Raw genomic sequence first — 68,338 nt, 5'->3', positions numbered from 1 at the left:
GGGGGGGGGGGGAGGGGAAGGAGTGCGGGATTTGGAGTTTCAGAATACCCGACTGTCCAGAGTACCTTTCCGCACAGCCTTCATTTTACAGAGGAGGAAACTGAGGCCTAGAGAGGGCGAGCTACTTGCTTAGGGACGCACTGGTCGACAGCTGTGGGGCTGGAATTCGAAATCAGCGGCCCTGACAGCCATCGTTCAGGCCCTTACCCGGACTCCGCCAGTGCAACCTTGGACAGGCCACCTCATCTCTTGGATCTTCAGTTTCCTTGGCTGTAAAATAGGCATGAGAGGGAGGAGGTCGGGCACGAAAATTTAGGATAAAAATAATTTCTGGTTTGCAATGATCTTCATAATCAACAATCTTTTAAAACTTTCAGTGCCATTCCTCCTCCAATTAGCCCCTACATATTCTGTGTAAGGCTTGCTTTGCTTGTATTTTTTTGCATGCGGCTTTCCCTCCCTTCCCCAGTAGATTGTAAACTCCTGGAGGGTAGGGACTCCCTTTTGCATCCATTCTCCGGTCTGTCACGCCCCCTCCCTCCCCCCCCCCCCCCCAGCACCATCGCCTCAAGTATGTGGTAGGGTGCTTAATAAATGTCCTTTGAATTGAACTGAAGTCCTCTCTCCTAAAGGCTGGGAAGGCTGGTGAGAGTAGTTCTTCGTTTTAGGTCTTTGGGCCCCTAAGTCTCCCTGGCTTTGACTTAGTTCTGTAAGCATCTCTCTCCCCTGGCCAGATATATGTGGCACCCCCTCTGCCCCGACAATTCGAATTTCAACCCTTATCCCAGGTTACCCCAAAGTAGCCATTGTTGGAGAGAAATAATGAGTGATTATTAAAGTGCTTTAATAGATAAAGGGTGTGCAACAAATGGTGCAACAAATGTATGCTGATGGTCTAGATCCCTGTTGGCAAACCAATGGCACAGCTGGAGGGGGTTGTGAGGATTGTAGTTTTGGCATTTAGTTTCTAAAAGGTTTGCCAACACTAGTCTAGACCCTACCTCTCTCCCTGAAACCTGGCTATCTTTCCCCTGTGCAAATCTTTTAGTGTCCTGACCCAATGGAAAGAATTTAACTTTCAGTCCTGGTTCTGCTGCTTTTAATGGATATGACCTTGGACAAGTCCTTTCATTTATGTATTTATTTATTTATTTTAAGGCCCCTACCTTCAGTCTTGGAGTCAATACTGTGTATTGGCTCCAAGACAGAAGAGTGGTAAGGGTAGGCAATGGGGGTCAAGTGACTTGCCCAGGTTCACACAGCTGGGACGTGTCTGAGGTCAGATTTGAACCTAGGACCTCCCATCTCTAGGCCTGGCTCTCAATCCACTGAGCTACCCAGTTGCCCCCGGACAAGTCCTTTTAACTGGCTTCAGTTTCCTTATCTGGAAAATGAAGCTGTTAGGATAAATATTCTCTGAGGTCTTTTCTGGCTCTAAATAAATAAAAAAAAAATCTATGATTTACCATGGAGAAAGACCCTTAGGACTAGGCCCCTTTCTTTGGGAGGCATTATGGTCAGGGCTGCATGGCATAAACACTACATAGTGGTCACTTTCAAGCTGAAATAAGTGGGATAGACTGGCTAGGTGGTTCAGTAGATAGCTACATAGTGCTGGACTTGGGTGCCAAGAGAACTGGATTTAAATCCTGCCTCTCTGATTCCACTTACAAGTTATGCTAGGAGTCACTTAACTAATAGGAGTTTCAGTTTTCTTGTCTATAAAATTAGACCATTACCTGTTTCTTAGTGTTGTTATGAGATACCAATGAGATAATGAATGTAAAATGACCTGCAAACTTGTATGCTATGTAAGTGTCTGTAATTATTCTTTTTAAATTGATTTTAGACACGTAGTCTTCTGCATTTACTTTAATTATTAAAAAAACCAAACCCTTACCTTTGTGTGACCCTGGGCAAATCACAGCCCCAAATGCCCAGCCCTTATTGCTCTTCTACCTTCAAAGGGATAGTAATGATTCCAAGAGAGAAGGTGAGAGTCTTTAAAAAAACCGCAACCACCCAAACCCTATACCTTCTGGCTTAGAATCAATACTAAGTCCCCAAGGTTACATAGCTAGTAAGTATCTGAGGCTGGATTTGAACTCAGATGAGACTTCCTGATTCCAGGTCTTGGCATTTTGTCCATTGTGCCTCTTAGCTTTCCCATCACAGTGCTCTCCCAAATACAGACTTGTAGAGTCTAAGCCTTTCCCCATTTAATGTTCTCTGTCTGACTCTGGTTCCCTCAAGTCCTCATCTATAAAATGAGCTGGAGAAGGAAATGACATCTTTGTCAAAAAAACTCCAAGTGGGGCCAAAGAGAGTCACATACAATGGAAAAATAACTGAACAACAAAGACAACATAAACCTAAGGGAAACAAGCGTTTCAAAATTCATATAGGAATAAATGAGACAAGGGCATCTAGGTGGCTCAGTGGCTAGAGAGCCAGGCCTGGAGCTGTAAGGTCCTAGATTCAAAGGTGGCCTTAGATACGTCTTAGCTTTGTGACCTCAGTTAATACCACTTGCCTAGCCCTTACTGCTTTTCTGCCTTGGAACTGATATTTAATATCAATTCTATGATAGAATGTAAGAGTTTATTTTTTTAAAGAAAGAAATGGGACAGAATTTATTTTCAAGTACGCCCTATTTCATTATACAGAATTATTTTAAATTTAGTTTTAAATACAAACTATGTATATACCTTAATATTTAAATCCATCTTAGAGATGATTACTGTTTAATATATTAAGGATAATGTTGCTCAGTCACTTCAATTTTTTTCCTTTCAGAAGGAAAAAATCTAGCATTTTCTGTTAGTTTATCTATGAGAGCAATGAATCTTATTTTTTTCTGTGCAGATTCTGGGTGCGCATATTGGTAGAACTGAAAGGAATCTTACAGAACAATCAGTTTACAGATTGAGACTCAGAGATATGAAGTAATTTGTCTTCCAGACTCAGAAGGCTGAAGTGGCATAAATGAAGGTTCTGAGAATGCTTAAAATAGTGGTTTGGCAAAAGGTTAAACTGGAACACTTCCCCTGGAGCTGGTGATAGATCTTAGGGCTTGGGCTGGGGAAAGAGGAATTTCATTCCCTATCCCTTACTCCCTTACTGTAAGCCTGAGGAAGAATTGATCCAGCACCCTCTAGAGGAGAGAGAGGGAGCTTTTCTACTACCTTCTGCCCAGTTGAGGGGTTAGCTCTTACTAATTTTCATTGTGTGTAACTTTTAACTTAAAAAAATTTTTTTTCTCTTCTTCCTTAACCTTAATTGGTTAAGAGAACATAGTAAAGAGAAAAAAGAAAGTCCCTGTAACAAATTTGCATAGTTGAGAAAAAGAAATTCTCATATTGGCTATGTCCAAAAATGTTTATCTTTTGCATATTAAATATTCAGTCTGCATATTAGTCCATCACCTCTTTTTCAGGAGTTTGTATTCATCGTCATTAGTCCTCTGGACTTATGACAGTTCTTTGTGTTGAGCCTTTCCAAACTGTTCATTTTTATAATTTCATAGTGTAAGTTGTTCTCCTGGTTTTGCTAACTTTATTCTGGATCAGTTAGTACAAATCTTCTCAGAAACCATCCCTTTTGTAATTTCCTAAAGCACAAATTGTGTTCCGTTATGTTCATGTACCATAACTTGTCCAACTATTTTCCAGCTAATGGGGCACCCTTTAGTTTCCTGTTCTTTGCTACTATAAGTATTTTAAATTGTTTTATTTTTTCTGTTAGTAAGCCTTTATTTTCCTCTCATTCCACTGGGGGAGGGGAGAACGACACAAAATATGCATAATTCTGGCCGAAGACACTTCCCAGCTTTGTGACTTTGGACAAGTCACTTAACCCTCATTTATCTAGTCCTTGTCCTTTGGTCTTAGAGTTGTTACTAGGAGAGAAAGTAAATCTTTAAAAACAACAACAACAAAAATGCATAGTTAAACAAAACAAATTCCTGTACTGGCCATATCCAAAAATGTATATTTCATTCTTCACATCTAGTTCAGCACTTCTCTTTCAGGAGTTGGGTAGCATTTTTCATCACTAGTCCTCTGGACTCATGGTTGATCATTGTGTTGATCAAAGCTTTTTAAGTCTTTCCAGATTGTTTGTTTTTACAATGTTTTTATAAATTGTGCTTCTCCTTCTGCTCATTTCAATTTGTATCAGTTCATACAAATCTTCCCAGGCTTCTCAGAAACCATCTCTTTTGTCATCTTTTACAATACAGTAGTATTCCATTACATTCATATGCCATGATTTGCTTAGCCATTACTCAACTGATGAGTACCTCCCCAAATTCCTTTTGTTATCACAAAAATTGCTGCTATAAATATTTTTTACACATAGATTCTTTTCCTCTTTTTTTAAAAATTCCTTTTCTTTCATTTCTTCTTTATTTTAAATACCCTTAACTTTTGTCTTAGTATTAATTCTAAGACAGAAGAGCGGCAAGGACCAGGCAATTAGGGTTAAGTGATTTGCCTAGGGTTACATAGCTAGGTCTTTGTTTAATGACTTTGGGATATAGGTCTAATAATGTTATTTCTGGGTCAGAGGATATGTAGTGTCAAAAATAAGTCTGAGTTAGTCACATAGTGAGAAGATTTTACTCATCTAAATTAGAGGATATAGAGTCAGATTGGTCTGAACTGCTTCAGTTTTACATGGCAAGACTACAGTTTTATAGGTTTACAGTAGAAATGGATTAAGCAATAGTAGAAAAAATATCAAGGTTGTTATAACATTTTCCTCTTTCTATGTTTTACATTCTTATTATATAATATCTATATTTTACATTCTAAAACATTTGTTTCATATAAATGTTCTTTCAGTCTTTATAAAACGTGTTTGTCATGTCAGTTCTAATTGTCAAGGTTGCTTCAAGATGGAGTTAGATATGTTCTCCTGACAGGAGATTTTTTAGACATAATTCCAAATAGCTTTCTAGAGTGTCTGGACCAATTCATAGCTCTACTAGTAGTGTATTAATTTCCCTTAGTACCCTCCACAATTTTTCCTTTTTTTTTTTTTGTCATTTGTCTCAATCTGAGGGATACAAGATGGAACCTCAGAATTACATTAAGTTATTAGTTATTTATATATATTTTATATATATAGTATAATTAGTTAAGTATTAGTATTTGGGGGCATTTTTTCATATATCTGTAGCTTAGATTTTTTCCTTTTAAAACAGCTTATCCTTTAACTATTTATCTTTTGTGGTCACCAATCCTCTTTGACAGTCCCAGTCGATGACAGGGCAGCTTGGTGGTAAAATGGATAGAGTGCTGGATTTGGAGTCAGGAAGATCTAAGTTCAAGTATGGCCTCAGACACTTAGTAGCTGTGTGGTCCCAGGAAAGTCACTTAACCCTGTTTGTCTCCATTTTCTCATCTGTAAAAGAAAGAGCTAGAGAAGGAAATGGTAAAACCACTCTTGTATCTTCGCCAAGAAAACCCTAAATGGGGTCATGAAGAGTTGAACATGACTTAAACAACAAGAAGTCATGGTGACATGTGAGGGTGGTCTGCATTATCTCAAAGCAAAGCACCTGGCCTTTGACAGAAGCCTGTGGACTTTGTTCTGTACATACCTCTTCATGAGAGAGATGGAAAGAAAGTCTGTTTTTACTATTGGTCATCATGAGCTATCCTGATTCTCTCCATACTACTCCTGTTCCTAGGGAGACAAAGTTAGTCCTCAGGAATTCATGTCATTTTAGAATGTCTTGGAGTTGGAGTTTTAGAAGTGACTTGGTTTCCTTAGGGTCCCCCAAGACTAGACTAAATGGTAGATGAGAGATTTATAGTATTAGACTTCCTGTTATGCTGCCAACCCAGGGCCAAGTATTTGTCCTGGCATCTAGAAGAGCCTGAGCTTGGACCCACATTCTTAGAACATGTCCTAAATCTAGCCAACTTCTGGGATGCATTGTGTGTTGAATGTAAAGCTACTTATCTCAGTAATTTCAATTCATTGTTGGTCCACAAAGAAATAGGAAGATAAAAGTGTATGTATGATTTATAGCTTTTGTGGAAATATTTAAATTATTTCTGAGTTGCCTATAAGCCCAAAACTAGTATGTGTCTTTCCACTGACCTCTGTTTGATAATAATTTTAATTCTTCTTCTTCTTATAATAATTCTATCCAAGAACACTAATAGAATATTGGTTTTTAAAAAGATGTCCCTAAATGGGGAAGGACATGTTTGTACAAAAATATGTATAGCTGCTCTTTTTGTGGTGGTAAAGAATTGGAAAGTAAAAGGATGTCCCTCAATGGGGGAATGGCTGAACAAATTGTGGTATATGATGGTGATGAAATGCTATTGTGCTATAAGAAATGATGCAAAGGACGATTTCAGAAAGGGCTAGAAAAGTCCTATGTGAACTGATGCAGAGTGAAATAAGCAGAATCAGGAAAACATTATATTCAGTAACTGAAATATTGTGGAATAATCAAATGTGATAGACTTTGCTACTAACTACAGTAATCTAGGACAATTCTGAGGGACTTGTGACAAAGAATGCTACCCACCTCCAGAAAAAGAACTGTTTTAATAGAAATGCAAATGAAAACATATGAATTATCACTTATCTGGGTATATGATTTGGGGTTTTGGTTTTATAAGATTATTCACTTACAAAAATGAATAATCTTGGAAATATGTTTTGTGTGATAAAAGTCTCGCAGGGAAAAAAACAACATGCCTTTGTTTTTTGGAGAAGCTTAGAGTCATTAAAAGTGACTTTGCAGTTTTCTTAAGGTAGAAGTAAATGATGAGGTATATGGTTGGTACAAGCAAGCTACAACTATAAGCAATGAGGAACTTCAAAAAAAAATAGGAAAGACATTGAGGTTATATAGGTAATGGAAAGATGGATGTCATATGGTTTGGTCAAAGAAAAGTAGCAGATGACAGACTGGGTGCTACCCTGGATTTTTGAGGTATCCAAAGTTCAGGAAGGCCCCTAATATTTTGAGTGGACCTTCTGTTACAAATTATGGGAGGCTTTTGAAAAGAGTTGTTCAGAATAGACAGATATAAATGGTTCTGAATATGCAGCTTTGGAGAAACATCCAGTCTATGAGATCTTAGAAGCTTTTGAGTTTCTGTCTGTTAGACAATGTTCAAGTTAAAATGGTATTATTGGGGGCAGCTGGGTAGCTCAGTGGATTGAGAGCCAGGCCTAGAGATGGGAGGTCCTAGGTTCAAATCTGGCCTCAGACACTTCCCAGCTGTGTGACCCTGGGCAAGTCACTTGACCCCCATTGCCTACCCTTACCACTCTTCCACCTATGAGTCAATACACAGAAGTTAAGGGTTTAAAATTTAAAAAAAAATGGTGTTATTATTTTCTTCCGTTATTTTTCTCATATTTCTCATCTATTCATCATCACTGACTTAGTCCTCTTATTTCCAAATGTTGCTAGTAGAGAATAAAAGCCACCCAGAATCAATGCATTAGTGGTAAGTCAAGGGGAGGGAGCATCATTCTGGAAGCAGTAAAGATTCCCCACTAGGCTGCAGTGTGGATCCTTTTGTTTTGAAAGCATAGGGCACTTACTCTACTTTTCTAATTATCCAAGAGCAGGGAGGTGTCCTTGGAGTCAGGGTTCAGATTCCAAGTCTGACAATTGCTAGTAATATGACCATAAACAATTCTTTTAACCTCTTTGGACATTAATTTTCTCATCTGCAGAGTGGGAATGATAATACTTGATTTATCTACATCACACAGCTAAATAAATGCCTTTAAGGTGCTATCGAAATATAAACTTATATAAAAAAGAAATATACACCTAAGTAGGTACATCTTCAAGGTAAATTCAGAACATTGAAGTTCCTGGGGGGGAAAAAACATAAATCTGATACTTTAGTCAGTTCCCATCTTGGGACTGAGGTTTAATTATCTATCCACCAAGTTCTTACTGGAAGTGAACACCATCTAGAGATTTGCTCTTTAGGTTTCAAGGTCTCTCTAGACAGGAAGAATGATAGAGATTTCAAAAGACCTCACTTTTACAGAAGGGATTGTTACAGAGAGTTCAGACACAAAGACTTGTCTTCACAGAAAAATTTTAAAAGGTTAAATCATAACTTGAACATAGTATAGCTTATCTAGGAGTACACATTGTTCTGAAAGAGAGCATAAAGCTTAAACTTACCCACAAGACAAAATTACTCATGTGATGGTCAGGGCAGAGTAACTTTGTTAGGATTTAATTTGAAACTTTTACTTGCTGCTGTTATGTGACCTGGACAAGACTTACTATGAAGTACTATTATAATTATGTTCAGTAAAGTACTATTCAAAGTCTCAAAAAAAATTAATCAAGAGGAGTTGGGATTAGTTGTGCTGCAAGATCAGTGTCTCTCATTGCATTCCTGAAAGTGTTTATTTTCATCATGGTGATGCTAGAGATGGAAATCATCAACCACTTAATGGTAGTTGACCATTAACCTACATTGTGTCTTAGGGCAGCAGCTCTCAAAGTGTGATTGCCAGGCTCTTGGAGTTCCCCAAGACCCTTTAAAAGAGCCCTCAAGGTCTATACTATTTTCAAAACAATGTCAACAATACATTATTCGTTTATTAAAGTATTTTTCCCTTTTCCAACTACATATTTGTGTGAAGCCAGATTTTCTTTATATACATCAAACAAAACAACATTTTCCAGCAGACTGAATACAGAAACATTCATATGAAAGTCCAGCTGGCTTTTCTCACATTAAAAAGATTTTCAAAAATTCATCAAATAATGCTGCTTTTCTCACCAATTTTTTTTGTTTGGGAAAATAGTTATTTTTGATAAAAACATGTTATTGATGTTGGCATGTAATGGATTTATCATTCTTGTAAGTGAGGTAATAATGAAATATAAAAACATTTGTTAGCTCTAATATCTAAAAAGGATAAATACCAACAGATATAACTCACATAAGCAAAAGTTCTTTGGGACCCTCAGTTTTTAAGATTGTAAATGGGTCTTGATAACAAAAAGTATGAGAACTGGTCTAGGGCAAGTCTTGTGCATCCCTGGTAATATTAGAAGGGAAGGAGAAAAAACATAGTAAAGAGGGTGTATAGGGAAGACTAGATTGTCAAATCTGTGGGTTTTACTCTTCTCATTTCCAGTGTGTGGAATAATAGAGTGGTGTGCCTTCTATATTTGGTTGTGCTTCACTTTCCTCATATCTATAGCCCCCTTGGACCTCAAACGAGTGTATGGATTTATCTGACTTTTTTTTTCTTCCTGTAGTCAGAAGAGATTCAACAGCAGATCGTCAGGGAGACTTTCCACCTTGTCCTCAAGCGGGATGACAACATCTGTAATTTCCTAGAGGGGGGAAGGTAAGCCAGCAGCTTACTTTATCTTTGCTTATTTCAAGGTCTGGCCAGCTGACAGTTCCTGTGATGACTTCAGGCTGGTGCTCTTTAAGTGTCCGGCTGGGTCCAGGAGACTCCTTGGCTTTATCCTTGGCAAAGGTTTTCTTGAAGAGGCCCTGTTTAATTTTTTTACCTGACCTCTGCCCCTCTCAGGGCTGATTTGTGCTTGTAAATTCAGTTCTATTATGTGTCCCCTTTCTTGCTGTAAGTAAGGGCTACATGTCACTTGCCTAATTCAAATGTGGATTAATCTAGTAAATCATGCTGTGAATTTTTAGGACAGCGTGGTGTAGTGGAAAGCACTACTCTAGCTCAGTATTTCAGCTGTCTCTGGGGTTGTTTCCTGTTCTTGCAGTTTGATTGGCGGTTCAGACTACAAATTGATTTATCGACACTATGCCACTTTGTATTTTGTGTTTTGTGTGGATTCTTCAGAAAGTGAACTGGGGATTTTGGATCTCATTCAGGTATGTCTGGTGGACTTGTGAAGAAACAGAATATGCATTTACTTAACTTTCTGGGTCCTTAATATCCTCATTTGGGTTGGGCTAGATGGCCTCCGAGCTCCCTTCCAGTTTCAGATCTGTGATCCTGAGATTGTAGGGTGAGGAGTAAAATGGCTCCACGCCTTAGCTGATGGTGAGTAATTGTGTGAGCTGCCTGCCCCACACTATTTTTTTTTTTTAAACCCTTACCTTCTGTCTTGGAGCCAATACTGTGTATTGGCTCCAAGGCAGAAGAGTGGTAAGGGTAGGCAATGGGGGTCAAGTGACTTGCCCATGGTCACACAGCTGGGAAGTGCCTGAGGCCAGATTTGAACCCAGGACCTCCCATCCCTAGGCCTGGCTCTCAATCCACTGAGCTACCCAGCTGCCCCCCCTCCCCCCCCCATTACTATATGTCTCCTTTGTCTCTTGGGTTCTGCAGAGGCACTGTGGCAAGCTCTACAGATGGTTTGCCCTGGATGGCTGTCACCTACTGGTCTAGTTATGTTCTTTTGATGACTTGATACCTGAGACAGAATTGTCAGATGACCACCAGGTGGTGCTCCTAGTCAAGTCCTTATGGACAGCCTTCTGGGTAAAATTTTAAGAGGCTGGCACACAAAAGCTTAGATTGAGGAATTGATGATTGAGTAAAGAGAATTGAGTAAAATCTTTCAGGTACCCTGTGAAAGGAGAAGGTATTTCACATGTCTTTATAAATAATGTGTCCATATTAAAATACAGAATTCCTCACCCCTTCCCTGAAGTTTTTTGTATTCTTTGTACTGGGGTGCAAATCAATGAACACTTTTAAAAAAGGCCTAGTGCATAAGATCATTTGCTGAAAGTCCTTGGAGAGGAAGGGGTAAGCTTATGGCTGCCCCACTCTCCAATAAGTTTATATTCAGGGAAACATGAACTTGTTCTTCTTCCAATTTGATTTCTCTTCTTTCTCCAGGTTTTTGTGGAGACATTGGACAAGTGTTTTGAAAATGTCTGTGAGTTGGACTTGATCTTCCACATGGATAAGGTACATCCTGTCCCAGAACAAGTTTCCTAATAAGTTAGGGGCACCAGGCTATTTCTACTCTCTCTACCCATTCTTTTTCTTTTCTCTATCTTCTGCTTTAGGCATGTTTCCAGAGCTGCCTTTAATATTTAGTTTGTGTTTTGTTTTTAAACTCTATGTAGCCTTTATTCATCTGTGCAGAGACAATTGGACATTCAGTGAACTCAGAGTGAGATTTATGCAGATTACAAAATGTTATTCTATGCTTTGGGCAGGGGCAAATTAAAGCTTATAATAACCACAAGGACTTTTGCTATAGTTTTCAAAGTATGAATTTGTGATGGAGAGAGTAGTTTCTGGAGTGATGATGGGATAATTCAAAGTTATCCAATAAGGAATAGATGGCTAAGACCAGACTTGAAAGGGAGGAAGGTAGGGGTAGGCCAGAGCATTTGTTCTTGGATTCATCTTACAGCCCCAACTATAGGACATGATTTCACTGTTGTCAGGCTACCTGATATAATAAAATATTCAGTGGTGGAACCTAGAAGATAGCATGTAACTTTGACCCTCATTTATCTTACCCAGGCAAATATCTGTACACTGCTATCTCATGAATGGTCTTGTCTTTTGTACACTTGCTTACATAAGAATACTCATGTTTTGTGATGTTCCTTTTAGTAAAAGCCATCAGTAGGGTCCATTGTTCCTATTGGAATTATGTCTTTGAGGTATGTTAGTCTAATAAAAGACTTTTTGTGTGTTAAGATTAGATTTCTTAGGATATCATTGATAGTATTGTTTTGGAGAAATTTTCTTTCACTTCTTATTAAGTTCCTTTGTCTCAGTAATATTGTGTTGGCTTGTCATTAAACTTAGTGAAGAACTGCAGAATGAAACTAGGTATTCTTACATGGCTTTGTTCTTGAGCCTCATGAAATGTGCAGGTTTCTTTAGTTCAGAAGAGAGTCTTAATTTACAGGTTTTTAAAGGCAAAAAGAGGAACTTACAAAGTGGGGATGGAGGTGAGAAAGATTCACTCCCAAAAGTCACTTGTAAGTAATAGGAAATTGTAGGTCATGGAAAGGTCAGAACCTTTTGACATGGGCTTCTTTTCTGATCAATCTTGACATAGTACATTTCAACTTCCATTTCTCAGAAATCTCCAACATCCTCAAATCCCAGAAGCCCTCAGAGGCCCCTTGCCCTTCATGACCTTTGTGTGACCTTCTGGCCTCTATCATCTTATGAATTAGTTTAATATAAAGTATATTTTAAAATAGATTCATATACTTAGAATTAACATAGTAACTCACTTATGATTAATATAGTAACACATATGTTTAGGATTATATTTAATACTATAACTCATGTTACTGGGACTGCATTCTTAGTCAGTTTACATACTTGGACTCTTGCCAAGGATTATATTCTTACTACAAATCACACAGTTACAAGGTATCAAATTAAAGGAATTCTTAAGCTAAAACAAATGAAGAACTGCTTCATTAAATTTCCTCCTTCAAGATATATAATGCATTAATTATATAGAAAAACATACCTATGTGAGTATAAATATATATGGCATTATTCATGTATATTTTCCCTGAAATATATTGTATTTATGATACTCTAATAAATACATATTACATAAAAAAAAGAAGAGAGTCTAACAGTGATGGCAAACCTTTTAGAACCTTTTAGATACTTCATGCTGCCCCCTTGTCCCCAGTTCGTTCCTTCTTCCCCCCTTCCCTTATTCCAGACAGTGGCAGGAGAAAGGAGGGAGTGGCCCAGGAGTTCTGCTCAGGAGAGGGAGTAAGCACTTCTATTGGGCTTCTGGGCAGAAGAGTGGGTAGGCACGGTGGAGACGGGGAGGGGAGCAGCTCTGTCTGAGTCCTTCTGCCTTTCTAGTAACTTACTCTGGCAGGTGACAGTGCACATGCCCACAGAGAGGTCTCCGTGTGCCATCTTTGGCATGTGTGCCATAGGTTTACCATCACGGGTCTAGAACATTTGCAAAAAATCCTGGCTTCTAGCTCCCTCTTGTTTTGCTTTGCTTTGGACTCTTGAACAATTTTACCAGCTTTCAAAGCTTTTGTGGAAGCTTTCAGTCAGTCACTCTACTTTTTCATCATGGGAAATGATTCTGGAAGACTCAAAGGGCTACCAGTATATGTATTTTTATTGTATGCTAAATAAGACCATTGTTGAAGCTTCTGTTCTATCATATGTCTTACAAGGAGATCTAAAATGAGAATCTGCTTCTCTTTTGCATTACTGAAGAGACAAAGTCAAGAATAAATGGTTTGAAGAATGTTCACAGGGCATAATGATTCCTTTCCCCTGTGCTTACTCGTTTTATTCATTCTAATGTAATTTTTTGAACATTTTTAAAGAATTCTCACAAAGTAATAAAGCAATTTAAATACATTGACATACTGTAAGACTTGTTTTTGAAAGAGGAATAAATAGCCACAAAATAGCTGTTGTGGTTCTTCCTTACAGTGCTTATCTTCACATAGGCTCCATAAAGAATACTGCTGATATCATAAGTTCTTTTTATGGCTCATTAGATAGTTTACTCTATTTTAATCATGTGTCATTAGAAAGGATTGTTATTGGGCAACAAATAATGCAAGGAGTTAAGTCAGAAATCACAACCCTCTTTGAGAGGAATAACTACTTACTCAAAAGAATTTTGAATGAAGCATTATGTGGCAAAGGCTCTTTTATTTCATTCTCTTGAGAATGGCTACTCATGAGTCAGTTTTACAGGTGTTATAGCCAGCAAGCAAGTACAAGGAATAAGAGTAGGTAGGCTCCCTTTTATTAATGCAAATCAGTACCCTCACCTCATTCTCCATTGGCCGGTCTCTCTAGTTTGAAGATCCAACTGATCCTCATGCAATTTACAACCCCAATTATTCACATGGGTTTTCACTAATTAAAGTACAGTGACTTCACCTGTTAGTCTCTTAAAGGCCAAACCTATCAGGTGTTCTCATCATGTCTTTCTGACATGGATGTGGGGAAAAGGAACTTAAGCTGGGAACATGAAACTTAACTCAATTTTCTTTTCTTTTTGCTCCATTACACAGGCTTATGAGAGGAGTCCACCATCTTGTCAGGATCTGTTCCTTACACTCTGTGTCAAAGAGATATCTTGCCTAAGATATTTTTTTTTTAGCTTGGACTTCAAAGTCATCTTTGATTTCTGAGACAGACTTAATCTCTACAAATACAGAAGATAAAAAGGGGAGGGGAGTGACACTAGAAACGCCACCCACATTCCTGATTTAAGTATTTTATTGCTTTAAATTTAGTTTGTCTGACTAAAGTTAACCCTTTAGGGGCCTCTTCTCTTTCCATCTCATTTCCCCCAGAGATTCTTCACTGGAATGCAATACTCCTTCAGTATGAATAACTCTGGTTCTAAACTAGTAAGACATTTTGTAAATGGCTCTTGGGGTATGACCAAGTTTCCTTAGCCAATCCAAACATGATTGCTATGCAACATCATTATTATTCTATTTCCAAGAACTTTTCTAATTAGTCTCAGGTCTTGTATTTGACTGATTAAAAGGAGAGTTAAGGATTAAGATTGATTCATTGAGACTTGTTCTTTCCTCTCTAAAGCATTAAGGCATCTTATAATTTACTTTAAATAGGGTAGGGGTGATTTGATTAATTTACTCAATTAATCCCACCTTTACATTCTCTCCCCAGTTTTGATATTTTCAGTTCTTAGAAAATCTACTAGAGTGTAGTTGGCAAAGTCCATAATCCCAAATCCTGGACAGCTCTTTTAGTGCTTGAGAGAAGTTAATTTCCTTTTGACTGCCTTTCCTACTGTCAATCAAAAATCTAGTAATTAACATTCTTTCATACTTCCAAATACATTGTAAAACAATTTAATAATCCAGTACTGTTTTAAAGTTCTAATAGGTTAATTTTTGTCTTGGTACTTTCAAGTCCTTTCCCCAACCCAAAAATAATAAAGAAAAGATAAAGAGAATCAAACCACTTTTCTCATAGGAAAGATTGACCCTTTAGAACAGGGGTCGGCAACGTATGACTCTTGAGCCATATCTGGCTCTTTTGAGGGCCAGATATGGCTCTTTCTGCAGGAGCCATAAAATAAATTTTTTTTCAGGCACTGTTACAGAAGCATACACTGTGAGCACTGTACGGCTCTCATGAAATTACATTTAAAAAAATGTGGCATTTATGGCTCTCACAGCCAAAAAGGTTGCAGACCCCTGCTTTAGAGTGTTCTCTAGGAGTATGAACCTGTTCCAACAGGAACTGAGTTGACTAGAAATCATCCTTTTATCTTTTAGGTGAGAAATGAAGCTAATTTGGCTTGGTACTTGTGTAGCAACACTGGTTCACTGGTTCCAATAGGGACTGGATCCTCCCCCACCTCTCCTATGGAGAGGTCTCTCTACTCTGAGCTCAATTACCAAGTGCTATAGCAAAACCAGAATTGGATCCAAGAGGCCTCTACCCCCATGTTTTAGAGATCTGGGGGTTGACTAGAAGTCATCCCTATACAATTAGGTGAGAAATCAAATCATTTCTAGGTGAAACTCTTTCATGATTCTCCCAGCTCATAAGACTGTCTGGCTGAGGTCAGGATAGAATTTCTAGGTGTCTCTTTCTACATAGGGTACACCAGATTTCTCCAGGGCTCTTGGTATCTTGGTCCAGGCAAATTTCCTTTGTGTTCCAGTGCCAAAAGGCATCTGAAATTTTCTCCTAATGGACCCCTCCTACTAAAAGGGCAATCCTCCTGGAATTCTAATTTCACTCAATAATAGACAAGTATCTTCATTTAGAGACTAACAAGGACAATTAAACCTTAAACAAGTGTAAGACTACTTAAAAAGGAAGTAAGCATTTGGAGTTTCTAGAAGGAAAAGACAAATGGTTTGGATTGATTTTTTTTTTCCTGGTATATATTGAGTTTTCCCTTGGCTTTGTTTAATATTTGTTGGTGAATTAAACTTAGGGTTCCTCTGTTTGTGTCCTATTGATTTCATTGGTCTGTTGGTTTCTATTTCTAATTCTTTGGGCAGTTTCTTTGGATTATTTTCTGAAGTATACAATTCAGCCTTTTTATTTTTGCTTCTCTTGGCAACCTACACATTAAACCGATCTTCAACCTGAGCTGGCTGATGCTTCCCCCATCACCTCCCCAAGTACCTTTTGCAGTTTGGTAACCTTTTGCTCCTGGAGGCTTACTATATTTGTGCCAGATTTAGTGCAGATACACTATAGGTTTTAGTCCTACTGCAGCTCCTGAGTTCAAGTGGTCCACCAGCTTTATCCTCCCCAAGGAACTGTAGGCATATGTCACTATACTTGACTCAATAATATTACATTACATTTGTGAAATTTTTTTAGCCATTCTCTGATTGATGCAAACTCATTTCTTCTATTTTTTTCCCCCTTGGATTAATGTGCAGAACAAAGTTTACTTAGACTTAATTATTCCCTTACTCCCTGTAATCTAGTTATATAGATCAATAGTTGGCTGTGGTTTATTCTACTTTAATAGATTATTCAGACCAACTTTGTATCTTTACAGAATAGATCTTCCTACATTAGAAAGATTCAGGCTTTGCTATGATATTTGAAAAAACCAATCACTGCCTCCTCAAGAATATTATCCTCAGCTGAATTGTGAATGGGTGACATCTTTTCTAAGTCTAGTGCATGGTGAATATGAAGAAGGAAAAGTCTGTCTCTTATAAAATCTACAGAATAGAAGTGCATCAGGAAAACACTTTTGCTCATATGAAAAGAGAGCTTTAGAACCTTGTGGGAGACAACACAATCCCTTGGTTTGAGGTTATGAAATTGTGGAGATTGTTTCTTCTCTTCCATCACTGGAAGGTCTATCTTAGATGACTTGAAGGCTAATTAATCTGTAATTCTGGTAGCTTGAGCCCACGAGCTCCATTGGTCATGGCTTCTGAGTACCAGTGTAGGATTGGACCTTAAGACCTGAGTTGGATTTCTGAAGGGGTCTTAGTCAAATAAAGAAAGAAGCCATTTGCCACAGAAAGCTATGAAATGGACAGGAAGATGAGACTAACAACGTTCTAGGATGCTGTTGCTCCCTAATGAAAGTAAGAGTGGATGGAGACCATGACGCAAGACCAAGATTGAAGTGAACCTTAGTGGGGAAAAGTAGAGTAAAACCAATTCATTTCTTCTTGAAAAGCTTTTTTCTCTTCAGAGATTTTGGTTCATTTGGTACTGAGCCTCATATATTTGTTGAGTGTCTTAAAAGGTTTGAGGGATTGACTGATCACTTAGATCCCTTGATAAATAAATAGAAAAAATCACAGATAGTTCAGATGACATACTAGTCATTCATCCATTTGGAACTTGTGCTATATGGTGTGAAATGTTGTTCTAAACATAATTTCTGCCCAATTGTTTTCTAGTTTTCTCAACAGTTTTTGACAGATAGTAAATCTTTGCCCAGTAGTTTATAGTTTTTTATTTCATTGTATACTATATCTGTGTCTATTTCTTTCTCTATGTTACATATCATAAACTATAGTTTAACCTCTTCCACTTATCAAGTTTTTTAAAAATAAAAATAAACCTTTACCTTCTCTCTTAGAATTGTTACTAAGTATCAGTTCTGAGGCAAAAGAATGATAAGGGCTAGCCAATTGGGGTTAAGTGACTTGCCTGGGTCACAGAGCTAGGAAGTAACAGAGGCCAAATTTGAAACCAAGACCTCCTGTCTCCAGACCTGGTCACTTTGTTGTCCCACTTATCAGTTGTTTTCTTCCTCTTTACCACTTCTAAATAGTTTTGATTAATACTGTTTTGTATGATTGTTATTTGAAACCTACTACTGGTAGGTCTCCTGCCTTCTTACTTTTTTTTTTTCCATTATTTTCCTTGAGAATTTTGACATTATGTTCCTCCAGATTAATTTTGTTGTCTTTTTCTAGCTCTGTAAAGTAATCCTTTGGTAGCTGATGATTGTTATGACACTAAGTAAATGACACTAAGTAAATTAATTTGGTTTTCTATTACAGAATATATATTCTATTTAACCATAGAATATATATTGTATTTGTATTATATTAATTTGAAATTACTATTATATTGACATGGAGGCCTATCCATGAAAGATTAGTACCTCTCAATTTACTTCTGTAAGAAGTGTTTCATAGTTGTATTTATATAGTTCCTATGTGTATCTTGGTAGGTGGATTCCTAAATATTTTATATATTCTCTAGTTATTTTGAGTGGAATTTCTCTTTTTGCCTCTTTTTTCTTGGATTTATTAATAAAGTTTGATTGTTTGAGGGGGTTTATTTTATGTTCTATTTTGCTAATGATATTGTTTCAATTTTTAGTTAACTCCTTATGTAAACTATCATAGCATCTACAAAAACTGATAATTTTATTTTTTCTTTGTGCTTATTCTCTCAATTTTATTTTTAAAATTGTTATAACTAACATTTCTAGTATTATCTCATGTCTGGTGACACCAGACCTTCTTGTTTTACTCTTTTCTCTTATTAGAAAGGTTGCTAGTTACTTTTTAAGTATCTTGATTTCATTCTATTATTTCTTTTTGTTTCTTGGAGTCACTGATTTTTAGTCTTTTATTTGGGTAGGGTTTTCTACCTGCTTTGGAACTATTTTTTTTCTTCTTATGATTCTTCTTTTTTTTTTTTTTTTTTGTAATTTTTTTTTAAACCCTTGTACTTTGGTGTATTGTCTCATAGGTGGAAGATTGGTAAGGGTGGGCAATGGGGGTCAAGTGACTTGCCCAGGGTCACACAGCTGGGAAGTGGCTGAGGCCGGGTTTGAACCTAGGACCTCCTGTCTCTAGGCCTGACTCTCACTCCACTGAACTACCCAGCTGCCCCTCTTATGATTCTTCTTACCAGAACTCTTATTTCACTTATAATTTCATTTTTTATCTCCTTCATGTGGGGAGTAATAGGAGAAAAGATTAGTCAACAAGTATTTATTAAGGGCTTAATAGTGGTCAGGCACTGTGCTAAGTGCTGGGAATGCAAAGAAAGGTAAAACGAGGACTTACCCTCAAGGAGCTCATAGTATAATGGGAGAGAAAGAGCATGCAAACAACTATGTACCAATAAGACACAGATAGCAGAAAATGGGATATAGTTAAAAAAGAAAGACAATATTAAGGGGCACTGGGAAAGGTCTCTTGCAGAAAGTAGAATCTTAACTGAGCTTTACAGGAAACTAGAGAAGCAAGAAAGACAGAAATGAGGAGGGAGAACATTCCAGGCATAGGGGATAGCCAGTAAAAACATACAGAGTTGAAACTGGGCGTTTTGTTTGAATAACAACAAGGAATCCAGTCTCACTAAATGACTGAGTTTGTGGGGGAGTAGTGTGTGTGTGTGTGTGTGTGTGTGTGTGTGTGTGTGTGTGTGTGAGTGAGAGAGAGAGAGAGAGAGAGAGAGAGGAAGAGAAGAGAAGAGAAGAGAAGAGAAGAGAAGAGAAGAGAAGAAGAGAAGAGGAGGGGAATGAGTCGCATTATAAAAGCTTTAAAAGCCAAATAGAGAATTTTATCTTTGATCTTGGGGGTAATACAGAACCACTGGAGTTTATGGAATTGGAATGGGGGATGATATGACCAGACCAATGCTTTAGGAAGACCATTCTGACTACTGAGTAGGGGATGGACTGTGTAGCTACTTGTGGTAGGGGTAACAACTGAAAGGCTACTGCAGCAGCACCCTGACCTGCTCCAAGGTGCTAGCAATACTAAGGGATTGATAAGAGAGATGATTTGTTCATTGTAGCCCCAGAGGGCAGAACCTAAAATAAATGGTGAAAGTTGCAAAGAAGCAAGTTTGGGTTCAGTGTCAAGAAAGACTTTCTAACAGAGCTATCTACCAAAAGTGGATTGAGCAACTTAGAGAGATTATGATTTCCCCTTTCCTTGAAAGTTTTTAAGCAGAGGCTGGTTGACCATTTATTATTTATTGGGTATGTTACAGTATATGTTTGTTGTTTGTGTGTGGATTGGATTAGATAACTGCTGAGGTCCCTTCTGACTCTCAAATTCTGTGATTCTATGAAGGTCCCTTGCAACTAGGATTGTATTACTCTTAGTTTTTGGTGCATATGATTCTAGACATTTTGAACTTGAGATGAAGGTAAGATTTCCAGTTGGACAAATTAGAGATGCTGATTGGGAATTTAGCAATAGGTTAAGATAGCAGAAAAATATTTGGGAATATTTTTATAAAGGTGATAGTTGAAATCACATTTCTTAGAAAGATATGCATTGAGATTAAGGCATTTGGGGCAAGGCTTTAAACTTGGATTGTGCCTGCTCTAAGGTTTAAAGTCCTGCCACACCGGAAGGTATTAAAATATAGATTCAGTCATGAACTTTGTCACCTGAGAAGCATCCTCTGTAATTTAGGAAAAGCATCACCACGTTGACTATAGTGAATTATTTTGACCCAGCAACTCCCAAAGACCCATCAGTAGTGGCATATAAGGATTATAATTTGAGTTAATGGAAAAGAATACCTATGATAGTGAAATCATGGATTGTTGAAGCATTGAAGTATCTTACAGTCTTTTTCTCAACCTCAACTCCTCCCCACATTGCAAGGGGTCTTTAAGTATACATATTGATGTTCTCTCAGATAACCTAGTTTCCTAGTTCCTCAATCTACTCAATTCCTATGAATTCCACTCTCCTATTCCACCTTATCTATATATCTATACAAGCATTACACTTCATGAAATCCAGAGTTCCTTTATTTGGTCATAATCTTTTATCATTCTATCTTGGTTAGAATCACATCTCACAAACTTACTTGAATGGATGTGTCATAGTCAAGATAATTAACATCTCTGTGTTTTAATTTCCTGATCAGTAAAGAGGAATTAATATTATCTATAATGTTATATGTTAAAGAATTGTTCTGAGAATCAAATGAGATACAGGTAGTTCTACTGCCTAGTGCTCTGAGGCTAAAGGTTTGAGCTTTATGGAAAGTAAACTGGTTGATAAAAGAGAGAATTATGATGATGAAGCAAGGGAAAAAAAGAACGAGAGCATCAGTGAAATATTTTTAAGTATACATAGTAGAACAGAAGGAGGTTCAGAGGGAAACAGACAAGTAGGACATTTTAGTATTAGCATGTTGAATATATTATGTATACTTAAAAAACATGCTGTATATAGGGGAGATTCATAGCTTTGTTATACAGTACTTCAGTTCTTTGAGTTGTGAAATGCTAACATTTTTTAGTGTTTATTAAGTTCAGAATAACAAAAAATAAAATATTTATATATATTTAAAGCAAACTGGCATATGAGTTGTTTATTTGCCTATAGCCTAGGATACAGAAAACCTTGGTTACCTGATTATAATTTCCTGCTTTGTTTGCAATAGGGAGCAAGGCTCATAGAACCAATTTAAGAAGATAAATCAATTTACCTAAGACACTTTTATGAACCTGAAAAAAACATGGCTAGCTCTCTGGGTTTTTATGTACCTGGTGGAACTGGGTTCAGATGATGATATGTTTCATTTTCATCTTAGATAGGAAAATGAGTACTCATAAAACTTGGTGGGGCCTTATCTCTATTGAATGGCAAAGAGACTTTGTACAATAGTTAGTTGCCTAAAAGACTCGGTGCAAATAGTAGGAAGGCGTTGATACCATTGGCTTCTAATATTGGAGGTTTAAGTCTTTCAGTTTGGGGCTGGTGTGTCAAAAGTCCTCTTGCTATTTCTCCTACCTATGTTACCTGCTCCCTTAGCCCTCCTCCCCCCATTATGACCTTTCTTTTGTTTATTTGCTTTAGGGATTATAATGAATAGTTTCTGAAGTATCTCTTCCCATTGTGTGGAGAGGAATCTTGGGGGTCTGTACCCTAAAGTAACTGATGAGCAGACAGGAGACTGGATAAGATGCTTGCAGAGAAATGTAGCCTTTATTAGGGAAGGGGAGAGGAAAGGAGTACTGCTGGTTGACTCAACAGCAATGCCCAAGGGTATACAAGTAAACTCAGAATTTATAGGAAATTAACACAGTGGTTCTCTTTTAGTCGCCCACCACTACCTGTGTAAGATACAATGTCTGTGTTATGTTATATTTTATTTATGTTGGCCTATCCTTCTTAAGTTTCCCAATGTTCTTGAACTCATGGCAGCATTCCTTAAGTTTGCAATTTCTAAGTTGAGTCAGAGTTTAGACATGGCCAAGGTCTTTCATACTGAAACATTTGAGATAGGGGGTTAAATAAGATTGTAGCTGTAAGTTTAGGACTTTTCTTGTGGGAATTTACCAGCGTCTAACCTCTTTAACCTTTTGAATGCTGACTGTCAGAACTATTAGGTATCCATAATAAGAAAAAAGTGGGAAAACGGAAAAATGGGGGGCACATTAGAAAAGAATGCTAATTAGGATAATTAAAAGTATATGTACATAAAAAGCTGCTTGGGGAAGGGGATTTCTCAACTCTTCATAAGGATTGATAGATTGATAGGTGTCTCTCCTCAAGGGCACCTAACTTTCACTTATTTTCTTTAGAAATATAATACATGCTGAAGAATAATGCATGATTTTAACTTATACAGCATCATGGATCTTCATAGTATTTCATATTTCCACAGCACATTCTACTCATCAACAATTTTACAGTTATTTTGATTTCAAGTGGTTCTTCACAACCTTTAAAGGAGAAATAAGAATGCTAGTCCTTTTTTTATAGCTAAGGAAATTGAAAAAAAGATGAAATAACTTGTCCTGAAAAAACCAGTGGTAGAATCAGTACTTAGCATGGCTGACAAACTTTCCCTACTCCTGTCTTCCGTCTGCTTTCTCTTCCTAACATTCCTATAACTGCCAGCTACTTTTTCCTAGGTAATGATCTTTGACTTTTATTCTTCCTATGTCTCCTATGTTCAAATTTGCTAAATTGTATTGATTTTTTCTTTGATATGTTTTTCTACTCATTCTTCTCTCACATTAACTATAATTTAAATGCTCTTCTTAGATTAATGCAACATCTCCCTTCCATCTCTCTTCTCTAAATCACTTTGGACGTTGTTGCCAGACTAGTTTCCCTTTAGTTATATTATTCCCCTGCTCCTGATACTTCTTGAATCCAGCCTGTTTTGGGTCCTCTATAGTCTGGTCCCAACTTTAACCATTTCACTTTATCATTCATCATTCTCCAACACAGACCTTTTTGCCAATCAGGCCAAGTTCCTCCTCATTCTCTATGCAAGCCATGTACATTCTATATCATTTCCAGCCAAACTAATTTTCTTCCTCTTTCTGGTATGACACTCCATTTCCGATCCGTGTGCCATTGCACTGTCTGTCCTCGCCCAGAATGTATTCTCACTTCACTACTGCCTCTTTAAATATCTCTTGTTCCCTTCAAAAACTCTGGTCAAGCTACACTTTTTATCGAAGTCTTTCATGGCACTCTTCCCTCCTGCTTAGTGCCCTTCCCCTTTACCTTCCCCAACTTTATTATATTTACTTTGTATATACTTGTTTATGCTCATGCTATCTACCCTAATAAAATTTATACTCTCTGGGAACAGGGACTTCTACTTTTTTTGACTTTGTATCTATCCCCAGTGCCTGCCTTTTAGTCAGAAGCTTAATAAATGCTTATTGATTAATTGATCTGTGTCTTTGTTCATGCTGCTCTACTACTATAGATTGCTCTCTCTTCTTATTTCTACTTAAACAAATGCCACCTGCTTTCCAAAGTCCAATTCAAATTCCACTTCTATCATAAAACTTTCCAAGTTATTATCATTTCTAATCACCTTTTCTTTATTTTTCCTTCTAGTTCACTTGATTCTGGGTATAATTCATAGCCCAGAATTAAAACTTAACATTTACACAAACCATTTTCAGTCTTTGTGGCTTCTCGCTAAAATCTCTTTATGACTTGTGCCTCTATCTATGAGTTTCCTTGGGAATGTCAGAATTTGCTTCATGTCTGATTCTCTATAGAAAAGGATAAAAATCTTGCCTTCAATGCCCACCAATCACTCTGGCTAACAATACATTGACTATAGGACAAGCTTTATTTAATTTCACTGAAAATGTGAGGCATAAAGCACTCCTTGAGCTTTTAAATAGTCAAGACAACTCTTCTTCTCTCCTTAGGGACTTACACTAGGTCTTAGGTCCCCTCAAAAAGATAAAACAGTCAGGATTGTTAGAGATTTGACCCCTCCTTCTTCCAGTGGGAATGATTCTTACCTTCTCCAGTTAATAACAAAGAAGAGAGAACTATAAACCATTACATAAAAAGAAGTAATTCTTGATTGAATATGATTACAAAAGAGAAAGCTATTCAAGGAACTCTGGGACAATTATATAATATTGCTGGGTCCTGTTCTCTTTTTTTACTTCATATTAAAAATGTATGATTTGGGGCAGCTGGGTAGCTCAGTGGATTGAGAGCCAGGCCTAGAGACAGGAGGTCCTAGGTTCAAATCTGGCCTCAGACACTTCCCAGCTGTGTGACCCTGGGCAAGTCACTTGACCCCCATTGCCTACCCTTACCAATCTTCCACCTATAAGTCAATTCACAGAAGTTAAGGGTTTAAAATAAAAAAAAAATGTATGATTGGACATCCATTGAAATAGGGAAACTAGAGATTATGTCTGACTGGCTCTGTGAACCTTCTTCCTGATTCTTCTTTGAGCATCCTCTAAGGCTTTTCCCAGAACGGCTAAGTGACCCACAGGAACTGAAATTTTAACACTCACTCAAACATGGAACATATACTGTTCTCCCAGAAGATAATTACTTGGAACTGTTAAGAAGAGAAAGAGGAAGGGAAGGGAATAGCATTTATTAAGCACCTCCCTTGTGCCAGACCCTGTAGTAAGTCTTTTATAAATATCTCATTTAACTATTACTAACCTACCAAACCATTAAGAAGTCAGGGAAACAGCCCTTTTATAAAGGCCCCTTTGTAAAATATAAAATGCATTATATTTTAGTTTTGTTATTATAGATCATTGGAATCAGTGCTGAGTGACTGAGAATCTATAGTCAGTTGCCTTTTATTTCTGCCTTTTTTGAAAAGTTTATATGGGGTAATGTTATAATTCCATTAATTTAATAAGATAGTTAATTAGCACTCTAAACTTTATTATTTAATTGGTATTACAGACATTTTCTTGCATTTATTTAATTAGGTATATAAATACGATACTTGATTATATATAAGCTCACTCAATTTATCAGGAATCCAGCTTTCTGGCAGTTTATCTAGAATAGTTGTGTCAAACTCAAATAGAAAGAGAATCCTTCAATTTTCCAACCACATTTTGGCTTAGAAAACCAAAAATTAACATTATCTATATTGTACTGTAGGAGGCAGCTCTCTGGAGTCAGGAAGATTTGAATTCAAATTTGGCCTCAGATATTTACTGGGTATGTGACCCTGGGCAAGTTACTTAACCTCTGTTTGCTTTAATCCCCTAGAGAAGGAATGGAAACCTACTCCAAGGACAGTATGAGCCACAGGGTCATGATGAGTTGGACATGACTGAACAACAGCATGTTATATCATATTTTTATTTATTTATTTTTAAATATTTACCAGTTACATTTTTAATCTGGTGGGTCACTTGTGCCTGCCCCCATGGCAGCACATTTGACAACTCTCATCTAGAATATGGAAATATGTGAAATATTATCTATTACTTTGCAGCCCCTAGTAGAAGACCACACTTCAAAAATATCCATGCAAAAGACTTAGTGGCACGGAAAGTTATAACCCATGCTCTGTATTCCTTCTATGTGAAAACAACTACCCTTTATTTTCCCTAATTCAGAGGATTCTAGAATTGACATAATGGTACTTCATACTATCTTCTGTTTTTAATTTCAACTCTGTTTTCTAGCTTGGGAGTCCTGACTGCTTATGCAAATGTTTGGGATGTGTTACTGATGTCTCAAGCTAAAATTCAGAATTTCCCATACAGTTATAAAATGATTTTTAAGTGTGTATGAAATAATACTATTAATGCTATATTTAAGCTATGTTATGAGTTAAAGAGGCTTGTAGACTGGCCTAAAGATCTAACTACCATTTTAAACATGTTTTTTAAGGAGAAATACACATAAACTTTTAGAACAAAATCTATTCCTAAACTGTACAATGCCTGTATTTGCATCAACAAAAGTGTCTTGATTTGTACTTCCCTTGCTTTTTTAAAAATTTAAACATTTATTAATATTCATTTTTAACATGGTTACATGATTCATGCTACTACTTTCCCCTTCACCCCCCGCACTCCCCCCACCCATGGCCAACGCACATTTCCACTGGTTTTGTCATGTGTCCTTGATCAAGACCTATTTCCAAATTGTTGATAGTTGCATTGGTGGTAGTTTTGAGTCTACATCCCCAATCATGTCCACCCCGACCCATGTGTTCAAGCAGTTGTTTTTCTTATATGTTTCCTCTCCTGCAGTTCTTCCTCTGAAAGTGGGTAGCGTTCTTTACCATAAATCCCTCAGAATTGTCCTGGGTCATTGCATTGCTGCTGGTACAGAAGTCCATTGCATTTGATTTTAACATAGTATATCAGTCTCTGTGTACAGTGTTCTTCTGGCTCTGCTCCTTTCACTCTGCATCAGTTCCTGGAGGTCTTTCCAGTTCACATGGAACTCCTCCAGTTTATTATTCCTTTTAGCACAATAGTATTCCATCACAAGCATATACCATAATTTGTTCAGCCATTCCCCAATTGAAGGGCATACTCTCCTTTTCCAGTTCTTTGCCACCACAAAAAGTGCAGCTATAAATATTTTCGTACAAGTCTGTTTATTTATGATCTCTTTGGGGTACAAACCCAACAATGGTATGGCTGGATCAAAGGGCAGGCATTTTTTTATAGCCCTTTGAGCATGATTCCAAATTGCCAGCCAGAATGGTTGGATCAGTTCACAACTCCACCAGCAATGCATTAATGTCCCAATTTTGCCACATCCCCTCCAGCATTCATTACTCTCCCCTTCTTTCATTTTAGCCAATCTGCTAGGTGTGAGGTGATACCTCAGAGTTGTTTTGATTTGCATTTCTCTAATTATTAGAGATTTAGAACACTTTCTCATGTGCTTATTGATACTTTTGATTTCTTTACCTGAAAATTGCCTATTCATGTCTCTTGCCCATTTATCAATTGGGGAATGGCTTGATTTTTTATACAATTGATTTAACTCCTTGTATATTTGAGTAATTAGACCCCTGTCAGAGTTTTTGTTATAAAGATTTTTTCCCAATTTGTTGTTTCCCTTCTGATTTTGACTATATTGTTTTTGTTTGTACAAAAGCTTTTTAGTTTAATATAATCAAAAGCATTTAATTTACATTTTGTAATTTTCTCTAACTCTTGCTTGGTTTTAAAGTCTTTCCTTTCCCAGAGATCTGACAAGTATACTATTCTGTGTTCACTTAACTTATTTAGAGTTTCCCTCTTTATATTCAAGTCATTCACCCATTCTGAATTTATCTTGGTGTAGGGTGTGAGATGATGATCTAAACCTAATCTCTCCCAAATTGTTTTCCAAATTTCCCAGCAGTTTTTGTCAAATAGTGGATTCATGTCCGAAAAGTTGGGCTCTTTCGGTTTATCATACACTGTCTTGCTGATGTCATTTACTCCAAGTCTATTCCACTGATCCTGTTTTGTAGTTGTTTTCATATAATTGCTGTGTTTATTTTGGTAGATAGATTCCTAAGTATTTTATATTGTCTAGGGGATTTTAAATGGTGTTTCTCTTTCTACTTCTTGCTGCTCTAATGTGTTGGAAATGTATAGAAATGCTGATGATTTATGTGCATTTATTTTGTATCCTGCAACTTTGCTAAAGTTGTTAATTATTTCTACAAGCTTCTTAGTTGATTCTCTAGGATTTTTTAAGTAGACCATCATATCATCTGCAAAAAGTGATAGCTTAGTCTCCTCCTTGCCTATTTTGATACCTTCAATTTCTTTTTCTTCTCTAATTGCAACTGCTAGTGTTTCTAGTACTATGTTGAATAATAGAGGTGATAATGGGCATCCTTGTTTTACTCCTGATCTTATTGGGAAGGCTTCTAATTTATCCCCATTGCATATGATGTTTGTTGATGGTTTTAGGTATATACTGTTTATTATTTTTAGGAAAGGTCCTTCTATTCTCCCTTGCTTTTTGCCTTTAGTTTCATAGTCAGTTTGTTGAGTTGGTTCAGCTATTCCTGTCATTGAGCCTGGGACAGGGGTTAAGGATAGGGGAGCAGAAACTCTTCAGAGGTCTGGGTTTAACTTCATTTGGGATCCTGTTTATTGCTTTTCTTTTGCTCTAGGTATTACTTAGGACCTCACCTTGATTCTAGGGGTGAGAAAAAAAAGCCAAGTCTACATATGGTGAGCCACCTGATATCTTTTTGTACCAGTTGATGCTGACACCTTTCCATCTTCTCCCTTAGATCTAGAGCTGAGTCTATATTCCTATAGTTGCTTTTCCCTCTGATTAGTTTTAATAATAATTTAACAATAATACAGTATATATAGCATATATAATATGTATGTACTATATATATAATAGAGACCATGTCTGGTTTTAGGCAACAATATTTTTTTCTAAGGGACCAGTGTAAAAGGCATTATATTACCATCTCAAAAGTGTTAAGGTAATAGGATAACTGGTGGGCTAAGAGCTTTAGGCATTTTGACACCTCACATTCTAGTTTTTTTAATTGAATTTTTTTCAATTACATGTAGAAACAATTTTGGTAATTGTTTTCTAACATTTTGTTAAACACATTCTTCGTTGAATTAGTAAATGGTCTGATATAGTGCTTTCATGAAATACATATTTCTGTATTCCCCATATCATGACTGAAGACATATCACATAAATAATAAAAATAACTCATGATTTCAGAAAGAACTAAAAGACCTACGTAAACTGATGATACAAAGCAGAACCAGAAGAACACTGTATATAGAAACAGCAATATTGTACAATGACCAATTGCAAAAGACTTAGCTACTCTTAGCAGTACAGTGATCCAGGACAATTCTGAAGGACTTTTTTTTTTTAATTTTTTTTTTTAAACCTTTAACTTAATAAGTGTATTGACTTATAGGTGGAAGAGTGGTAAGGGTAGGCAATGGGGGTCAAGTGACTTGCCCAGGGTCACACAGCTGGGAAGTGTCTGAGGCTGGATTTGAACCTAGGACCTCCCATCTCTAGACCTGGCTCTCAATCCACTGAGCTACCCAGCTGCCCCTCTGAAGGACTTTTGAGAAAGATTACAATCCACCTGCAGAGAAAGAACTTTGGAAGCTGGGATGCAGATCAAAGCATACTGTTTTTCACTTTAATTTATTTGTGTTTTTATTTTGGGGTTTTGATTTTATATAATTATTCTCTTGCAACAATGAACAATATAGAAATATGTTTTGGGGGGCAGCTGGGTAGTTCAATGGATTGAGAGCAAGGCCTAAAGACAGAAGATCCTAGGTTCAAATCTGGCCTCAGACACTACCTAGCTCTATGACGTTGGGCAAGCCACTTAACCCCCATTGCCTAACCCTTACCACTCTTCTGCCTTAGAACCAATACGTAGTATTGGTAAGGATTTTTTAAAAATTTAAAAAAATTTTTAAAAGAAATGTTTTACACAATAATACATGTGTAGCCCAGATCAAATTGCTTATGATCTCCAGGACAGGAGAGGGAGATAATTTGGATCATATAACTTTGGAAAACTTATGTGGAAAATTATCATTACATGTAACTGGGAAAAAAATATCTTTAAAAAACTCATGGAGGGGGCAGCTTAGTGGATTGAGAGTCAGGCCTAGAGATGGGAGGTCCTAGGTTCAAATCTGGCCTCAGACACTTCTCAGCTGTGTGACCCTGGGCAAGTCACTTGACCCCCATTGCCTACCCTTACCACTCTTCTGCCTTGGAGCCAATACACAGTATTGACTCTATTGACTCCAAGACGGAAGGTAAGGGTTTAAAAAAAAAAAACATGGAGGAAATAAAATGAAGGATGGTGTGCTTTGATCATCAATCAGATTCCAATAGTTCCTTCTCTGGTTGTAGATAGTGTTTTTTTGTTAGTTTGTTTTTCTGTCATGAGTCCTTTGGGGTTATCTTGAAACCTTGTTTTACTGATAATAATTTGGTCCTTTATAAGATCAATTGTATAATATTTCTGCTATTGTATACACTATTCTCTTGGTTCTGTTCATTTCACTTTGCATGAATTCATATAAGACTTTTCAGGTTTTTCTGAACTCATCCTGTTCATCGTTTCCATTACATTATAACGTTATTTCCTTTATAACCATATTCCACAGCTTGATAAGCTATTCCTCAGTTGGTGGATACCCCCTCAGCTTCCAATTCTTTGCCACTACAAAAAGAGCTGCTAGAAACATTTTCGTACAAGTAAATCCTTTCCCCCTATTTCTGATCTCTTTGGTAACACACCCAATAGTTGTATTACTGGGTATGCATAGTTTTATGGTCCTTTGGGCACAGTTTAGATTTGCTTTCCAGAATGGTTGTATCAGTTCACAATTCTCCCAAAAGACACCCCAAATTCTAAAAGAACATCCTATGAATATTATAAAACTGATGGGAAGGTTTTAGTGTTACTGTACCTAAGACTTATTTTTTCTGTTACAGTGATGACTAAAAGTAAAAAAAATCAGTGGTCAAACCAGGATACAAAATCTTTTAAATCTGTGGCCTTCCCATGAAGCTCTGCTGCTGTGGGAAACTTTGAAATGGTAACTCAATTGAAAGAAAATGACAGTGGTACAAGCAGACAGAGTAGTTGGTCTCTTGTCACATTTGACTGCTTTTAGAGAAGAGAGGTTTTCTTGTCATTTTCCTGAGGGAGTTAGTCAAACAGAAGGTACCATGACCTTTCAGAGAAAATTGAAGGCCTTGCTATTGCTGAGGAACAGAATAGAAGGTATGGGGAAGAGAGGAGAGAGTCTGAAAAGATGATGAAGCATTTAACTTTGTAGTAAACTTTTCAACTTTATGTTGACAGTCCATGCTGCTGATGGCATTGGCAAAGTGTTCTAGTAAGAATGACCAGTAGAAAAATTCAACTGGGTTGGGGTTGTTGTTTGGACCAGTAGAGACCAACCTTTGCTCGATAACATTTGACCTAGCCATGTTGGAGAGTGTGATTATGCACACAGGTTCTTTCCTCTCATTTCCTGCTAGTATCACACCTGTAGTTGTAGGCTTAGTCATCCACGGTATTTTCTTTTTTACTATTTTACTATTATAATTATGAGATAATTAATTCATGGAAGTTGGCAGAATAATTTGTCCATTTAGCTCTGAATCTTTCTGGCTAAGATCACTCTTAGACTGAGTTACCATTGGTTTTGCAGAGAGCTAACAAACCAATAGTACTTTTGTCTAAACTCTGAAGAAAAACTCAGATCTCAGATCTCAGATCTCAGATCTCGTATCTAATCTTCCTTTCCCTTTGTTGGCTTTTCTATTGAGATCTGTCTGCCTGATTGGATTTCTTTTCCACTGAAATTTTAATCTGGATTTCTAGTTCCTTTCTGAAAATCAGTACCTCAAAGGTGGTCTGTTTTCTAATTTCCGTTTTTGTGATGTGATTTTCCAGTTCAAGGACAGTCACTGATTCTATGACATCCTCTTTTCCCTGTATTCATACTTAATGAAGTTCCTCCTGCTGTTTTTCTGCTGTTCTCCCCAACAACTGTCTCTTTCATCCCTTGGCCAAGTTTCTCAGCTTCTTCTTTTGAAATCCTATATATTTTTCAAGATCAAACTCATATGCCACCTCTTCCACAAAATCTTCCCTCCCTAAATGCTTTATCACAAACTGATTTCTCCCTCCTCTGAACTTTTCCACCATTGTTATGGTAATTGTCTTGCATAGTCTAAATCAGATCAACAGATTAGCAATAGCAACTATCACCAGGACTAAATGACATATCCCTGAAAGTTTTTAAAAATTCCAAGGATGAAAAAGGATTAAAGTGTGGAACTATTGGCCCAAATATACAAACTCTTGTTACAAATAGACATGTGCCAGTAAGACTGGCAAATTGATTATTCATAGGAGATTACAAGGAAGACCTTTGGAACTATAGTCCAGTGAGTTTTATGATCAGGTAGGCTTGTAGAACATACAGTAATGGGTAGAATCTTTGAAAACACAGTTCTTTAGGGGAAAGGCAACATGGTTTCCATAATGGGAAATTATAGTTGAACAATGTATTTTATTTTTGGAAAAGGTTTGTAAACGTGGGCAATGAAGGTGGATCTGAAACCAAGGGATGAAAGAGCAGATAGGAGTGGATAAAGGTCAATGAGGATGATGAAGACCAAAAAAAAAAAAAAGGCTTTTGGATTTGGGGATTAGGAGGCCATTTTGATCATGGAGAGGGCATTTTGAGTAGAGTGATAAAGACAAAGGCCTGTTGGCAAGAGATTGATGGAGAATGTAGGTAGTGAGGAAGTACAAGTATCAATTATAGACATCTTTTTAAAAACTCTTCATTGGTAGGAGACACCATAAGCATCATCTAGTCTAATAGCTTTACTTTATAGATAAGGAAACTGAGTTTGCAAATCACTATTTTTTGGCTTACATTTTGGCCATCTTTTCCATTCTTTGATAGTTCCTCTTTTGGGATATCTTAAACTGATCCATAAATGCTTTTCCATTTGCAAAGCCTTTAGTATGACTTTCTTCTCAGCATTTGATCAGGAACAGCTGCTCTTGACATTTGAATAGTATTTTACAATTTTCAAAACACTTTCACATATTGTCCTCAGAACATACTTTTAAAATATGTTGCTTAATTTTACTGAACTGTTTTTCCCCTTTTTTTTAAAAAATAATAAATGGCTCTCTAGAGGTATATAGGAAGGTATACCTTGGGTAATATAGGTAATGTAAGAATAAAGGCTATCAATAAATAGTTATTTGGGAAAAAAAGAAAATTAATTTGGGAAGTGTCATTTTTTTCATCCTTGCCATGAGTTTTGTCAGGAGTGGTGTGTAGAGGTACAGATATAATTTTATTTTGCCTGAATCACTTGCTTTTAGTAGGTAGTCTAGGAGATCTTTTATTCACAACTAGTATAGTTAACTTCTCAGCCATGGTTAGCCTGACTCTTTGTCTTATTAGGTGAAAAGAAGAATGTGGTTTTGTTCTGTTTCCAGACTTAATGGCAAATCCATTGAAACTGGGTCTTGTATGCCTCTACTAGATGTAGTTTAAAAAGAGGTTAGTCGTGATTTGCTTGAAACCTGGTAGAAAATAATTCTATCCTCAGTTGAGAAATGTGTGATCTGAGAATTAGGAGTTAGATTTAGAGTCCTTAACTGTTGACTGTAGCTCTATTCAGTATCTCTTTCTCTTTTTACTCTCAGACTGCAGAAAAGACTTTTTAAAACATTTTTTTTTATTTTTGAAAGTGCCCAACTCAGACCCAGGAGCTCTAATTCTTATCTTTGACTTCCCTTTAGGTTCATTACATCCTGCAGGAGGTGGTGATGGGTGGTATGGTGCTAGAAACGAACATGAATGAAATTGTGGCCCAGATTGAAGCTCAAAACAAATTGGAGAAATCAGAGGTGAGTAAGCCCCTGAGTTTCCATTCAGGGTGGGGGGCGGGGAGCAGGGGGCAATTCTTAGAGAACAACCACGAACAGAGGGGAATCTATAGATTTATTACTTCACTTTGCCTTCCTATAGCCTTCCTTTTCTTCTTTGATGGACCTGGGGGGTTGGGGGTGGGATGGGGCTGGGAATGATAGGAAAAGCACCAGCCCAGGAGGGAGAAGCCCTAGATTAGGGTATTGGCTTTTTCTGAATCAGAAAACCTCAGAGTTGGAAAAGACCTCAGAGTCAGTTCAACTTATACTTACAAAATTCCTTATACATCATAACACTAATGATGATCTCCAGTGTCTGCTTGAACTGTGGGCAGAAATGGGGTATGGTAGAAAACCCACTCTATCAGGGATGGCTCAAATTGTTCACTTTTTTTTTTTCCTTTGTCAAATCTATCTTGCTGCAGCTTCCATTCTTCACTCTTAGTTCTGTGCCCTGCCTGAAGTACAGATTCTTCTCCATGATAGCCCTTCATAAGCTTGAATATAATCATCAAGTGTTCTCTTCCTTGCTCTTGTAGGTTCTGGTGTGGAGTCCTCTCAACTTTCTTCTTAAGATGTGGCACACCAAACTAAATATAGCACTCTCAGGGTAGTTTAACAGATTCTAGTGGGACTGTTGTCTTCTCTTTTCTCTACTATCTCTCTCTTTTTTTTTCCCCCAAAAACCCTTACCTTCTGTCTTGGAAGGCTAGAGTAGTAAGGGCTAGGGAGTGGAAGTTAAGTGATTTGCCCAGGGTCACACAGCTAGAAGTGTTTGAGACCAGATTTGAACTCAGGATCTCCCATCTCTAGACCTGGCTCTCAATCCACTGGGCGCCTCAGCTGCCCCCCACTGTCCTTCTCTTAAAGCAACCTAAGAGTGTATTAGTTTTGTGTTGCTACTGAACTTGTTGTTCAACAAAGCCCTCAGATCTTTTTCATAGGAATTGTTTAGTCACAGTTTTCATATCCTAGACTGGGGAAGTTGGCTTTTTGAACCAAATTTAGGTTGGGTTACTTATTCATTTATTTATTTGTTTATTCATTCATTCATTCATTCATTCATTCATTCATTCATTTCTCTCCTATTCAAGCATTTTAAAAATGTAAACTATTTTTATAATCATAAAAACAATTCACACTTACATAGCACTTTAAAAATGCTTTGTATGCAGTATCTCACTTTATCCTCACAACTCTATGAGGGAGGTACTATTATTATCCCCATTTTACAGATGAGGACTCTCAGACTTAGGTTGTGACTGACCTAGGCTCATATACATAGTATGTGGTTGGTTGTTAATTCAAACCCCAGAATTTTCTAATTCAGAATCTAAAATGCTATCCATTATACTACATTGTTTCTCCATGATATTTTAAGTCTTCATTCTTAATTAAAATCTTTTTGCCTTCTGATTGTTATCCAGGATGTTAAACATTCTTCCCAGTTTTATGTATCTGTAATTTTGATAAGTATATTATTTATACCTTCATTCATGGAATTATACATTATCATAGCTGGGAGAGACTTCAAATGCCACAGTTCAATTCATACCTGAACAAGAATCTCCTCTATCTCATCATCACATCCCCAAAATCTTGCTTCTTTTTATGTAACTTTTTATAGTTCTCTCTCTTCTTCCTTTGGTATTAGTTAGGACAAAGGGGATTATTGGAAGGAAAACAGTCACTTCTCCAAGAATCCTCAGTACTTTTCCTTTTTGAGGGAATCTAAACCAACTCTAAGGAGAAAAGTTATCTTGACTGTGTCCAAGGGTGAGTCCTTTGTTCTTTGCATTTTTTTTTAATCAGGTAAAATTTATTCAGTGTTTTTAGCTTCAGTACTTACATGGGCATTTACCCCATAAAAGCAAGATACCCTTTTTAGTAAAGAACTAGCTACAAGCCAATTTTTGATATTCTCAGGAGAGATACTTGGTGGAAGCACAGGTCAAATAGAAATTTTAGTGAAAGGTCCCAAATTTGAAAATGATCCTTTTAAACCCAGAACTTTACTTCTGGGCTATGGAATATATGTGTGTGTGTGTGTGTGTGTGTGTGTGTGTGTGTGTGTGTGTGTGTGTGTGTGTGTGTGTGTGATATATAAAATCAAATGAACTATTCAAGTCAGTAACAAAATATTTTACAGGAGAGCCATGGACAGATTTCTGTGGCATCCTACCAGAGACCTCCCTTGATTTTGGCACCACATCATTCACAGCTATTCTTTGAACCCAGTTATTCAGCTACTGACAAATCCATTGAACTGACATCTAGCCTACATCTTCCTGTCTTGTTCAAAAAGATAGAATGAAAGATTATCAAATAATTTGGCTAAAATTATTTCCCTAATGAACTTGCAATACCTTATAAAAAGAGGAAATGGAATTAGTTTTGCTTGACTGTTCTTTGTTGACTCTTAACAGTCATCCCTTTCCTATCTACTTTCCCTTTAATATGTCATTATGTTGTCAATTTGATTTTGTCAGTTTGGGTACTATTTGTACTATTTGGGAACTAGGTGCAGATTGTAACATCTCTGTCAAACGAATAGACCATCGTCAAGAGTCTCTGGGGCTGAAAAATGAATCCTCTTATGCAGTCAAATTGTTTATTTGCCTCTCTAAACCTAGCAAGACTGATTCTTGGAAGTAATTTACATATAGTCCATCATTGGGACTATAATCTAAGTCTTTCCAGCTTGGTAGTTCTGGCTAGAGCTTGTGCCTTGTTGGCAAAACCCTCCAGAACCCAGCTTACTTCTACACCATAAGGTATCGAAGTAAGTCCTTAATTCCAAGTTATAAAATCTTGCCAGGAATTAAAATCAAGGTCACTGGCCAACAATTGGAAGCACTGCCTTTCTCTCTTCTTTGAAAAGCATAATAGTTACTCATCTCAGTCTTGTTGTAACTCTTTTGCTCTCCATGATTTATCAGAAGTCACCAAAAACATTTTAGCAGTCACACCCTCCATTTCTTTTTTCTTTCTTTCTTTTCTTTTTCTTAAACCCTTACCTTCTGTCTTGGAGTCAATACTGTATATTGGTTCCAAGGCAGAAGAGCGGTAAGGGTAGGCAATGGGGGGTCAAGTGACTTGCCCAGGGTCACACAGCTGGGAAGTGTCTGAGGTCAGATTTGAACCTAGGACCTCCCATATCTAGGCCTGGCTCTCAATCCACTGAGCTACCCAGCTGCCCACCTCCATTTCTTTTTAATACTGGTGTGTGATTTATCGAAACTTGGTGAGGGAGCAGAGAGGTATAAGGGTAAGAACTGTGACCCTGAGTCAGAGATCCTGGATTCCATATTTTTTTGTAATGCTTATATGATATTAGGCAAATCCCTTGACCTCTGAGGCCCCTTTCAGCTTTAGATAGACTTATTGGTTGATAGAGGTGTATTGTGTACTTATAGTGCTATATTTCAGGCATTGTGCTAAGTGCAGGGGATACAAATAAAAATCTACATTCTATTTTGGGAAAACAAACACAAAAAAGGGCCTCAGAAAGTGCGGGGGCAGGCTAGGGGGAGGTCAGGGTGAAATGGCATAGGGAGGTAAGGTCAAATCTGACATTTCTCCAAGGTAGCAAGATGGCAGGTAAGGAGCCTAGAAAGAAAATATAGGCAGGAGGTCTAGATCTTTGAGTCATTTTTATGGCTTTACTTACTGAAAGCAACTAAGATTGCATTCTTACTCTCTCCATGCTTTTCTTGGGTGAGAAGGTAAATCCCAATTAACCATTTTTGAATTCTTCTTCCTGATTTGAAAATAATTTTTCTTAGTAGAGAAAAATAGAAGCAAAAATTAGATTTGAATAGTTATTCCATCTCTGTGGAAGCTATTATCATTATTTCCCCCATTTTTCCAGTAGTCATCTTTCTCCTTTAATCTTCTTGCCTCTTAACATAGCTTAAAAAAAAGCTTTGTTTATAATCATTAATATTTTTCTCCATCAGATTTTAAATTATATTATAAAGTGGTAATAATCATCAAAACAATTTGATACTGGTTAAAATATGGTATGGTGAATCAGTAGAACAGATTAGGTACACATCAAACAGAAGGGAATAACCATAGTCATCTAGTCTATTTTTTTTTAACCCATACCTTCCATATAAGAATCAATACATAGTATTGATTCCTAGAAGAATAGTAAGAGTATGATAATAGAGGTTAAATGACTTGCCCAGTGTGATGGGTAAAAAGGGGTTTTGAGTGGTAAATATTAAAAGGTTTGGTCGCCAGGGGATTGAACAATTATTAATCCCCAATTAAAGAATAACCTCAAGTTAAAATACCTTTTATGGAAAATTTATTTACAAATGAGAAGAGGAAAAAGAAATAAAGAAATAAAAGAGAAGATAAGATAGGATAAGTAATCTAACACAGTAGGTAATTTGCTCTGATCCCCTAGTTTAATCCAGGTAGATCTAATTAACCCTCAGTGAGGGAAATCTGGCCTTGATCCCAGAGCCAGAAACTCAGAGGGCCAAAGGGCCCCGAGGCGAATGAAGCAAAAGCTTCAGTCACAGAGTCTCTTTGAAAGGGAAGTTCCTTAAGAGAGGTTCAGAAAGATTCAGTCTTTACATTCACCACGTGGAATTCCAAAGATTTAAGAACAGTCTCACCAGCTTCAGAGCTCCTTCAAGTCCCGATCACCAACCAGAAGAGCTCCTTCAGGTCCGGTTCACAAAACAGAAGCCTGGGCCCAGCTGACTGAGGTCTCTTTTTAAAGGGTCCTCTTTTCATCAATTCCTGTGGCCTCTTCTTAGTTTATGTGCCCAATCACAACAGACGCTTTTCTTAGGACTGCCCCAGAAGCAGTAAATAAATTCTGATTTGTTACTCATTCTAGGACACGTGGGGTACAGACTACCCAACTTGTGAGTTAAATGGAGATGTTTTCACCTTTGGTGATTAAATCCAAAGGTGGGCAGGGTAGTTTTAATCACCAGGGTCACCTGGCTGGAATGATCTTAGCTGGAAATCCAGATTTGAACACAGAACCTCTCATTTCTAAGCCTGGCTATCAGTCCACTGAGCCACCTACCTGCCCCTTAACCATCTAGTCTTTGATAAATCCAAAGACCCGAGCTTTTGGGGCAAGAACTCGCCATTTAACAAAAACTGCTGGGAAAATTGGAAAACATTCTAGTAGAAACTAGGCATAGACCAGCATTTCACATCATATACCAAGATAAAGTCAAAATGGATACATGATTTAGATATAAAGAATGATTTCATAAAGAAATTAAGAGAGCACAGAAAATTTTACCTGTCATATCTATGGATAAAGGAAGAGTTTATGACCAAACAAAAGATAGAGAAGATCATAGGAAATAAAGTGGATAATTTTGATAACATGAAATTTAAAATTTTTTTCATAAACAAAACCCATGTAGGCAATATCAGAAGGAAAGCTAGAACCCTGGGAAAAAAATTTTACAGAAATTTTATCTAATAAAGATCTCATTCCTAAAACATATTTGGTACTGAACCAAACTTATAAAAAATAAGAGCCATTCTCCAATTAACAAATGGCCAAAGGATATGAACAGGCTGTGTTCAGAAGAAATCAAAGCTATCAATAGCATATGAAAAAATGCTCTAAGTCATTAGTAATTAGAGAAATACAAATTAAAATACCCCACACTTATCAGATTGGCTAACATGGGAGAAAAGGAAAATGACATATTAGAGGAGGAGATATGGAAAAAGAGGGATGCTAATACACTGTTGGTGGAGTATTGAACTGTTCCAACCATTCTAGAGAACAATATGGAACTATGTCCAAAGCATTATAAAACTTTGCATACCCTTTGACCCAACAATGCCATTACTAGAATTATATCCCAAAGAAATCCAAGGAAAAGGAAAAGCACTTATAGATTCAAAAATAGAGCAGCTCTTTTTGTGGTAACAAAGAATTGGAAACTAACCAGATACCCTCAATTAGAGAAAGGCTGAGTAAGTTATAATATGTGATTGTGATGGAATACTGTTGTGCTATAAAAAATGATGGGCAAGAGAGTTTCATTAAAACCTGGGAAGACTTCTGTGAACTGTTGCAAAGTGAAGTGAGCAAAACCAGGAGAGCATTGTGTATGGTAACAGCAAAAGTGTAAATATGATCAAGGGTGAAAGACCTAGCTACTCTGATCCATGACAGAACTCATGATGATTTTATCCCCCTCCAGGGAGAGAACCAAGGAACTTTGAGCGCTGATTGAAGCGTATTTTTTTTTTACTTTATTTTTCTTACCTTCCTCCACTCCCCCAACATGGCTAATATGGAGTGTTTTTATATAACTTCATATATTAATGGCTATCCTATTTATTGTTTGCCTTTCCAATAGGTGGGAGAGGGAGAGAATTTGGAACTCCAAATAAGAAAATGAATGCTTTATAAATAAATTTGGGATAAAGGGGAGCAGCCTTTCATGGCCCACTGGGGTTCTTGCTTGGTCTACCTACCTAGATTTCGCTTCCCTCCCACTCCAGTGAGGCAGACCTTCATGTACTTATGCCCCAAGATATTCTGGTCTGGAAAACTGCTTCACTGCTCCAAAATTTGAGGTGAAGAAGCTAAGAAGCAGAGGGATGAAAAAAGACTTAGCCAAGATCACTGGAATTACATTCTCATTAAGGCATGACAGAAATTTATCAGCAGCTTTGCTTTTGGCACAGGGTTCCAGCACATATGTGGGTATTTCAAGTCCCCCATTACTGCTATATCATGTCTCCATGCCTGATTTGTGATCTGTTTCTCAAACTCCTTGTCTATTTTCTTCTCTCTGGGTAGCCCTAGCCCCTTAGAGCTCCTTCTCTTCTCTTGAAGAATCATTCTTGGGGAAGTTAGCACAGTAGATAGATAGCCAGGCCTGGGATCAAGAGGACCTGGATTCAAATGTGGCCTTTTACACGTTCTAGCTATGTGATCATGGGCAAGTCACTTAACTCCATTTGCCTAGTCCTTACCACTCTTCTGTCTTAGAAATGATACTAAGACATAAGGTAAGGGTTTTAAAAAATCATTCTTTCTATTATTATTTCCTTCTCTAATTCCTGGATTTCCTCAGGTGAAGATTAATATATAATTTCTATTCTTACTTTTCACCTCTTTTATGTATTCTCTTCCTTTTGAATAAGGTATATATCATTGGATATCATCATCAGATTATGGTTGTTAGTCTCATTCCACTATGTCTCAGGGATTCCCATCCCTGAAAGATTCCTTCTTACATTAAGATGGCTAGTTAATTTTGGTTATTAGCCATACTTTGTACATGTTTATGTTGATATCTGGAGTAATTTCCTAGCTTTGTGACAAATATTTATTTCTGAAGTCACTTAGCCTCCCTGAGCCTCTTCCTAGTTTGTAAATTGGATAAATTTATGTTGTCTTTCTCATAGAGTTTTTATGAGGCTTTATGGAGTGTAATGTATACAAAATACTCTGTAATCATAAGGCAATATGTAAAAATGAATAGTAGTTATTTCAGTAATGTGATTTATTTTTTATTGTTCAATCGTTCATACATGTCTGTATGTCTGTCTCTTCATGGCCTGTGAACCATAGCACACCAGTACTACCCATGGGGTTTTCTTGGCAAAGATACTGGAGTGATTTGCTATTTCCTTTTCCAGACAAACAGGTTAAGTGACTCACCTAAGGTTATAAATCTAGGAAGTATCTCAGACTGGATTTGAACTCAGGTCTTCCTCACTCAAGGTCCAGCATTGTATTGCACTGAGCCATCTAGCTGCCTCTCCAGCTACTTATACCAGTGGCCAAACCTAAAAAGCAAACTGCTGGAAATGAAATTGGAAATGGCAGGGCTTTAAAGCCTTTGCAATATGGGTAGAAAAGCCAATTAGTACATCAGGGAAAGCAGCCAGCCTCTAACTGCCAGTGTTTTGGTCCATCCTTTGGTTACTTGTGGGCGCCTTCCAAGCCACAGGGCTTCTAGAGTGGCCTGGATCAACTTCTTAGATTCTGAGAAGTTTGCAAGTCTTGTACCTTTAATGGAGTATCCACTTAACATTGTAATGGCCCCGTTTCAGGGAGACATATCCTCCCTCTGATGGACAAATGGACAGACAAGCACTTAGTAAGTGATAACTGTGCAAAGCATTGTCCTAAGTGCTGGAGATACAAATGGAAAAGTAAGAGGGTTCTTGTTCCCAAGGAGCCCATATTCTGTTGGGGGAGACAGCACATCAGCTATATGTCCAATGAGATTGCTTCTTAGTGTGCAGTGGCAAGGCAGATGCGAATGCCCTTTTAGTTTTAGTGCCATGTTCAATGATAAAACCATAATTATTTCTGATGTTGAGGCATTTGAGAGAGGTAAGGACTTTGGTAGTAAGAACTCTTCTGAGGTTTTAGAAGCAATAGCTCCTAAAAAGTCAGGAACGTTCACATCTCTGTAGTAAGGCCTGGAAGCAGGGCAGATGGTTTGGAGGACACTTGGACTTATCTGACCTTTGGGGGTAGTTGTTGGTCCTACAGGAATGGTGGGACTTTTTCCAGTGGGATTATACACTTGAGTAATAGTCATGGGGCCAGGTTGGAAGCAGGGTGGCTTGGGGCGGGCTTTTTTTTTTTTTTTTTTTTATTCCTGGGGCTTTTGAACACAGCCCCTGGTTTACTTTTACTGGGAATTTAAGGAAGATGTAGTCAAGGTTGGGGCAGTGGTTTGATCCAGGATGATTCTGCATCCTGGATACTTAGTGACTTCAGCCGCTTTGCTAGATGACATTGAGAATTCAGAATTGCTTCTTCCTCTGTTTCCTATTCCTCGTAAGAAGCTAGATTTGGGTTAATATTTGAAGATAATGTACTAACTTTCCCCATGAATTCTCCCAGGTTCTTGAAGCAATTAAATTGCTCTATTTGGCTGAGTTACAAGAAATTCTTTCTTCCACAAAGCCTGGAAGTTTGTGGCGCAGTTGTGGTTTCTTTTGGAGTATTGGCTAACAAGCTGCTAGAAATAGCAAATGAATCAGGATCTAGTGGTTTCATAGCTGATGGAAAAATAGACTTGCTGGGTGAGGGGAGGCTCTATGTTAATATACAGGAAATGGATAGTTAGAAAAAAAGATCTTGAGGAACATCCCTAAAAACATATCTCCCTGCCTACCTCACCTCCCTCCTCATGCCTATTTAGAAGATGGAGGGTTTGGAGCCCCCAGCTGCCTTCATCTGCTTTTCATTACGAGTCCTGCCAGTTGTACTGCACTTTGGGGCTTTCCAACTTTATGTGCGTGTCATTGGTTCCCACATTATATCCATGTGCAATTCCCAAAAGCCAACTCTTTCCTGTCTCTTGCAATCCACTGGCAAATGACTGAAAATAGAGAAATAACAGTTTCATTTCCCTTCCAAAAAAGGTTGCTCTGTGACTGTTAGTTTTCTATGAAAGTCTAGTTGCTAAGATATCTGACTTAGAATAAAGTATGTGATCTTTCTCCAAATGTAATACTACATCTGCCTGGCCTTAAGGCATGGAGAAACCGTATCAAATAAAGTACAGAATTTAGTTCCCTGCATTGGGCTTTGAGACCATTATGCAAAGAACTGCTTGTTACACTTGAAGAATGAGACGGAGGAAGTCAGAACACAATACCATAGTGCCTTGGGAAGAATTCTGGATCTGAATTAGAAGACTTGGGTTTGAATCCTGGCACTGCCACATAATACTTGTGTAGTTTAGACCAATTTGCTTAAGCCTCTTGGGGCCCGTATTTGTTTAGTATGTAATTTTGACCATAAGCCTTCCTTTGTCATCTGTTGTCTAGCATTAAACAGACACTCAAGAGCCTGTGATGGATGTAGTCATTGTCTCATGTTTGTACTTCTTTTCTCCCACAAGGGTGGCCTTTCAGCAGCCCCAGCCCGCGCTGTGTCTGCAGTGAAAAACATTAATCTACCTGAGATCCCCCGGAACATAAATATTGGGGATATCAACATCAAAGTTCCCAACCTCTCTCAGTTTGTCTGAAGACTGAAGGACCATCAGATGGATCAAGCTGAATGGAATCTCTTTGAAAATCCAAGGCCAGGCTGATTGTGGATCTGAGCAAAATTTGAGTCTTAGCAGCATTAAGACCTAAGTCTTAAGACCATGGTCTCTTTTTGTCTGGGCAGACTCATGGGTGTGGGATTAGGGAAAAGTTTAATGTCATTATATTACAATCTCTGTACACATATCCAACATGAAGTTCTTCCTTGCCTACAGGTACAGCATTCACGTAGGGGATACATTTCCCACTTAAGTAAATCAGCTAGTAGTCTTAGATCTCCCGTCCCATTTTCTTCTGCATGCTGAATCTCCCTGAGGTGTTGGCTGTTTGATAACCAGATAACCAGAGGGTCATTATTCTCGGTGCCACAAGATTCTTGTGATTATTGTATATTTCTGCAAGGTGCCATGAGTAAATCAAAAATTGGCCCTTCAGATTCAGGAAAGCTGGCTTTCCTCTGAAGACTTTCCAGCATCAGAAAATGATAGGTGTGGGGGACTAATTTTCATAGAAGACTGAGTCTTCTGCTGGTTGGACCAAGGTTATTGGAGCCAATAGTGTCTCACTACACCCCTTTGTAGCAACTAACACATTTCTTCCCCCAAGAAAATAATTTCTAATCTGGTGAGAATTCAAGATCTGTTTTCTTTGGGGTTTTATGAACAGTTTATGGTGAGAAATGTGACAGCAGCTTCCATTCACTGCATAACCACAGATTGACAATGGATTTACAACCACCTGCCTTCTCAACAGATGATAAATCCAATAAACTTTCTACCTAAAGAATGGTCCTGGCTGAGGGAATACTTTTGGGACTGGGAGCATTACTTTCATGGCAACTGATGTGAGCTAATAATTGGATTATTTTAGGTTTCTAGTTCTTTTGTGAGATGTCTTCCCTTAGCTTACCTTACTGTTGATCTTTTAGTTCTTAGTTCAGGGTTGAATGTTGCTTCTACCTCTTCTATATCATAAACCAGATAAAAGACTAGGATAGAGTAGGAATAACAGAGCAATGTGTTTGTGGGAGGTTGGGGTGAGGAGTGGAGATGTTCAAGGACTATATCAAGGAGTGTCAGCAGAATTTCATGATATCAGTGAGTTTAAAGAAGCCCTACCTTAGTTCCAGAACAAGGTGTGTCCCTTTCAGGTAAGACTCTGCCATGACTTGCATATCTCTTTTTCTCAAGATAAATTTATAGCTAATTTATGCCTAGTAACATTAAAATTCCTATCCTCCCCACTGCCTTTCTCCAGGACCTGATCAGAAGCCTCAGAGCAGTTATTTGAATAGCACACTGTGTTACCTGTATGGTCAAACTCCCTTAATCATCATAATAAACTTTCTCAATCTAAGTGGAACCTCTGTTTTGTTCAAAACTGTGGGTGCTGTCCTCTTCCCCTCCCAGGGATGGTGTGGGGAACTGAGCTCTCATTTTGTTTCTTAAGCTTCCTGGGAAGATAAGTTTACTTGACTCATAGGACCATGATTAAAGGATATTCTTGTTCAGATTTGCACTGTGTATCTCATGACTCTTGATCTTTTTACCCTACCACATTTTTCCTTTGGAGGTTAAAAAAAAAGGTTACTGATGGCCTTTAAAAAAAACTACTAGGGGGGGCAGCTGGGTAGCTCAGTGGATTGAAAGTCAGGCCTAGAGATGGGAGGTCCTAGGTTCAAATCTGACCTCAGACACTTCTCAGCTGTGTGACCCTGGGCAAGTCACTTGACTCCCATTGCCTACCCTTGCCACTCTTCTGTCTTGGAGCCAATACACAGTATTGACTTCAAGATGGAAGGTAAGGGTAAAAAAAAAAACAAAAAACTACAAGGGTGCAACTAGGTGGCTCAGAGAATAGAGAGCAAGGCTTAAAAGCAGGAGGTCCTAGGTTCAAATTTGGCCTCAAACACTTCCTAGCTGTATGACCCAGGACAAGTCACTTAACCCCCATTGCCTAGCCCTTATTGTTCTTCTGCCCTGAAACCAATATACAGTATTGATTCTAAGACAAAGGGTAAGGGTTTATAAAAAAGAAAATCACTCATTTTGCAATGACTTTCCCCACTCTCTCTTCAGAGCTCTCCTTAGTAATAAATACTTGTGCAAAAGAAATCAACCCATTGGCTATGTCTGAACATTATGTTTCATTCCATTCCTATTGTTTGCCACCTCTTTGCCAGAAGGCTTCCCTGGAGCAAACCTTGATTACAGAACTGAAAATAACCTAGGTTCCCTTAGAGCAGGCTGTCCTGAACCAACTTTAGACTTAGTCTTCCTGGGGCAGAGAACAAATTGAAGTTAACAGCCTTTGATTTGTTGGGTGCTACTAATATGTAGATTTAGAGCTGAAAAGGACTTCAGATGCCATCTGGTTTGGCCCCTAGTTTTTATAGTCGAGGAAATTGAAGGCCTCAAGATTACACAGGTAGTGATTTCAGAAGCTGTATTTCATTGAATTCAGTTCATCTGCCTTAGGGCTAGAAAGTCACTGTGCTTTCCACTGTTCAGTCCTGCAGACATATAGGAATAATGCAAGAAAGCTCAAGTTGGTATTTTTAAATCATCCCTTTTTATCTTTAGAGCATGTAGCAAGTCTGTTGGATATAAAAGACAAGTGACACTTTTGGACACATTTTGTCACAGAGAAAATTTCTTGGTGCCTTATTTGCATGTTTTAAATGCTCAATTTTAAAATTAAGCAGAAATTATATCGAGTGATGTGAATTTTGACACAAATGAAATGGTAATAAATGATGTTTGGTTGAAGGCGGGGGTTGGGGAGGGTTATGTTCAGTCATGCAGTAATGCTCAGGAGTTACAGACTGTTCTCTCATGTGTATACTGGGTGCCATTTGGTAACCATTATCTCTAATCCTCCTTAATCAAGTGTTGTGGACTTTATAAATGCATTACTTACTAAGTAATTTCCAATCTTCCTGAGTTTTGTCCTGCCACCGGATGAAGCTTCAGTACCTTGAAGAGAGTGAGGCTGATGACTGAAGCTCTGCCTCTTAAATCCAACTCACTCACCAAGTCAAGACATCACCCAGTGATCTCATCATCAGTCTTCTTCCAAAAAAAAGGACGAACAATAGCAACTTCCTAAGTGTGAGATTCTCAGTATTCCACAGAAGAATGTCAGCTCTTTGAATCATTTTTGTTAGGTTTATATTAGAGATAAAACTTTTCTCTGTTAGTTAAGAAAGCATGTGAATTCTTTTGGTTGTAGTCAGTAGAAAGCTTGAGAATGAATGAATGAAAAGAAGAAAGAAAAAGCATTTATTAAGTACTTACTATACACTGGGCATTGTATGAAGCATTGGAAATACAAATCCAAGCAAGCATACCAGTTCTTGTCCCTAACAGCTTACATTTGAACATTAAAAGATAGCTCACATAGGGAAATGGTGACCAAAGGAGGAATGTTTGGAACAGAGAAGTCCATGGAATCATAGGAAATTGATACGTCCTTTCTACAGATGATAATGTTGGTTTGATTACTGTTTTGAGAGCTGGAGTTGGAAAGGGAGTATAGATACAGCACCATGTCTGTAGATGGCTATATAGTGACATGCTGGGTTTGGGTCTAAGCAAGATAATTTGAATCTTACCAATCAAAAGTGTGTAGTCTCAGGATGGGAACTTGACTCCCAGGTTGGAAATGGAGGTTGGTGTGTAGGAGCATGGCATCTTGAAGATGTCCAAGACTCTTTGAGCTTCCTTTGTGCTTTCACTTTTGTTAGACAGTAGACAAGGATTTAGTTATGAGTTTCCTATAGCTCCTACGATTTGAAAAGAACAAAGAGAACGTTGAATAGATTACTCTTTCTGCTTAACAGGTATATCAGGGATTTTCTCTAAGTTATAACATTATACAATATCCAAAACAGCCATGTTATAAGATCTATTTTACATGGTAAAGAAGGGGTTTTCCCAAAACCACCAGGAACTCAAATGAAGAAGATGAATGTGATGATTCAGATAGTACCAGTAATGTTCACCATGACCAAGTGGAAGCCCAGCAAGATGGTTGGTGATCCCCCACGTAAAGTAAACTTCCTTCCTCATATCTTCATTTAATCACTCAAGCAGATTGAAATGGCCAAGTTGAATTTAAGCTTTTAGACTGACAGAATAGAATCTCCTCTAAGAGGGCCATAAAATATGATCAAAGCATTGAAACTTCTCTTGAGAACCATTAAATATGAAAAAAGTATTTTTGGTATAGCTGTGGGTATTATTTGAACACAACTGCTTTCTTACTAGGATCACATCCTGAGTATATCAAATATTGCCTTATTTTGGAAAGAGGCAATATTAGTAGGGGGGGGGGAGTCCAAACATTACACTAAAAAAGATATCAAAGGAAAGGATTGATTCCAGGAAAGGAAAATGTGAAAAGCTAGAACCTGGAAAGAATTTCTTACATTGATTCAATTTATAAAAAAAATTATAAATCAATTTCTAAGAATAAAAAGCACTCACCAATTGGTAGTCAAAGGAAGTGAATAAGCAGTTTTTAGGGGAAGAAATTCAAATTATCAATAACTTTATTTTTTAAATGCTCTAAATCATCATTAGAGAAGTGTAAATTAAAACAACTTGGAGGTACATCTGTTAGATTGACAAAATTAACATAGAAGGAGGGCTGCTAGGTGGTTCCATGGATAAAGAGACAAGTCTGGAGACTGGAGGCCCTTGGTTCAAATGTGGCCTCAGATACTAACTAGCTGTGTGACCCTGGGCAAGTCACTTAACCCCAAAAGCCCAGCCCTTACCACTCTTCTGCCTTAGAACCAATACTTAGTATCAATTCTAAGTTAAGGTAAAGATTAAAATTGTTTTTTAAATGGAAAATTACAATGCTGGAGTCACTACAGGAAAACAGATACATAGTGGAACTTTGAACAAGTCCAGACATTCTAGAAAACAATTTGTAGCTATACCCAAAAAATGATTAAATTTGATCCTTTGATCCATCAGTATGCTACTAGGTAAGTATCCTGTGAAGATGGGATTAACTCTTCCCTGCTTACTTTTAAATTTAATCAACTAAAAGCAAAGACACCCTTACTTAACTCCTAAGTGGGGGAGGTCTGCAACTCACTTGCTAAAACAGGTGACAGCTCAGAAATGACTGGCAGTCCTAAGCAAATTTAAAGACTACAGTTGGTCTCTGTAAAGTGGAGGAAGGGACAGGAAGTGATACAAAGAAGGGTCTTTAAAAGTGGCTGCAACTTCTTGTGACGAGGTCTATTGAGGCTTTGTGGGCTGATGGAGGATCTTCTTCAGCATGGACCTGGGACTCTAGCATTTGATAAGACTGCTCTGGGATCTTCTCCCCTTGGACTTTGGATTGGTGAGTGGAAAAAGCTGATCCTCCTTTCCTGACTTCTAGAGAGATTAACACCAGATAGGCCTCCCACTTGGAGGAGGCCGTGTGAGTGAAACCCTTGCCTAATTTACCTCTGGGCCCTCCAGCTGGGGCTTCTGGAGCCCTGCTAGAGTAGAGCCAGGCACCAGAGAAAATATTTAATTTGTTAGGTTAACTGCTTTCTCTACCCTCTTTCACATTCTTCTCCTTTCACTCTTTCCCTCTATTTTGTAAATAAAACTGATAAAAAGTCATTTTGACTTGAGATATATTAATTCCAGTGACCACATTCTTATATTTAGTCCAATCTTAGTTTTAACTGCTATAATCCCTAAGACATTAAAGAAAGAAGAAAAGGATCTATGTGTACTAAAACACTTACAATAGCTCCTTTTGTAGGGACAAAGAAATAGACACTATGGAGATGTCCATCAAATAGGGAAAATTATGACATAACATGTATATGTGATGGAATAGTATAATTATGCTTTAAAAAATAGTTAAAGGATTGGTTTTAGAAAAACCTGGGAAGAGTTGTATGAACTGATACAAAGTGAAGTGAGTAAAGCCAGAGCAGTTTATACAGTAACAATATTGTTAAAGACAAACAACTTTGAAAGACTTTGGAGTTCTGATCAACACAATAAGTAGTCATAATTCCAGAGGACTCATGATGAAACATGCTGCCCACCTCCAGAGAGAGAAGTGATGGTCTTTGAGTGCAGATTAACACACACACATGCACGTGCACACACACTAAATTTAAGGAAAAAAAGATTTTCTTACTACCATTACATTTGATTTAATAAAGTTTGTCAAGGTGATAAATCAAAATAATGCAGACTTCTTTACCAAAACAATGAATTTCCACAAATCAGGCTAAAATCAAAGGGGATATATTAGTGAGTCCTCAAGGCAAATGATGAAAGTTGAACATTTTGAAAAAAAGAATTGTATGAAGTTGAAGAAGCTGCATGAAACTATTTCTAAAAGTGACCAAAAGCTTTGGAAGAAGCTATAAGCCATTACCTAACAATTACTGAAAGATTGTCAAAGGTCTTTCCAAAGCCTGTAAAGTTAGGTGATATAACTATCCTCAAAATCTGTTTCTTAGATTCATACTTGAAAGTCTTCCTGGAAAAACTAGGTGTTCTCAGTGATGGGCATGGAGAACATCTCTATTAAGAATAATCCCAAATGAAAAAGGAAATCAAAAGGAAATTGGAAAACAAACATGCCTACTGAATACTGTTGACTCTAAAATAGAAATTTGCAGACCAAGTCCAATAGGAAATCAATAGTACCTTCATTTTAGAGGAGTTAAATGTAATTTTTGGTAGTAAAAAAATAATTTCCAAAAATAAAAATGGATTCTCACAGAGATGGTAGATAATAATAATAGCTAACATTTATATGGCACTGTGCCAAGCACTGTGCTAAGTGCTTTAAAGTTATTGCATTTGATCCTGTCAGCAAACCTGAGAGGTAGTTGCTATTATTATTCCCATTTTACAAATGAGGAAACTGAGGCAAATAGAGGTTTAGTTATTTGCCCAGAGTCACAACTTGTCTGAGGCCAAATTTGAATTTGACTCTTACTGATTCCAAGCCCAGTGTTCTATGTATTGTGCCACCTAGCTCAATTTATAATAGTAGTGATGAATATATTATTGAGATGAATTCATGAGCATCCACATGCAGCTTCAGTGTGTTCCAGTACATCTAGTGGATTTCTTGGTATGTGGGACTGCTGTATGTTGTTTTTATTTGTTGTTGTTGTTTCTTTTTAATCAGAACAGTAAAATTAAAGGTTTCTACCCAGCCTCTTTTTTTTGGACATCTATTATTAGTTGTTATCTTCCAGAATTTGATCTCATTCCCAAGGTTCTAGTTTTCCTACCTAAGCAGTTAGGAGAGTTACTTTAACTCTGTAAACTCTAAACTTAGATGACCTCAGCCCCAGGTGGAAAATGTTGCAGCTGTCAAAGAGAGTCATTATTATTAGTGAAATGATTATCCAGCCGAAACCAGATAACAAACATCTACTTCCTGGACACTTTCGTGGAGCTGCAACAGGTGAAGAAAAAAGGCACCCCCACCCCAAGTGGGAATTTCCCTGAGTGGCTACAATAAGCCACATAATGTTGTTATGTTACTTATTGCTACCCCTTGGGGAACCTCTAAGATTGAGTCTTGACCTTTTACTTATGATCCTTGCCTGTGCTGCCCATTGCAGCACCCAGTTAAAATTGAACTATTGCTGTATGTGTAAGAAAATCTCAAGGGTTCAAACTCAGTAGAGATTGTGTAACTCAGATATAGTTTCATGTTACTTAATTAGCTCGAGTCAATGTGAAGACCAATTTAAAGCGTTATCTTCCAGGTTGTTCCTACTATACTCCCCTTGTCATAGGTTTCCACTAGTCCTACATTGGGGACAAACATTTCAGGGAACCTACACTGTCAAGCCCAGGGCAAGCAACAGTGCCCACAGGATCTGCCTGTCCCTCTCTCCCATGGAGCCTAGGCTGTGGTATGCTGGAGCTCAGTTGTGCTGGCTGAGCTTATTGCTAAAATTACACCTTGAAAATCAGCAAATGCTACAAATCAAAGCTTGAGTTACTGGGTTATTGATTGTGTAGACTTAAGAAAATGATGGAGAAAATATTAATAATGCAGATTAAACTTTAAAAGATGGTATATTTTAATAGAGTAATCTTTTAGAACCAAACCCCAAAATCATATACCCAAGTAAATCATGTTTTCTTCAGCAGTTCTACTCCAACAGTAAAAGATGGTATATTTTAACGTTCAATTCACATTTTTACACGCATACACTTCTGTGGGGGAAGGGGGAAGCTGGGTGTTAAACATTTCTTAGTACACATCTGTATATGGGAGATTTGGGACTTTGACCTCCTTGGGGTGTGCTCTGGCTTACTCTCCTCGAGCCAGGCCTGCTACAGCAGAACCTCAGTTCCAAGGTCCCCTGAGGGATTTAGTGATGTTTTCTCTTATATTGGCTCAAGTTCCCATCATCTACATTCGTCCTCATTGTTAGGTACCTCCACCAAACCACATAATTAGCTTTTACAGAGAGACATTTGCCCAAAGATAGAGCAGGAGTAAACAGATAAACGTTTCTCCACACTCACCTTGGAGGTACACTCTTAGCTCCGCTCCTATATCACATTGGTCCCACCAAGCTGATGTCCAAGTGCATACTAGAGTCCTCATCTCTGTTACCACTGACTAGGGACTAGATGGTCACTCCTTAGGGACATTGAGGCAGTGCCGGCTGCACCCGGACTCAAACGGTGTGACACTAAAGTGTCCTCTTGATCTTTAAAAACTCACAAAGTGGGGCAGCTGGGTAGCTCAGTGGAGTGAGAGTCAGGCCTAGAGACAGGAGGTCCTAGGTTCAAACCCGGCCTCAGCCACTTCCCAGCTGTGTGACCCTGGACAAGTCACTTGACCCCCATTGCCCACCCTTACCAATCTTCCACCTATGAGACAATACACCGAAGTACAAGGGTTTAAAAAAAAAAACTCACAAAGTTGGATGCTGTAATTCCTTCACGTAGAACATAAAAAAACAACACAGAGGCCCATTTTTTCAGAGCCACATGTCCTCAGAGAGGAAAGAAGGCCCCAAGGCCTCTCCTTTTATATCATGGTCTTTCACTGTTAGCAAAGGAATCTCACAACAAAGGAGCCAAAGGGGCAGAAGCAGGAAACTTGGTGGAAGCTGACTAAGCCTTCTGAATTCCTCCATAGACCATCAGAGAGCCTCCCATTCACCATGTGCTTAGAGTTCAGTGATGGGCAAACTACAGCCTGTGGGCCAGATGAGGCCCCCTGAAATGTTCTATCTGGCTACACAACATTATTCCTAATCTGACGAATACAACGAGTAGAATACAATACAATGAAACTTCAAAAGAGTTGCCTTAGAAACAGATGGACAGATGAGCATTTCCTTTCCTTTGGCCCCCTCTTTAAAAAGTTTGCCCATCACTGGCTTAGATGACCAGAACCAGTTATGGAATGTCACCCATGATCTAGTTTCTCAAAGGTACTTAGAGGTTTTCAACCTCTCTGGTAATGAGCTCCTCAGCTCCCCTATGGGGAAGCTTCAGCAGCTGAATGAGCTCTCTGGGCATGCATCAGATCTCTGAGTTCACTTGGTGGTTATGGGGTTTTAGTCACTTAAAAAAAAAAAAACAACAAATCAAAAAACTCTTAAACATAATGAGTAGACCAATTCACAGCTCATGAAAAAAAATTTTTTTAACCCTTATCTACTATCTGATAATCCAAACAACTTTTGGTTCCAAAGCAAAAGAGCTGAAAGTGTTGGGCAATTGGGATTAAGATTTGGACCTAGGATCTCCTATCTCCAGGCCTTGCTCCTTAGCCAATGAGCCACCTAGCTGCCCCACATGAAGTTTTTTTTTGATACCTATTGACTCCTCTCATAGCCTATCAATTGCCAAGGTCTTTGTTTTTACTTATAAGCATTTATTTACTCATTATTTCACATTCTCCCTGCCTATAACCCGGTAGAAAACCTTGTTACCTCACACTTGTATTATGACCAACTAACATTTATTAAGTACTTAATATGTGCCAGGTACTATACTCAGTGCTGGGAATACAAATACAACCAAAAAGAAATAAAATCACTGCCCTAAGGGGTTTATGTTCTAATTAGGGAAGACAGTACATTTAAAGGAGCCAAATAGGGGGTGGGGAGGAGGTACTCATCTAGGAGTCATAATAGTGAAGTCCAGAGGGTCAGACGCAGAGCAAGGAAAGGAATGAAGGTTGGCTTGCCTAGGCCCATTCTTCAAAATGGAGGTTCTGAGAGGAGTTTATTATATATATTTCAAGACTCATTTCACACAAAAGAACCCCCCCCCAAACTTTGCAGATGCGCAGAAGTTACAAATTATGTCACATCAAAACACAAAACATTGGCTTCAGAATAGACCAAGGCCAAGGCTGAATTTTGACTAGGTTCTTATCAGAAAGCCAAGTTGGGGAGTATCTTGGCCTTAGCTATAACAGGCAGCAGCATTCCTTGCTGTGTTAACAGTGTTAACCCTTTAAATTCAGGTTTGATAGGAACTTAAAGCTTTTCAGTAATACTTTTCAAGAAGAAATCACAAGGATCACAAAAGGGTTCAAAAGAGGAGTCTCAGATTTTTATCTATTCTCTTATTGGCTTCCCACATCCATACATCCCTTTAGCCATCTATATATATCCAACCATCTATGTTTCTCTGCAGAAGAAAAAAGAAAGCTTTTTGAGAGCAGGGTCTGTTATGTTTTTGTCTTTGTATCTCCATCAGACTGTCCCAGTCACTGGCATGTTGTTATTTCTGGTAAGCATGCCTCGTTTCCCCAGTTGGACTCTAAACTTTCTGAGAGCAGGAGCCATGTCTTGTAGAACATGATAATAATACTTCAAGGATCTTTTGTATCACTATTGTGAGTGTTGCCTCCCTTTAAGCAGATGAGAATATAACAGCTGTCCTGTAGTAGATGGGGTCTTTTTGAATCACTGTGGCTGGCTGGTAGACAGTCTTCTGGCATTAGGAGTCTAATGTTCTACCGGCAGAGATTTTGAGAAACCAGAGTCACCTCCATGCCATGATGAGACATTAAGACTTTTGTCGAGGAATGACAATGATGATAACACCTATTTTTACAATAATAACATCCTTCATTAAAGCCCTATTATGATACCGTGGTGGTGAACCTGAGTTCTTTTTTTTTTCTAAACCTTTACCTTCTGTCTTAGAATCAATACTGTGTATTGGCTCCAAGGCAGAAGAGTGGTAAGGGCTAGGCAATGGGGGTTAAGTGACTTATCCAGGGTCACACAGCTGAACCCAAGTTCTTGAGGATCACATTAGCAAAATCTATCAGGATCTCTCAAGCTGAAAAGACTTGATCCAGTGATGGATGGACCATGGGACTGCCTCATCTATTGTCCAAGGGCTTATTCACCCAGCTAACTTTAGAGAATCTTCATACTAAGCTAATACTTCTTGAATACTGTGTTAATACAATTCAGAGGGACTTATGTGAAAGAACACTATCCATATCCTGAGAAAGAACTGTGGGAGAAGAAATACAGAAGAAAAACATATGACCGATCACATGGTTTGATGGATATATAATTGGGGATTCCAACTTTAAATGATCACTCTATTGCAAATATTAACAATATGGAAATGGGTTTTGAACAATGATACATGTATAACCCAGTGGAATTTCTCATCAGCTTTGGGAGAGAGGAGGGACGAGGGGAGGGAAAGGACATGAATCATGTAACCATGGAAAAAATATTCTGAATAAATAAATTAATTAATTTTAAAAAGTGAGGGGAAACTGTGTCAATAAAGGAGGACCAAGATCAGTCAACACAGGGATTTCCCAAACTGGCAAGAACACAGATCTCTGAAATAACATTTATTATCATAATTATTATAGTTCATCTGAGACTTAGGGTTTAGAATATTGCCCAGTGTATGGTAGACATCCAACAAAGGCCTGATAAATTGAACTCTACTTCTTACAAAGTGACTTTCTCCTATTGCAGGGTGGGGAGAGTGAAGCTATCATGGACTCAGATCTGCTAACTTCAAGCACAAACAATGGCCTTCCTTGGTTAGTCACTTAACAGCCTTAGAGACCTCCACTTGGATGACCTCAGGTCAAATCAATTCAATTCAGTTCAATAAATATTTAGTCAGTATCTATTGTGTATAAGATAAAGTACCAGGCATAATGTAGGGCACGAAAAGATTCTGTGTTATGGAATTTGAAGTCTTTTAAGGGAAAATTAAATGGAGGCAAACAATGATGAACACAATAATTATGTTTGCTCAGGGAGAATAGATAGCATTTAGGGTATCCAGGTTGGCAAGCTCTGAGTCATCCTTAACACTCCATTCTCACACTCTTCCCTTTCTCGCTGCCCCCTCCCCCCATATCCATTCAGTTACTAAGTCCTTTCTAGTCTGCGTTCCCAACATTGCTTATATCTATCCCCTTCTGCCCATTTATACCCAAACCACCGTAGTTTAGGATCTCATCACTTCTTACCTTGGCTGTTTCAATATCTTGCAAATTGCTCTTCCTCTCTCAGGTCCCTCCTCTCTAATCTATGCTCTATATTACTACAAAAGGTCAAGAGGGATGAGGACTAAGAAAAGGCTATTGAATTGAGCAAAATTCAATAAAAATAAGGATTCAAAATAAAAGTCCTTTGACAACCTGAGAAAGAGCAACTTCAGTTGAATGGGGAGGGTGAAGAGGTGGCAGAGCAGATGATAAAATTTCTATCCAGGCCCATATTTTCTGTTTCCAAGTCCAGAGCTCTTTCAATTACACCAGTGGTTCCCAAACTTTTTTGGCCTACTGCCCCCTTTCCAAAAAAAAATATTACTTAGCCCCCTGGAAATTAATTTTTTAAAAATTTTAATAGCAATTAATATGAAAGATAAAATGCACCTGTGGCCATCACCACCTCACTGGATCACTGCAGCACCCACCAGGGGGTGGTAGCGCCCACTTTGGGAATCACTGAATTACACTAACACAGGGGTGATAATGGGACTGAGCTAGGGAGAAATAAATATTTTGGAGGTAGGAACAGCAGTAGTTAATGAAAGGTTGTATATGAAAAGTCAAAAACAAAGGGGAGAGTCATCTGTTCTGTCATTAAGGAAAGGAGTTTTTCTGTTGGACAATTCCTAGTTCCAAGCCCAATACTAGTTTTCTTCTAACCTCATTGTATTGCACCAAGGGCCCTGTGAAATGTGGAAATGTGCTGAACTAGTTGGAACTACAGTAACAAGAAAGAAGGACATCTGTTTAGGGGATTACTTTAGCAGCCACTTTGGTCCAGCACTTGACCCCAGAGACCAAAGGAGCTGCTATGAAAACTGAGTGTTTTTCTGCTCAGGAAACTTTCCGTCTCCCCACTTTCCTCCAAAATATCCAGCATTTATTATTTTAGGTCCCTAGTACCAGAGTGCTGAGGGGCCCTTGAGAAGAACTGTAGAGCCTCAAAACCTTCTGTTTCTGGGACTGGTTAAATCTTAGTGGTTGGTTGCTGATTTTTGGAAACAATCAGATTCTAGGGTGTTGGGGAAGTGGGGGAGAATTAACTCGTGCAGAAATCCAATGTTACAACCTTTGCTCTGAGGCACTTGACTGGGTAAATACTTGAGTTTTTTATTTTTATTTTTTTAATTTTTAATCTTTCTCCACTGCCCCTTTTATCTTGAGAGACCTGAGGCAAATAGCTTGGTGACCAGATACTTAAGCTGCTAGGCAAAATGAAAGCGGTAGACACTAACCAGGCAAGAAAATGGGAAAATTAGTGTTATATGGCTTTAGTCCCAAGGAATTGCAAAACCTTTAAAATCTTCCCTAGCATAAAATAATTTATGGTCAAATAAGAGTTAGAGAATATTGTAAGATGTAAAATGAATATTTTTGATTATATTAAATTAAAAAGCTTTTGTACGAACAAAACTTATGTAACCACGCTTAGAAGGGAAACAACAAATTGGGAAAATTTTTTATAACAAATGTCTCTGATAAAAGTCTAATTTCTCAGATGTATAGAGAACAAAGTAAAATTTGTGAGAATACAAACCATTCCCTAAGTGACAAATGGTCAAAGGTTATGAACAAGCAATTTTCGGGTGAAGAAATCAAAGCCATCAATAATTAGATGAAAAAATGTTCTAAATCACTCTTGATTAGAGAAATACAAATTAAAACAATTCTGAGGTTCCACCTCATACCTTTCAGATTGGCCAATATGGCAGTAAAGGAAAGTGGTGAATGTTGGAGAGGATGTGGCAAAATTGGGACACTAATGCACTATTGGTGGAATTGTGAACTGATCTAACCATTCTGGAGGGCAATTTGGAATTATGCCCAAAGGGCTATAAAATTGTTCATACTCCTTTGATTTGGTAATACCACTACTGGGTCTATAACCCAAAGAGAAAATAAAAAAAGGGAAAAGAGACATACTTGTACAAAAATATTTATAGCTGCTCTTTTTGTGGTAGCAAAAAATTGGAAATTGAGGGGATGTCCATCAGATGGGGAATGGCTGAACAAATTGGAGTACATGTTGATAATCAAATGCTATTGTATTATAAGAAATTATACAAGATGATTTCAGAAAAAGCTGAAAAGATCTACAGGACTGATGCAGAATGAAATAAGCAGAACTGGGAAAGCATTGTACACAATAACAGTAATATTGTACGAATGATTATCCGTGAAAATTTGGTTACTCTCAGCAATGCAATGATCTGGAACAATCCTATGGGGAATGCTATCTGCCTCCAGAGAAAGAACTGTTGTGATCATCTTTCACATCCATGTATTTAGGGTTTTATTTTGGGGTTTTGGTTATGTATTAGTTTGCTCTTACAACAATGACCAATATGAAAGTGTGTTTTGAATGACAATAAAATAAAATAAAATCTTCCCTAATATAATTAGCCCTACTAGTAAATCTTCTTTGTAGCATTTTGTCCATGGAAGCTAAACTAGTAAATTTATAGACCAAGCAGAACTTTCTGAAAAATTCTAATCTGGGCTGGATTAGGTACAAACATAATGTTGCCTATATAAATTGACCACTGGGGGCCTTGGGGCCTTGGAAAGAAGATACCATATACCCATTTTTACCCCAAAGTTGGGTCTGAATGGGGCAGACTACAAGTATTGTTTTAGCCTTTTGGAGGGGAACACCGAATGACATAGAGGTCCATGGAGAGCAGAAGAGGCATGAAGTTTCACAGAGAGGTCACTAAGATTGGAAATGTGGCAATGTGCATAATGACGATGTGATGGATTGGGAGTCAGAAAGGTCTTAGTTCTGTTTGGGGAGAAATATCTCCTCTCTGAGGTCTGCCAAAAAATATTTACCAAAATATGGAAATTATAGAGGTGAAAAAGCTAGGTTTTATTATGTTTAAGCATGGATTCAGGCCTCTGATGGGGTCAGGTTATCACTGTGGAGAGAAATTCTGATTATTCTGCATAAAAGTAAATGTTTCCAAATGATAACATTGTGTTAAGGTAGGGCTAGAATTAGCTAATTCCAGAAATCAATTGTGGGCAGATTCCCAAGGAGACACATCATAGGGTGCATCTGGATCTTGGAATTAGAGGTCCCACGTTTGAATCCTTGGTCTTCTGCTTAGTATCTGTATGATATTAAGCAAATTTTTACTTTATTTCAGTGAGTCTCAGTTTCTTTATTTGTAAAATGAGAACTGACTAATAGATATCTCTGAGGGTTTTTCAGGAAGTATGCTCAAACCCATCCAGTCAACCAACACATATGCCAAGATGAAGACTGAAATAGCTCTTCCTTTTAAGGAACTTGTATTCTATAGAAGAAATAGCAAATACAAAATAGATCAAAAATAGATGCTGGGGAATCTGATTTGAAAAGGGGCTGGGTAGCACTAGCACCTGAGGGGAGGGGATTAGGAAAGGCCTTATGCAGGAGATAGAACTTGAACTGAGACTTTGAAAGAAGTTGGATATTTTAAAAGATGATGACAAGAAGAGAGAGAGATCTTCAGATCCTCTTCTCTTGCTCCATTTTCTTTTTACTGTGACCTCAAAATTTCCATTGGTTTATTTATTGTTTCTGTGCAGATAACTCTCATATCTATCCAATATTATTTGTTTTATGGATGACTTTTGGAGAGGGAAAAGGAAAGAAATAGTGCAAGAAATTTTGGTGTCTGTAAAAATATTTTTAATTTATTTATCTAGCTCAAGTCTTTTTCCTGAGATCTAATTCCACATCACTAACTGCCTACTGGATATTTTGTACTGAATTTCCTAGAGACATCTTAACCTCGACAATCTCAATAATTATCTTTCCTCCAAACCTGTCCTCTTCCACATTTTGCTATTTTTGTCACTAGTAGCATCATCCTTCCAAGGCATCCAAGGTCTCAACTTCACCTTAACTTTTCTCACATTTCATGTATCCAGTCTATTGACAATTTTTTTGCTTGTTTTTTTTTTGTTTATTTAATGAATTAATTTAGAATATTTTTCCATGGTTACATGATTCATGTTCTTTTCCTCCCCTCCTCCCTCCCCTCTCCCCATAGCCAATGAGCAATTCCACTGTGTTTTACATGTGACAGTTTTTTTTAAGCCCTTCCCTTCTGTCTTAGAATGGAGACTAAGTATTAGTTCTGAGGCAGAAGAGTAAGTAGTAAGGACTAGGCAATTGGGTTTAAGTGAGTTGTCCAGGGTCACATAGTTAAGAAGTTTCTGAGGCTAGATTTGAACCCAGGATCTCTCTACTCCGGGTCTGACTCTCTATCCACTGAATCACCTAACTTCCCTGACAAATTTTGTTTTTTAACTCTATGACATCTCTCTTCTTTGTACCTTTCTGTGTCTGTTCACACAGGGGGTCACACTAATTCAGGTTCTCATAACTTCTTGCTGTATCTTTTTTTCCATCTAAAAATCCTTGTTGGCCTTTCTGTTATATTTCCTACTGCTGAACATGCTCTCCTCTTGGATACGCTCTGGTCTCTGGGTTTTCACAACACTCCTCTCTCCTGGTTCACTTCCTACCTCTACGATCACTCCTTTTTGGTCTCTTGCTGACTAACCCTCTACTTCAGGCCTCCTATCTGAAGGTGTGCTTGGGACCTTTTGTCTTCTCTCTCTGATTAATATTATCTCACTTGGTAAACTCCTCAGCTCCCATGGATTTAACTATTATTGTTATGAAGATGACCCCCCCCCCCCCCCGGATCTATATATCCAGGCTGTTCTCCCCTGGGCTTTGGTTCTACATTATTAACTCTTGAATAAACATTTTAATACTAGATGTTCTGGAGATAGCTTAAACTCAACATGTCTAAAATTGATCTAATTTATCTTTCTCCCTAAAACTTACCTTCTTCTAAACATCACTATTTCTGTGTAAGGCACCATCTTTCCAGGGTTCATAATCTAGGTATTACTCTGGACCCCCCTCACTCTTCTTCATTCCACATAACCAACCAATTGTCAAAGCTTAGGATTTTTACCTTCACAACATTTTTATCTCTAACATTTGACCCATTTTCCCCTAATCACTGTGATTACTATCATCTTTCTTGCCTGGATTTTTGTAACACCTTTCTGATTGGTCTCCCTGCCACAGGGCTTCGTGCTTGTGAAGAAGTTTAGTTTTTTGCCTTTGTTCCCTTGATGACTACTAGCACAGTGCCTGGCACATAGTAGGTACTTTAAAAATATTTGTTGATGGGGGCAGTATGGTGACTCAGACCATTGAGGACCAGGCCTAGAGACAGGAAATCATAGGTTCAAATCTGGCCTCAGACATTTATTTCCTAGTTGTGTGATCCTGGGCAAGTCACTTGACCCCCGTTTCCTAGTCCTTAGCTCTCATCTGCTTTGAAACCTAGATATGGTATTGATTCTAAGATGATCAATAAGGATTTTAAAAAAATATTTGTTGTTTAAGATATTTACAAGACATTTCATTCAAGATGTCCTATAATCAGTTGGATATGTGAGAATGGAAATCAGGAGAAAAATTATGAATAAATAGAACTGGAAACCATCAGCATAGAGATATTCATTGAATCCATGGGAACTGATGAGACCACCTATAATATATTAGGAGAAGAGTACCCAGAACAGTCTTAGGGGGTGCTCACTGTTAAAGGGTTAATCTCCCATCCCCTCCTATCCCCTTTCAGGTTGGGTGGGAGCCATAGAGAGAAGATGACTGCATTAATAATTTTGCATTTATGTAATGCCTTAAATCTCAGTTCTCTCAACAACTGAATGAGGGAGACAAATCTCGCTATCCTCAACTTATAAATGAACAATAATAATACAAACGAGTAGTAGTAATAATAGCTGACACTTAGGTAGTTTAAAGTTTGCAAAGCTATTTGTGTCCAGTGACTCACTTGGGTCTTAGCAATAGTCTTGTGTGGTAGCTCATTTTTTTTTTAAAACCCTTGTATTTCGGTGTATTGTCTCATAGGTGGAAGAGTGGTAAGGGTGGGTAATGGGGGTCAAGTGACTTGCCCAGGGTCACACAGCTGGGAAGTGGCTGAGGCCGGGTTTGAACCTAGGACCTCCCATCTCTAGGCCTGGCTCTCAATCCACTGAGCTACCCAGCTGCCCTGGTAGCTCATTTTTATAGATGAAGAACCTGAAACTCACACAAGTGAACTGTGTAGTTAAATAAGTGTCAGAAGCAGGATTGAAACCTAAGACTTCTGTGTATTTGAAGTCTGTCCATCCTGCTATATAAAGTGATGCTCAGAGAGATTAAGTGACTTGGGAAGCACTAGATAGAATGTTGGATTTAGAGTCAGGAACACCTGTGTTCAAATTCTGCCTTAGAAAACATGCTACTTAGTTCTTTTCATAGTGGCAAAGAACTGGAAACTGAGATAGTGTCCCTTAACTGGGGAATGGCTAAACAAGATGTGGTATACAGTTGTAATGGAATACATGATGAACAGGATGATTTCAGAAAAACCTGGAGGGGGCAGCTGGGTAGCTCAGTGGATTGAGAGCCAGGCCTAGAGACAGGAGATCCTGGGTTCAAATCTGGCCTTAGAAACTTCCTAGCTGTGTGACTCTGGGCAAGTCACTTGACCCCCATTGCCTAGCCCTCACTATTCTTCTGCTTTGGAGCCAATACACAGTATTGACTTCAAGATGGAAGGTAAGGGTTTAAAAAAAATTGTTTATACATGTAATTGGAAAAAATTAAAATTTAAAAAAAGAAAGAAAAAAAACCACACTACTTACCTGACAGAGGTGATAGAGTCAGGGGCAGATGGAGACATATTTTTTTGGACATGGCCAATATTGGTTTTCTGTTTGTCTAATTATATGTCTTTGTTAAAAAAAAAAAAAAGGCTTTTCTTTTCTTTCTTTTTCACTGGAGGAGGGAGCTAGGTAAGATGGAGAAAAAAATTTTAAACAATAAAAAAATAGTTTTCCCTGATATTTTTTATTATATTTAATTTTTAAAAAGTCTGCCTGCATCACATAATCACTGTGTGATCCTGCTAGAGTCGCTTGCCCTCTCTTAGCCTTAGTTACTTCACATGTGAAATGAGGGGATTGGACTTGATGGCCTCTAAAATCCCTTGCAGCTCTAAATCTATGCTTTTCCCATGGTTAAGCAACCTTTAAGTGGCAAAGCCAGGACTCAAACCCAGGCCTCCCAGAACTCTAAATCTAAGACTCTTTTTACTACTCTATCTTAACTTTGGGCAAATGGAAGAGATCCTGGTCTACAAACTAAATAGCTTTTGTTGGACTTAGCATCTCTGAGGATATCAGGAGCCAAAAGCAGGACTAAGCCAAAGTCAGACCCTTTCTAGAAGCTCCATGCTTCATGGAGGACAAAAACATATACCAGATTACAGATGGGGGGATAATGGTGAAGAGATGTGGTTCTATATGACCCCAATGTGGGTAATTTGACATTTTAATTAAAGATCAATGTATCTTCTTACCATGAGTCTGGCAGTGGCTTTGATGAGCTGGAGGGTTGGAACATAACTGCTGGATCATCTGGAATCCTTCATTGAAATTCCAGGAATCTTGGACTTAAGGGAAAAGAAATATTCTTTCTTTTGGCAAAGCATTGTGGGCTAAAACCTGACTTAGAGTTGACTCCTGTTTGGGAGTCAACCTCTAAGAATGGGTAGAGTAGTTCAGAAGTGGAATGGGCTGCCTCATTTTGCCTCATTTCAGACCTTCAGGCAGGAGTTATGTGATCCCTTGGTAGGATTGTTATAGAGAAGATTGCTATTCAGGTAAAATTCAGGTCTAAATTAGGGCTTTCCAAACTTTTAAAGTCAAGTCAGCAAGCATTTATTAAGCATCTAATACATATTTTATATGCTAGACATTGTGCTAAGTGCTGGGAATATAAATGCAAGCGAAAAGAAATACAGACCCTGGCCACAAAGAGTTTATATTCTAATGGGGAAAGATAACACAAAAGGAAAAGAAAAGATGGGAAAGGTACCCATCAGGGCATGGTGCTGAAGTCCAGAGAGTCAAAAGGAGAGCTGGGAAAGAAATGAAGGATACTGACCTGGATCTTCCTCAAAATGGATATTCTGGAAAAGAAAAATAATTTTTAAAAGGGGATGGGGTAGTTGAGTAGTACAGTAGATAGGTCCTGAGTTCAAATGTGGCTTCAGACACTTCCTAGCTGTGTGATCCTGGGTAAGTCCTTAACCCTAATTGCCTAACTCTTGCCATTCTTCTGTTTTAGAATTGATTCTGAGACAGAAGGTAAGGGTTTAAAAAAAAAAAAAAAGAGAGAGATTCTGGGAAGAATACATCCTAGTTTTGTGAACCTGGGCAAGTCATTTAACTCTAATTACCTAATCCTTTCCACTCTTCTGCCTTGGAACTGATACTTAGTATTCTAAGAGGAAAGGTTAAAAAATTATGGTTATAGTTAAGGGTTACAAAAAAAAGTCAAAGCATTCCACAGACCCCCCACATTCTAGCTATTCTATTCATATGTGGTGAGTCATTAAATACATAATAACAAGAAGCTCCTATGAACTCAGAATTGCTTTTGAATAGAGTCCTTTGTTCATCACAGTAGCATCTATATGCCTCTGGCAGGGAAAAGCAGCAAATATATGCAAAAGACATTTATCCAGTCTACAGAATAAAATTCATGGTTGGCTCAAGGATCTGTACATCTCCAGTAATAACTCTAACAGTCCCCAGGAAGCTATGACCCTCCCACCAAGAGCCAATGGTTGAGATGACCTTTGGGGTCTCTTACAACTCTGAGATTTGGTCTAATTTTGGTAGACTTTGAATTCGTCCTCTATTTTTCCTGGTTTCTCTGGGAGATAGAATTTCCTGAATTTCCACACCTTTTTGTGCTGTGGAGCTGCATGCATCTTTTGCATCTTTTATTGGCTTCCTTTTGGGATTGATTTGAATTTTGAAGACATAGTATTTTCCATCAGTCAAGAAGAATTTATTATCTAGTTAGTCCTAGACAGAGCTGCACATTTCCAAACCTATTTTACTTTTCAAGTCCATCCCCAAACTAAAAGGTTGGCTGGCAATCATCCTGAATTGGAGAACTGACATGGAGAGGCAATTTGTTGTAGGGGAAAAAAAGGTTGACGGGCAGGCAGGAGATCAGGGTCCTAATTCAAGCTCTCATGAAACAGACAGATGTTTGACCTTGAGCAAATCACTTGATCTCTTTGACCAGGTTCCTCATCTGTAAAATGAGAAGGGGTTATAAATTAGCTGATATATATCTCAGGTCTTTTCTAATTTTAAAATGACTAATTTTGGGGGACAACTGGGTGGCTCAGCGGATTGAGAGCCAACTCTATAGATAAGAGGTCCTGGGTTCAAATCTGACCTCAGACACTTCTTAGCTGGTCGACCCTGGGCAAGTCACTTAAGCCCCATTGCCTAGTGCCCTTACTACTCTTCTGCCTTGGAGGAACCAATACACAGTATTGATTCTAAGGTGGAAAGTAAGGGTTTTAAAAAAAAAGGCTAATTTTGACTTGAATTTACTATAGTAAAAAGGGTCAGAGGTTTCTAGATGAAAAGTTCAAAATCTTCAAGCTTTTAATGCCAAATTGGCCATAAAATTCCTAGTAAGGCCTTCTTGATAGCACTTTTTGGGTTCTACCCACCCTTACCACTTTTCATTGTAACCTGGCTTCCATCTCTACCATCCTACTCACATGATTTTTTTTTAACATCACCAATGACTTTCTAATAATCAAGTTCCACGGTCTTTTTTTTTTTTTTTTTTTAAGTTTTTCCACTTTGAATTTGTTACAACATTTGTTGTAGTGTTTACTTGGGGATATTGGAGAGGAAAGTCTTTGTCAGATTCAGACTGGACTTGATGGTATCTGATGTTCTTTCTCACCTCTAAAAGCTCTTATTTTATAATTGATTGAATGGTTCGATATTTCAACCAATCAGTAAAGCATTAGATACCTATCCTAGAACTATAGGGTCAGAGAGTTGGAAAAGGCCGGAGGCTATCTTGTCTAACCTGTAGATTTCTCTCAATAGCATCCTCAGTAAATACCCATTTAGGCTTTGTTTGAAGATATCTAATGAAGGCTGCCCGTTCTGCTTTTAGGTAGCTCTAATTGTTAGGAGTTATATAGAGAATTGTAATGAACTTTTCTCTTATATCAAGACTGACTTCTTTTCTGCAAGTTCCTGTCTTTGCTTCTAGGTCTGTCTTCTGGGGTCAAACAGAGCAAGCCAAAAAAGTCTTCTAGAACTGCTATTTTTTTAAAAAAAATTAAAAACCCTTACCTTCTGCCTTAGGATCAATACTGTGTATTTGTTCTAATGCAGAAGAGTGGTAAGGGCTAGGCAATGGGGTTTAAGTGACTTGCCCAGGGTCACAGAGCTAGGAAGTATCTGAGGGTAGATTTGAACCCAGGATCTCCCATCTCTGGGCCTGGCTCTCAATCCACTGAGCCACCCAACTGCCCCCTAGAACTGCTTTTAAAAGAGCCTGTTAGGGGGCAGCTGGGTAGCTCAGTGGATTGAGAGCCAGGCCTAGAGACAAGAGGTCCTGGGTTCAAATCTGGATTCAGGCATTTCCCAGCCGTGTGACCCTGGGCAAGTCACTTGACCCCCATTGCCTACCCTTACTACTCTTCTGCCTTGGAATCAATATTGACTCCAAGATGGAAGGTAAGGGTTTAAAAAAAAAATAGACTGTTAGAACACAAGATTCCCCCCCCCCCCCCGAATGTAAGCATCTTGAGGCCAGGAACTATTTCATTATTGTTTTTGTAGTTCTAATACTTAGCATAGTGCTGGGCACATGGTAGGTATTTATTGCTTAAATAAGGGTAACCATTCCGGGGGTGTTGTGTATGAGAGAGGGATGTCCCAGGTATTACAGAAGTAAAGCATTTTGGGGCTTAGAGTTTCAGCTATTATTTATAGACTGTCCCCTCACAAGTGAGGCAGCTAGGTGGTTCGGTGGATAAAGTGTTGGGCTTAGGTTAAAGTCAGGAAGACCTAAATTCAACTCTGAACTCAGACACTTAGCTGTGTGACACTGGGCAAAAGTTACTTAACCTCTGTTTGCCTTAATCCACTGGAGAAGGAAAATGGCAAACCACTCCAGTATCTTTGCCAAGAAAACTCTATGGACTGTATTGAAGTGCTATGGTCCCCAAGGTCACAAAGAGTTGGATATAACAGAAACTATTAAACAAAAATAAACCTTTACATCTGGGCAGATCTACCCCCAAACCACCCTGGCAGAAGGAAGAGTTCTGTTTTTTGGCACACTTTGGCAGTGCCTCACTACTTTAATGGCTAGAAGGATCTCCTTTAAAAAAAAAAGTCTAAACTCGGTTCTGAAGTCTGTGTTCTTTACATGAACAAATAAAGGACAAAACATACATACTGTGTTGACTTTTACATGCTGAGCCCTTAGGGAAGTCCTCTACAGTTTCCACCCTAACTGGTAAAGGAGCTCTTGGAGGAGAGACTTCCTCAAAGGGAAGACAAGTGCTATTTCCCAACCTTAGGTATGTGACTGTAAGTGGGCATGTTGGGTCTGAAAGAAGGGGGAGGATCATCACTTTTTCATATTTAGAATTGTTCTGCAGTGGAATGGGCTGCCTGAGAAGGGTTTGGATATCCTTTTAAGAGAGGTCTTCAAGGGAATGCTGGTTGTCCAGTTGTTGAAGATATTATAGAGGGAAATCTTAGTTAGATTCTGATTGGATTTGTTGACTCTGTAGTCTTTTATTCTTTTGAAATGCTATTATTCTGCAATTGATTGTATGGTTTGTTCTTTCGACCAATCAATAAAACATTTACTGAAACTTACTATATTTTGGAACATAATTGTATAAGGGTGTCTGAAGCTGGTGGATTACATGAACTTGGGAATTCTGAACTATAGAGGAGCTAAAGAAGGGAAAGGAAGGAAGAAGGGAAGGAAAGAAGGAAAGAGAAAAGGGAAGAAGGAAAAAAGGAAGGAAGAGAAAAAAGGAAAGAGAGAAGGAAGGAAAGAAGAAAAGAGGAAAAGAAAGGAAAGAAAGAAGGAGAGAAGGAAGGGAGGGAGGGAGAAAGGAAAGAAGGAAGAAAGGAAGGAAGGAAAGGAAGAAAAGAACGAAGGAAAGGAGGGAGGAAGGAAGCAAGGAAGGAAGAGAGGAAGGGAGAGAGGAAGGAACCAAGGAAGGAAGAAAGAAAGGGAGGAAGGA

General features: G+C 38.1%; 1 protein-coding gene across 1 annotated transcript; it reads left to right on the top strand.

The window, feature by feature from the left end:
- The first annotated feature begins 8,423 nt into the window (after positions 1-8,423).
- Positions 8,424-44,990, top strand: LOC123234212 (AP-3 complex subunit sigma-2). Its single transcript, XM_044660144.1, has 6 exons — positions 8,424-8,462; positions 9,278-9,369; positions 9,761-9,872; positions 10,849-10,920; positions 33,477-33,584; positions 43,484-44,990. Exons 1-6 carry the CDS (start codon positions 8,424-8,426, stop codon positions 43,610-43,612), a joined length of 552 nt encoding a protein of 183 aa, XP_044516079.1. The 3' UTR covers positions 43,613-44,990.
- Positions 44,991-68,338: the final 23,348 nt, after the last annotated feature.

Source organism: Gracilinanus agilis, chromosome 2 (genome assembly GCF_016433145.1).
Source record: "Gracilinanus agilis isolate LMUSP501 chromosome 2, AgileGrace, whole genome shotgun sequence".
Lineage (NCBI taxonomy): Eukaryota > Metazoa > Chordata > Mammalia > Didelphimorphia > Didelphidae > Gracilinanus > Gracilinanus agilis.
The sequence above is the reverse complement of the archived record's forward strand: the minus strand, read 5'-3'. Positions and strand labels throughout refer to the sequence as shown.

Bases quoted from the DNA above. Each gene is read 5' to 3' on its own strand.
- LOC123234212 (XM_044660144.1), top strand. From the start codon at position 8,424: ATGGTGATGCTAGAGATGGAAATCATCAACCACTTAATG. The intron at 9,370-9,760 runs GTAAGCCAGCAG...CTGTTCTTGCAG, and splicing joins AATTTCCTAGAGGGGGGAAG to TTTGATTGGCGGTTCAGACT. The intron at 10,921-33,476 runs GTACATCCTGTC...ACTTCCCTTTAG, and splicing joins TGATCTTCCACATGGATAAG to GTTCATTACATCCTGCAGGA.